The following is a 72,089-nucleotide window of genomic DNA, read 5'->3' as shown; positions in this document are numbered from 1 at the left end:
ATTGCATGCTTTAAACCGTACAGTATAAAGCGGGAACAGTTTTGATTGCCAGACTTCACTGGGCATATGCAGACATAAAAGTCATCTGACATTTTTATCGTCAGTCGCAATTAGTTCGGAGCGGGATCGATTTTGAATGTCGGACTTCATTAGGTGCAGACGAACATGTAAGTGTTATCAGAAAAAGACGTAATTTTTGGATTTTCAGAGTAGGCCAAGTTTGATTGAGACGGGTCAGTTTGAATGTCAGACTATACTTTGCATAGAGACCACGTCAATTCGAGAAAAAAACGCAAAAAAACCTGTTGTGTTACTTCGACGCGACGGTATTTGATAATTAAAACGTGCATTAACCTAAACGCAGGCATATTTTATTACCTAGTGATAATGTCGATCGGGAATGACAATTGTTCAAAGAAAAGTTCCGAGAAAAATAAAATAAATAAATAAAATAAATCACGGAAAACTACCGATTTTTGGAGCCTTCGTTTCGGCACGTCGCCAGAGCTAATGGCTTTACAGGCAAAAAAATATGACGATGAGTCATTACTGAGATCGGACGTGTCCTAATTCATAATATAAGCTTGCCTACGTTCCCCAGATACATCGGACTAATGTTTATTGTTCACAAGTTGTGAGAAGTAATCTAATAAATGACTAGAACCGTCAAGCACCGCAAAGCGGCTAGTTCATCCTCCAACCACAACTATCGGTATTTTCGAGGTATAGCTTAAACTTACTTGTATAATTAGGGTTATCATACGAAGTTTGGAGGGTACCGACTGATGTTTCCGTATTTTGGCAAGTAGCGCAGCAACTTTATCGTGCCTTCAACAAACAGGTTTTTGAATTGCTCTGAGCTCCGGTCAGAGGGTGGAGATTCCAAACCAAAGCAAGGTCATTCGAACGTAATGTAAAACAATCGACGAATACCCTGGCAACGTTTGCCGATAGGGTCCGAGGAGCGGTCGGCATATTTTTTCGCGTACAATCCGGGGGAGTTCAAAAGAGTTCGTGGGGGATGTCGCCCGATCGACTGTCAAATTGTATGACATCGCAACCATTTCCAAAATAAAACGACACTGAAACCCTTGGTGAGGTACGTGAACGTAATCTTTATTCACTGTGATTACGTTCAGATGCTATGATGAAGGTGCATAAGCTTACAACGCGAACTTTACCGAGTTTGACCATGGTTGACCGATGTGTAAAACACAATCACTGCATCAGAAAAAGATGTTCGTTTTTTTCGGCTCCAATTAGTCCGGAGTAGGTACAATTTTGGATGTCGGACTTGAGCAGATATGCTAAATATATTCAGAAACGGACATAATAATTTGGTGTTCTGCATCATAGGTTGGGATTCTGGGAACAGTTTTTGAATGTCAGACATTGTATTGACCGACATAATATACCAGAAAAAGTCGTGGTTTTTGGTAGTTTTTTCGACCCTAATTTCATTCAGAGCAGGATCGAAGAATTTTGAGTGTGGAACTTTGTTGCATGTCGACTCACATGTAAAATGTTAACAGAATTGGACGTATTTTGGGGTTTTGAGGTCGTAATATTAAGTTGGATGGAGAACAGTTGTCTCTTATCGGGTATGGATAAGCTTAGACGTGAAACATACCGGTAAAACAGGTAGTTTTTGGCCGCAATGCGTTTTGAGCGGAGACACTTCCGTATGTCGAAAACTGACTTATTGGACTAGGCTTCAACCACCGTCCCTCCTGGGTGGAGGGACGGTGCTTCAACAAACATTATTGTTACGGTTTATTGTTGACAGGTGGGAGTGATCATGGGTTTTGGAGAAGCCCAACAACGTCACTATGTAAATTACGCAACGCTGTGTCATTCAAGGGTTTATGCAAATAGGAATGCAAATGTGTCCACAATGTTTACAAAAGCTCCCCGATTTGACCGGGATAGCCACGTGCATATGTTTGAATTTTAACAATCGTGTATTACACGGAAACAATTACTTATTATGAATGAGCGACACAGCTCAATGATGGCCTTGATTTCAAGGCGTATTCTCTGAGAATTTCGAAAATTTGACAGAAAAATGACCAATTTGGTATTTATCTACCTTAAGACATAAGATAAACGATGGCACGCGAACTGGCCACAATGTTCATTTTGTTAAAATCTAACACATTTCCGAGTATGTTATGGTTTCAAACTTATCGTCCACTCAAAGGCTATATATTACACGGATTCAAAATTTATCATAAAACAAAAAATGACCAAAATCACTCAAGGAAGGTGGGTGTACCCCTTAAAACTACTTTTGTGCCCTTATCAGTTAGGATTCCTATCCAAATTTCTACGAGGTGAAAATCGCATTGCGGAGACGGCTAATGTCACAATTATTTCAAATTTCATGAAAAAAGTACGTTTCCGCCAGAAAATGAACCGTCTACCTGGCAGTTTGTGTATTCACATAAAGTAGTGTGATGGCAGGTTAGCCTATGACGTCGGACTGTCAAGTACGGTTTCTTTCAGTTGCCGGGAGGTGCTAACTGATCCTCGTTAATTGGGATTAGCTGATAAACAAAGGCTTGTTCCAGATCGATTATTCTCTTTTGTTCACTCGCCAGTTCCTTTCCATGATGGGTAGACTGGGAAACTACTCAGAGATTCGTAAATGTAGCGATTTTGTCGGGTGGTAATACGTGTTTTAACAAACGACCCGGTACTTCTTTACAGTGTAAATGTTTTGCCTGTTTTAGATTAGCCAAGATACGAAGCCCTCCTACTGATTCCGACAGTAGTGTAGTGTTCAAAGGGGTTTGTTAGCGTATCGAGCCCGATACCGTTTTCATGTGCCGATATCTGATTAATCAACTCGACAACATATCCGATAGCCAAAAAATCTCCACTTACTCAAGTTTTCACGTCCGTCGTTGTTTCTTTATCCGCACGTCAGTGTCTTTTGTACTGAACAATGGTATATCGTATCGCGCAGTTACCTCCATGATCATATTTTAATTTTGCAGTCAGTGTTCGCATTTTCAAAGCTTGCTCTCTTGAACGATTGACACAGTGACAATGCCATTTCCAAAATGTGAATGAGAGATCGACCAATGCAAAATAGATGACTCGGAGCAAAGCCAGCGCGAAAAGAACTGACAACGTCCGGTGCGGCAAGCTTATGATTAGCTGACCACAAGTAAATTGACAGTTATGGCTACTTATTAAATTTGACCGCAGTTTGGGCTGTTTCACCTTTTGTGAATTGAAATATCTTCCGATGCCGTCATTGATGCAAGCGACGATGGCGATGTCACGATCCCCATCCGATTTCCCCCGACGGTTGAATCGTGTCTATCCGAGTATGAATGATACCCTGTAGCTATGGGTAACCGACCATTGCCGAACAATGCCGAAGATCAACCGAGGAAGTAACGTTTCCCGAATGGCAAGGCTGGTTATCACGGGTAAAATGAACAGATATGAACTGAAAATGCCCACGTGTTTCATTATATATTGCAGTTATATGCAAACTGAACCCTTGCCACATTTCTGCAACTTCATTGAAAGTGTTATGATCAACATAACGAATAACATTCACCACAGATTAATTCTAAATCCAAATATATATCCCCAATCAGGAAAGTTCATTAAAATATGCAAATAAGGAATTGATTGAAATGTTCTCATTAAATATGCAAATTAGGAATAGGCTGAAGTAAAAATGTTAAATGACTTTTAATAATCTCGTATCATAGTATCTTTAATGTACAAAACAATTTGTCAGCTTTGTCTGGTCAAGACAGGTAAATATCCTTAATTAGGAAAGTTCATTAAATTTGCAAATAAGGTATTGGCTAAAGTAAACCAGATATGAACTGAAAATGCTCACGTGTTTCATTATATATTGCATTTATGTGCAAGTTTGAACCTTTGCTACATGCTTTGCTACATTTAAAGAGTTATGATCAACACAATGAATTTCACCACAGATCAAATCTAAAGGTCATTAAGTATTCAAATATGTAATTAGCTGAAATAAAAATAATTAATTTCTTTGAGTACTGTCATTGTATCACAATATAGCATGTGTAATTACCTTTGGTCAAGTCCTTCAAGCTCTATATGCCAAACCGTGAAAGCTTGTTAGCTATTTATGCAAATTATGAATTAGCTGACATGAAAATGCAAAATGACTTTCAATACTGTTATAACCTGGTATAATGATCAATGTACACAGCATGTTTCGCCAAATTTTATCAAGTAAATGCCAGTATATATCCCTAATTTGGAAGGTTCATTAAATATGCATATTGGGAATTGGCTGAAAAAAATGTCAAATGACTTTCAATAATCTTGTATCATAGTATCTTTAATGTACATAGCAAGTTTTGCCAACTTTGGTCAAGTCAAAACAGATAAATATCGCTAATAAATGCGGGATATCGGACCGCAGGCGGGCGAAGATTGCATTATAAGCGCGCCAACCCAAACTCACTGCATGGACATCACATTTACGAAATCGAAGTCCAAAGTCAACTACGTCATTGTTAGAATAAGAGAGGTTTTCCATCACACGGGAGCATACCACAACAAATTTTGCACAGATGGCGTTGCACTGGCATTGAAAAAGGGTGCATGGGAGCATGGGAACGCGGGCAGTTTCCCTCGCTATGGGTAGGAAATGCATTGAGCAAGACACACTTCCGGGTTCGCAAAAAAACGAGGATCCCATTTACGGGGCGCTCAAATATAACTATTTGCTGTGATACATAGCAGAGGCGTATATGTTTGTGATGCTGAGAATAACATCAGTAAATAAATGACGGGTTTTAAAAGTTGACGTTTTTTGCGATGAAACAGACTTCTGAAGGTAGCTCGCTTGGGGAACACGTCATCCCGGCCGCTGTCCGCTTTGACCCCAGTAATTCACACTGGTTTTGGTCGGCCCCAGGTACCCAAGTCACTTCGACCCCGTCACACTTTTGCCTACATGTCCACGGAGACGATTCAACATATTCCACAACAAAGCCAAGACAAAAATTGAAAATATCAATAAAATGGCTTCACAAAGGCTGAAATACACGATACTCGATGAAGTATGAAGTTTATGAAATGAAATCAAAATTGACAACACAAGTGTTTGTCTCGGGTAATACCACTTGAGGTTGAACTATTCTACAGACCGTTTTTTCCATACAGTGCAGTATTTGTCAGTGACAAATTAATCTTTGCAATACATTTTTTTGCGATGAGCTGGAAATTTGATTAATATCGAGTTAATGTACATAAATATTCCGTTATTTACTGGGACACGTTTATTTTCTCGATCCGCTATCTGCGGACTACGTGCTGAAGTACATTGACTGTTCATGTCAACGATCGTTTCTCCCTCTGCAGAGTTTCTGTATCCCGTTCAACAATGCTGTACCTCGATCACACGATAGTGACGCTATGTAGCTGTGCAGTATTGAATCATAAAATGGCCACCTCGTCTAACAGTAACACGTATTGTCGGGATTATCGTACGGAAAAAAGACTGCAAAAGTAAGACTTATGAATCTTCATCAGAATTGAACACATCATGATTGTACACGAGTATCAACCGTGAATGCACGTTGAGCTCGGCAGTTACACAAGCATGGTACGCTACATGCGTAGCCCTACGGTATGGCGACAGTGTCCGGCTTTGGCTACGCCGGGGGCTACGCCGCCTGCCGGAGGTGGGAGGCGGCGTAGCCAAAGCCGGACACTCTCGCCATACTCGTAGGGCTAGCTACATGCACTGCCGCGATGCCGATCGTATGCATTCCAAGGCCTATCCCGGAATTTGTTTCACAAACAACCTCAAAGGAGAGCAAACATACTTCTATGGACAATGACGAATACGTTTCTTGGCGAAGCAAAATCAAAACAGTGCAGAAGTACATGAAGTAGGTCATGGCCTTGGACTCTGTGCACGAACCTGATTGGACACTTCAATACCTTTGACCCAAAGTAATATTATTCATCAGCACTTCCATGCCATGAGGCTAGGTAGAGAACGTATTAGCCCTGCGTACGATGCTGTGTGTTCCGCTACAGCTAATAATAGCCCCGCTCACCACAGCCCTGCAAAGACCCGTACGTAGAGTTGGTGACTTCAAATCCATTTTTGGACTTGACGTAAAAAGCCAAATTACTGCGAAATTCAGCGTTCTTGGGCCCAAGTCGTATCCCTGCCTACCTCAGCTACTCGATCGCTTCCAAAAATGCCAGTCTTTTATTCTTTTTTCGTAAATAACCGTCGATGTCGGCAACTCTCTCGCTAGCCCTGCGTACGTACGCAGTGTACGCTGTGTGTTAGGAACGCACACAGGGAATGCACAGCGTACACTGCGTACGTACGCAGGGCTAGCGAGAGAGTTGCCGACATCGACGGTTATTTACGAAAAAAGAATAAAAGACTGGCATTTTTGGAAGCGATCGAGTAGCTGAGGTAGGCAGGGATATGACTTGGGCCCAAGAACGCTGAATTTCGGCAGTAATTTGGCTTTTTACGTCAAGTCCAAAAATGGATTTGAAGTCACCAACTCTACGTACGGCCTTTGCAGGGCTGTGGTGAGCGGGGCTATTAGCTGTAGCGGAACACACAGCATCGTACGCAGGGCTAAGAACGTATGTACTCATTTCTGGCGATCGAGCAGCGAGGGAAACAATCAATTACCAAGGATAAAGCTAATTTGCTAAACGATATTTTATCTTGAATAGTGAGTTGAATGAGTAATAAAATATCATATTTTTAATGTTCAATACGAGGTTGAAACACGGAGGGACCGTGGTTGAAACCAGAGCTATCCAGCTGCAGCTGTAGCCAACCTGGACAAGCACATTTCACAGCGCCCTCAAACAGTCGATTGTTTTCACTTGTCATACGCGGCGTAACAGAAAAATTAAAACTTTCATAACTTCATTAATATCCAAGCCACGCCCACCAAAACCTTTTCAGTTCTAGCCATTTGAATTCTGAAGATGTCTACCAAATTTGACTGAAATACGTTCAGCCGTTTTTGAGAAAATGGACCAACAGACAGACAGACAGACACACAGACAGACATCGCTGCGACATATGCCCACGTGTTCACACGTGGGCAAAAAAGATGGCGTTGAAAAACGTTGTTTTCGTGCAGCTTTGTCGGACTTGGTCAGCTTCGTAGGCAAGCCATAGGGTTTTGAGCAAAGGCATTTTGCGGTTTTTTTTCATAATTTGAGTCATGACGTCGCCATTGTTGCAAAATTTCAACACGATCTTGTAGTAGCTCATCCCACATTGTCACACGTGCCCTTGAAGAAGCAGGAATCAGCAAGTCGAAAGAAACAATTGCAAGTTCTGCAGTTTAAGACTATATCTCGGGCGACTGAATGGCTATGTCGCTTTCGGTAAAGTTAATGGCACCGACCTTGGCAAAATGCAACTATATTCTATAGGACTATCAAAACAAAATAAAGAATCGGCAGTTCCGATTGCAAATATGTCTGCATGCTCCACCTCCTATGTTTATCTGAAACCGAGTAAATGGCCATTACAGGGCAATCACCTCCTCCAAAAAGAGAACTACCGCAAACGCATGTCTTCATGCTTATCCGATTCATTTCCCAATCATAACGTCAACCCAAACTTTGATGAATAGTCGAAAATCTGAAACAGGGATTTGTAAAAACTCCACGTTTACAAAAGACTGAACACAATTTTACAAAGTGTTGTGAATTACGAAATAAAGTTGCATTTAGAGAATTTAAATGGGTTGCTTCGGTTAGGTGTGTCGCTTTTATCTTGTTTGCTGTGCAATCAATGTGTTTTAATATTGACAGCACAAGTAGGGAGAGAAATTTGGCGTCAGTTTTTCGAAAATTTTACATCCGAGCGAAAAATGCCTTTGATACGAAACAACCGGATTGCTTCGGTTTAGAGATGTGTTGCGCTCATCCTTGTTTGTTGTGTAATCAATGTGTTTTTTGTTGACAGAATTAGTAAAGAGATAAATTTTGCGTCAGTCCCTGCAGTTTGGTTCATGAGATTTTGTGCTGCGGACCAGTCTATATACCTAACTCATGCACATTTGTTGCGTACCTGGCATTTTCCCAGCATTTAAATTGGATCTGTGGTGTGATCATCTGAAAGTTTTGTGTTTTGTGCGTGCCAACACTTGATAGCTAAGGCTAATCAGACACACATTTAATCACCTTCGACAGATCAAGCTGATGAGGCTGCACGTGTGGACAACGAACCATTGGCCATACTGTATATTACGCTTGTCACTGATACTTGTCTTCGCATCGAAGCATAGACCTCTAAAACACGTCTATGATCGAAGTAAATAATCACTCACATGATCCATGAGTGACAGCTTTTTATTTGCCCCTTTGCATCAAAGCTGAACCGCGTCACGGCATTCCTTGCATAAATGCATATGAAATTAGCTGGTTACCGGTTGCCGCCTGGTAGCGTTGTTTGCTTTTTTGCTTTTTCACATTGATCCTGTTAGTCTGAAGTGATAAGTCGACTACATTTGTGGTCATAAAGCTTTCCCCCAGATTGAGCGCTCTATATAAGACTGCACTCAATTCCCGATAGTTTCGAACCGACGTTTGGTATGCAGTGTAAGATTTCTTTTACAGACTGCCTGACTGACAAACATTAAATGTTGTAATTTATGAAACGTGTGTGTTTCACGGCATATAGCCGTTCCGTTGGTTGAAGAATACTCGAAACGTAGGCCTACACACTGTCCCTCCACAAACTGGCCTACATCATGGATGTAAAAAATAGACATCCATGCCTAGATAAGCTCACTCTATTAGCGAATATAGGCTACAGTAGAAGTCAGGTCTCGCTGCCACTCTCTACATTAATGCAGCGTGGAGGTAGCATGGAGGTAGCATACCTCCATTGATAATGCAATCATGAACTATGTCCTGTAAATCCCAGAAAAAATCACACGCGCAGATACGGATACCTAGCTTATGTTACACAACTGGTAAATGACGTTATGCTAGCAAGTACTGCGGTTAAAGTTTCGGCAGAATTTTGAGGTTGTGAACGGGTTACGAGTATTTGATTCAACGTTACCGACGTGGCCCTAACCGATGTATAAGTTGGGCTTAACCATGCCGGTTAAAGGACATTTAAGCCATGTCGTATACGTCGGCCTACAAAGCGGATAAGCTGACGGTTAAGTAACGTATCGGTAAGTAAACAACCGACGGTTCTCTTCCGGTCCAGTTGGATCAGCCATTGAACCGGTGACGAACCGCTGACAAACCGTTGCTAACCGAAGTGTAAACGGCTATTTTCATATAGTGCCTCTTGGTTTGATTCCGTTGTTAGCGTAACTTTTGTGATGAATTAATGAAACATACTCGGACTTGAACAACTGTGCATTTTGCTGAGGACTGTGATGTCCGCTGTAGAGTCGATCGGTAGTCCTGATCGGGAGCCCAGTGTGCATTTGTATTGCGGAGTAGATGCACTTGCTCGAAGTCGAATGAAAGGGCCACATGTGTACCTACAACGCGATAAGATGCTTTCAGTGTGAACCTAAATGATGTGGACCTAAATTATGTGATAGATAGAGAAACGTTTATACATAACTTGTAGTAAGGAAATTTATGATCAATAGTTTTGACCAACAGGTTTTACACAGCGGTGTTTCCCAGCGAAAGTGTCGGTGGCTAACATGGACTACCATGTTAGTTCATGGTCATATGACCATGGTCAATGTTGATAGTTCATGGTTGACTATGTTTGTTAAATGGCACAAATTACCATGGTTGCCATGGTCACCATCATGGTCACCCACGGTAAAACAAGGTAGTTAACCATGGTTAACCATGGTTGACCATGTGCATCAAACATGGTTGACCACACTGCGGGGCCAAAGGCCCCCCATTTTGTTTCATATTAGCGTGTCACTTTTTCGCCGCACATACGTCGTGTACGCGTACAGTGAGTCAAATCCGCCTTTGACGGTATGTATTAAATTTCGCCAAATTTCCACGCTGCACAGCTTAATATTGATGGAAAAGTTGCAGATTCAATTTCCTCATATGTTGACCTTTGCATTATAATATTTTGGCAATAATTTCATGAAGGAATTATAATACATATGTGCTAATTATTCATATGCAAAAATAGGTGAAAACACAGTCAACAGCCAAACGATCGTTAACTCGTCATTTCATAAAAATAAGAGGGAAACTCAAAAAAGTAAAACGATAGAGTTTTAGTTAACCTTCATGAGATATGCTATTTCAAATATCGTAAGAAATTACAGCGAAATGAAAAAGTTAAACCAATGGGTTTTTTTCAGATATATTTTTCATTTTACGACGCGGCGAATAAGCTTGATTTCCCGTAGAAAACAATGGCGGGTAATATACCGAACAGATTGCACACTTCTCGTCGGTTCAAATTCCTCAATTTTGAACGAATAATAAAAAGTGACATGGTGATCCTTTAATTAATATACAAAATTCCTATCGTTTTAGATTTTTAAATATCTTCACGAAAATTGTTTTATTTGAATTTTATTTATTCCGATCACTGAAATATACTGTTGCCGTCAATGATTTGGCGAGCTGACGGCGTGTACATATGCAGAACACGGGCCTTAAATTGACGCATTTTTATCAGTATGCATCTCGTAAGATGTACAGACCAAATGCATGTCATGTTGTTGTAATTTATACCAAATTTTGGCGAAAATCAACAATGAAAATTCCAGTAAATTTGAAAAATAACACAGAACGGAGGCGAACGGGCGCAGACTCTCCACTGTAATCGTGCAGTGAACGTTATCGATCGATATCCTTTTATCGGAAATTGATACATTGTTGTCGTGCTCACTCGCAGGTCATATTCAGCTCACAATGGCGCCAAACTTGCAAAGAGCGCCATAATGTGAACGCATCGCAAAAACTGTAAAAAAGTGTCGACGATTCAATCTAAGTACAAGAAACAAACGGATACGTTGATTTTATGCTATCTAAGTCAATATATACGGGTTATGTGGACATATTATGATTTGACCTCGACACATGAACCCGTACGCCAGCAGATTCGATCGATATTCTATTGAAAATAAATTGATACAATGTTCGCTGTCGTCACTAGCAACCGGTCGAAAGCGCTCTCAGGTAGAATATATGCTTCGCGGAATACGAAACATTCAGGCATACGTTCGTCCCGCAGTGCATGTTATTAACCTTTGTCAACCATGATCACCGACCAATGGTATTTGATGGTTTTTGAAACAAAACCTTGGGTGTAAAATTGTCAGAACGGAAAAAATCTTGGTATAAACCTCACCAAAACTCTGCAAAACACCAAGTGATCCCTGACTTGTGTCATTATAACTTGACAGACTCGCTTAAGGATCAGCAAACTTAGCATCCATTATAGTGTCCACTGCAATAACAGCAAGCCTTCAGATTCTATCAAAGATTATCCTCCAACATCTTCTGAGTGTTTCCCTGAATGTTCGATGAGCAAAAAATCCAAAATTTCTCCAAAATCGATGTTAAAAAACACTGCTACTTTTCAGTTGTTCAGTGAACAGACAATCCGTTTGAAGTGAATTTTGAAGATGCATTGCTTTATGACATGTGACATCATGGTAAAGGGTCAAAGGTCCAATGACAATGGACCTATTACCTTGCCTATGTTGATATCATGTTTCGAGGCAAACATTGAGTGAGACTGAGATAGTCTTAAAGCCGCCGTTCTCAATCCCTGGTTCTCGCATTAGTGGGTACTCCTCCCAGTCAAACGTTGCCTATATCAGTATCAATATCACTATCTACACACATTTACTTGACCCGATTATCACCTTAATTATCCATGTTCATTATAGGTATAACGGTGACCACATTTGAGGTTACAGTCGAAGTTGAATATGTATTTTTCACAAGTGAAACCCTGGGAATGAAACGGACGTGCGCGCCACGAAAAGACGTTTGATTTGGACCATGCTGTCGAGCATAAGCTTATCGCGCGGCGCCTGCGTTATGCCCTCACAAACTGATCAATCAATATGTAAAATCCCCAGTTGTCCCCATGAACTTCAAAAACTCGCTTTGTAACCATTGATTTTTGAGCAAGCTAGTTACATTTGTTATTTTCTTCTGGTTTGAGGTTCGCTGGCAGTGCGGCAAGGTCATAGGTGAATAGACGCCGACAGGCAATGCTGATCGATCAGTTTGAGGGGACGCTGATTACTTGAACAAAGACAATTATAACAGCCAAACCATCTCAATGAGACAACTTGTTGAAAATGGAAGTTCATAGAAACTGCAACAACCTCGCTCAGTTGGTGTTATTAGAATCTAAACTTGTTGGCTATAAATTATGGCGTTGCATGCCACTGACACGCCCGGCCGATTTCTCACGCACGGGTCTTTTTAGTGGGTATCTGCTAAAGTGGCGGGCTGCGGGTTGCGGGCTGCGGGTTGCGGGCTGCGGCTGCGGGTTTTTAGAATTATGGCTAGATTTCTAATATATGTAATATGGCATTTAGTATATAAGAAATAAAACCTTAGAAGGTGTCTATTATCAATAATCATGATCAGGTCTATCGTAAAGTATCCCTTTTCCTGCCAAGTCCATATTTTCAACATCAGGTCAAGATGGTTAAAATTAATGAAACACAACATATTCCATATTGTGTATTTTAACATAATACTGTACATTTGAAGGCTGTTGAAAACATATATGCTGTAAAATTGATTTTTGGACTAAAGATGCTATAACAGACCATACCAAGTGGGTGAAAATACGTCATGTTTCTGAAAAAAAATCAAAATCTGCTAAACTAAAAGCGGCGATTCCGAGGACCAATTTATTTGTTCCGAGCTGCCTGGCCATCACAAATAATTTGGGATCTGAAATCACTTTTCTTTCTTGCCATGGATGTGAGTGAGAAATAATACCAGACTGACAAAAAAAATTCGCGCCTAGGAAATGTCGCCACTTATCGCGGAATGAAAATTGTTACATTTCTAGTATCAGGCCATAGGAAGTAAATTCTTTGTAATGCATCTATTCACAATTCGGTTCTAGGGCAACACATACAGAAATTAAACAATGCCTACTTAAATGCAATGTGTAAGGAAAGATTTGACTTCAAAAAGCGTAGAAGTGTTGTGTATTAAATGCCGTGTATTTTTCATGAAATCTTTAACAAGAAAAAGACGTACGACAATGGACTTAGCTTACTTTGCCGTTTCGGTTCAACCGAGGTCACGACCACAGAGAACGACATTCCGCTAACATTTTACGCGAGAATTTCAGCGGGAAAAACACGTCGATGCGTTGACTTATTTTCAGGAATCGATCTAATAGGAATATTTTTGGATGAGTTTGTGTTTCTGCAGCTCTCAATAATTGTGTATCTCCTAATATCATGAACATATTCTATGACTTGCACCCAGCATGATAGTCGCTCCATATGCATTTGATCCAGCGTGACTATGAAAAGTTTCCTAGGACTATTATCGTGTTCACCACAATAAAATAATTTTAAACGGCATTGAAAACGATTCTGAAAATTGTGCTTTTATCGGCGGTTGAACTAATCTGAAGTGTGAGAAGGGCATGGCATTCTATGAAAAAGTAACAAATTATTAGGCGTGTCGAGTTTCAACGAACCGAAGTTCATCTCCCAGTTCATCTGTGCTGTCAACGATCCGAAACTTACTTTTAAACTATCCGTCCTAATCATTACATAAAAAGTTAATATAGCGAGTTGTTGTGAAATCTGTCTTGTGTTCATATTATTACTCATCCGTGTTCAGTCATATCATTTCGAAAGCTTCGATCGGCAGTGCGCTGTGCAACGGCGAATGTTGGATGGGAAATGGACTATTCTGACGTTGGTGGTGCTTTACCAGATGTAAGCTAAAATAACGGCATTATTCAAGAAGTTCACGGCTTTTATTCCATAAACAAATACATCTAGATACTATTTTAGCATTTATTCTATCTACTAGCGAAATGATACCAAAAATCACACATTTTTTCATGCCCGCAACCCGCAGCCCGCAGCCCGCAACCCGCAAATAGCGCATCCGTTTTTAGTGGTGTCAGTGGCGTGAGCGTGTTTCGTGTGTATTGCGACCACTTCAACAGCGCCATTCCTAATGTTTCATGAAGGAAACACATTTTTTCTAAACTACAGCAATTTTATTGAGTACTTTCTTGGTAGAAAGCGGATAGGGTATTTGTGTGGATATCGGTAGCTATTCTCTGCATGTAGGTTTAGCCAGGTTTTGTTGTCGCGATTTACATCATCGAACAAATCGGAACAACAAATATACCAATTGAAAAGACAGGACATTTGTTGAAAGCACCAGTATTGGGATTGTGGCCCCAAGCTACATGTTTGGCATGTCACATGACACGTTGCATGAATTTAGTCACACCATGCGTAAATTGTGCCGTATTCCTCCGATTCTAAAACCCCCTTTTCAGATCCAAAGGTGATGGAAAAGGGGGGGGGGGGGGGTGTACAAACGGATGTCACCGCGAAATCGAAAGTCGTAGTTAATTTATGCTAATTGATGCGATGTTATGCAAATTTTATGCAATGTTTTTTTTTATTCACGTGAGCGCTGCAGACAACTCATACTTTGTGATATCGACTCATGGCCATGCTGCGTCGATACTGACAGTCGAATCTGTACGGTATAAATCAATAGAGATTGACAAGTTTTGAAATTTAGCGTATTTGCCATACCCTCTGTTGCTAAAAAATACGATTATCATAGCAATAAATCTTTGTATTTTGTGTATAGATAATCACCATGATACTTCCTTGCAACAAGTACGCTCCAGCAGTAGCTAGTTCCCCATAGCAATGCATAGCATGGCCGCAAAGGCCAGACAAGGAGTAAAGGGAACGTCCCTAAAGTTCCGCTGGCTGTGATTGGTCAATTCACGCAATAGGTCAAAGGTGTCAGTGAATGAGGTCAGGGTAAAATTCTGTTCGGCACATGCATACAGTGTGGTGCACGTGTCCGTCCGATGTTTCTATATTACGATATTAGCGTACTCCTTAAAATAAACAATCAATTACAAGTTTTGAGTTTTATTATTTTGCTCCGCGGTAGTTTCAAAAAGTCTAACCGTATCTCAAAACGAAATGCGATCTTATGAAAAGGCAGGCGCTAGGTTCAAACTGATGAGCAACAAACTATTAAAAATAAATCTGGAAAAGGGATAAATTTACCTCATAAAAAAGTCTAAACTCACTGCAATGTCGGGTATGGTAACAAACGTTTGAAGAGCTGAGACAACTATGCTTGAAATGATCGTGGTGGGATCGTATATGACGACGGTTGTATCATTGACAGCAGAGGTCTCCTCCTACTGTCTATGTATGAATTAGTCTGACATCCAACTTCAAAGTTCGGCTCCTTTCGTCCTGTCGCCAGTGTGACAAGCTACCTGTTCATCTTTCGCCAGCTTTGTTGTGTAAAATTTACACCTTGTCACAGGACATGGCACAAGTTCCTGTCAATTGTATTCTGCCTTAGCAACAACACCTTTAGTTGGCAATGATATGAAAATACACATTTGCAGTTGTTGTTGTGGTATCAAACTTCGACCATACGACCTTTGCCTTTTACAAGCATGGTAATGAGAATACGTGTGAATGTGTTTTTTGGGGGGATTCAAATTGCTATAGAAAAGCCCTTGTATTTCATTCCCAGTTTGGCTTCAGCATGGGTGACGACGTCGGAATCGCCGTGTCCAAAGAGCAGCTACGTGTCATCGAAGAAATTTTCAATGACCGTGGCTGGCAAGTTGTGTATCTTCCGAAGTCAAAGAAGTTGCGTTGTCAGAAAAGACAGAAAAGAGCGATTCCTGTAACCGCAAGCACGCGTCAAGAAAGCAACGGAGTGGACAAGGTAGGAGTCGAAGGTGAAAACAGCGGACGTCGTTTTCTAATTCCGCGAGATCCCGCCGCCAACGAATGCCCCAATTGTTTTGGCCAACCCTGTGTGACAACAAACAGACAGGAATGGCTTGGCAATGGTCAGGAGCCCTGCAATGGCAACTTGTCGATTCGACATTGACATTATCGAAAATTCTGGAACATGTTGGATCGGAGACATGCTTGACGGGACGAGCGGTATTTGTTGCAAAAGCAACAACTTATGCAGGCAGATGATGTCGTCGTCACAAGGAGGGAAGTTATGCCCCTCTGTGTAACTTCCCTTGTACGGTCACTGTATCCTAATTTGCCCGGGGTACCGTACGTGGCCATAGGTGGTCATGAGCACTCCTCTCTACGTTCAATCCAAACCAAAACGGCCCTTTTCAGGGCCACCACATCCTCCAAAAAGAGTATACCGAACTATACCGACCTAGATACTAATGTTACTACGTTTTGTTTTCAGAATGCATCGAAGGTAGGTACTTTGCAGGTCCCAGGAAAAGTTCGTCGGGTGGACTTTTTTCCTCAACGGTTTTACAAAACATTTATGTTTCGGGCTACCGTTAGAAGATCAAGCAAGGCAAAGTGGTTACAAGTGTTTATTCTTGATTTACTAAACAAACGCTTCCAGAGATTTTACAAACATTGCATTGATATGAGGACCGAGTTTGAAGAAGCATTTGATCGACAGTCGATGTCAGTGACGTGTACTGATATGCATTGATATGTAAATCGACGGCATTTTGTCCTTGTTACATTTAGACATCAAAATCTACTCTAAACTTATGAGTGTTTAATTGAGACCCTCAACTGCTGGGTAGCATATTCACGCTACCGTAGGTGTTTAAATTTGGCAAGTAGTCTCTTATAAATGATGAAATACTACGTTTTCGAGAGCTCCCCTTTGTCTTACTCGTTCAGCGTCAGTTTGCATAATGAGCGTCCATTTCTAGTAATCCGCTATAAGTACCCGAGGGCATCTTTAACCACCCTGCTATTGCAGCAGTGCTTTCATGCCCTCCATGTCAATAATTCAAAGGAATTCAGCTCGATATTTGTTCACAGTCTTCTGACATGAATAAGAATACAGCAAATTGGTCTAAGCTTCCCGGGCAACGACATGAATTCTCTCTAACAACTGTGAATGATGTCAAGATACTCAACTATGTAATATAGGAGTGTATAGACATACAGCCTATTATCAATATGATCATCAAGAAAATTTGGGCATCAATATTAAACTACTATGAGTCATCAAATATCATGGTCAACCATAGTTGACCATCGGTAACCTGGTCATAAATACAATCAGTCATCAAATACCATGGTCAACCATGGTAGAGATATCCAATAACAGGTCAGCCATGATAGACCGTGGTTAACTGTGGTGGACCATAGTATTGGAATTCCTACTGTGGTCTCATATCATAGCCAACAATGGTAGTTCATGGTCAAACATCAAAAACCATCAAATACCTTGTTGACCATGGTACACCACAGTTGAGATTTTGCCGGGTTAAAAATGTTCAATGCTTGGTCGGCAACTGCACACAGCGAGGCGTGGGGCCGCCGGCTGTTCAAGTTATGCGATACCCTTCGATATAACGATTGTGAACATGATGGGGACGGCCTGCCTGGTAGCATAGAGACTTGCCACGCTGGTCCTCGTGTAAAGAAACCCGTCTTTTTCCTTGTAAAATAATTATCAATGACGTCTGCTTGGTGTAGATAGAGCGGTTGAGTCCAAAAACATTACACATTTACATATTGCGTGTTCTTCATCGACAGTGAGGGTGGTCCGGTGGTGAGCACCAAGATCAGCCGCGTCGTTTTGTATTGCTAATTACAATAATTTATGCACGTTTATGAGAGCTACTTTCTAATTGGCTCCGTTCAGCCAATGCTGGAAACAAGCGATAGATCCGTGAATCTCTGCGTAATCAACATCGGTCTCTCAACGGGTAGCGCTGAGCTGTTGTTGTAAAGAGGTGCATGGTTTACGACGATAGAAACAAGATATCGCGTCTACTGCGGACGTCACTACAGATAAACGCCAGGAGAATCACAACATTCCTGTTGGCATACAGTATGCCTTGGACATCGACCAATACCGCAATTACAACACTTGCTACGCGTATCTGCCAATGTCCTACGCTTCGTACGTCTGCTGAAGAATAAGGAAAAATGTAAACAAACACTACCATCAGTGACCGAACTCAACGACACTAAACTAATATGGATTGATCACGCAAATATTATGCGGACACTATTACTTCGCCCAGGAATAATAACAAGAAATATGGAGCTTTGAGTAAACAGTTGAAACTGTTTATCGGAGAAGATAGCTTGCTTCACACCGGTGGACGTCTTCACAATGCCAAACTCGAATATTACGCGAAACACCCTATCTTACTGCCTCGCAAACACCACGAGGCATCATGGGCCAGTGACTAGAGCAGTGGACGCACGATCACACGATGGTGAGTTCGAGCCCCGGTATGGCCATGGTGTTGTGTCCTTGAGCATGGCACTTTGTTCCTTTGTTTCTCCCCACTCCGGAGTGATGGGTACCTGGTAGGACAGTTGTTGTAATGTGTACATGTTTAGTTCTGCTGCGCTTAGGGACTGGACATAAATTAGCAGGGGAGGGGCCGGGGGATTTGGGGAGGGTCACAAATATTTGAATCTCTGTTTGGGGAAGGTCACAAACTTTGAGTCCTCTGAGGGGGAGGGTCACAAATTTTTGGGCATGTTGTTGGTTTACTAAAAGTAGAAACAACAATTGTTTGTAAAGACAATATGCTCATGTGACATCACTCACACACTGCCTCTTCCTTTCTATTGAACGCTCATTCCCAACTCTCTGCGTATCTCTTCCCCACCATTATCTTCAACAGGATTATCTCTTCTGTTGCTATTATTATCGCCATTAAGTTTATAGCCAATATAATCTATTGTTCCTCAGCTAACCCAACATATTGAAGAGAATTACTCGTAGCATTCTGGCTGCACATTGTACAGTAGTGTGTTTTGTTAATAAGCACTGGACAGTGTTTGTTGCTAAGGTTGGGGAACATTGGGAACCCTGGTAAAATTTCTGTTGTCCGCTAGTATGACTGCACTGATATACCAAGGGTAACCCTGGTAAAAATGACTGGGGAACCCCGGTAACATTTACCTAGGTACCGCCCTTACACAAAAAATACTGCTAGATATACCACAATATCTTACATAGTATTGATACAAATTTTAAAGTCTTACAAATAATTGTCTTTTTTTGTATAATCTATACATAAATTAGACAAATAAAATCTTTAGGTCAATACATGCATCTTATATCATAATTTTAAGACAGAAACTTAAAAACTATGCCACATCCATTCCAAAGATAATATCCACTCTGAAAAACCAAGTAAAATTGAAAATTCTTGAATTAGCCATGTTGATCACATATTCAGATTGAACTTGATTAAATATGGTGAAATCCCTTTTCTGAGAATCTTGATGCAACATTATGTACTAAAAAGCAATATACCCTACCCAATATCATTTCAGAATATGAAGATTTGATTGAAATAGTGTTTGCCACTTCTGTGTCAAATCAGGATCAGTCTATCCCCTATTATCTAGGCTGCTTTCTGTGATATGTTCAAAATGCAAAGAAACAAGGCACCAAAAATTTCCCCTCTGCAAATTTACAAAGTATTGTCAATGTTAAAACACCATAATTTCACACTATAGCATTCAATCTATGACCGTACTTTGAATTGTTTGCTTAAATTATTGCTTGAATAGGCAACCTTTCTCCAAAAACAGGGCAACATGACCAAAACTTCTCATTGTCTACTGGAACACATAGTACATTTCGTAAAACTGGATTTGCTATGAGTGCAATGAGCACATGTACAGGTATTCTCAGTTCTCTGACTACACAGGTCTATCGGGAATATTATAAAATTCAGTGAATAATGGGGTCATGCACACACATGTAGTTCTATATCTGTACCAGGAACACATTTTAAACATACTTTCCCATATTTCCTCCCCATGTAGAGATTGAACTGCTCAATACATTGTACATGACCATATAACATTGTTGTGGAGATCAGTGTCACATTGTGTTTCCAGTATTCCCTCAATTGTCAATGTGATACATTCCAAAATTATGAATTTCACTGATATTTTGATAAATGTTAAATTATAATTCCTAAGAAAAAATGGCAGGCACATGTGCATTAATATAAAAGAAAACATTTGAAGAGCATAATTTATTACAATCACTCTTAATGGAGTATAAGTGTGCTCTAGTCCATTATAAGCCAATTTGGGCATTTATTATTGGAATTATTGGACAGCTTGTTGAATCATAAAATTCCACATGTGCAGTTCAAAGCCAAAGTGAAAGGGCACATATTTACTGCCTACTTTACATGATATATGCCATTGACCTGGTGTAGCAGTCTAAGCCCTAAGAGAATGGTAAGAGTATTCAGCTATTGGCTGCTCTGATTGCCTCCAACAATGGCATACTCGTCACACACAGGTGCAACCTCAGTCGCTACGGTGAAGGCCTATGCACCCGGTACACTGTAAATTAAGTGTTCAAGGATAAACACAAATTAAACGTCTTTTTGTAACACTTTTTGAACGCGTCCAGACGTTCAGAAATTTAACACTATGTGTTCAACCAACGTTCAATTTTTGAACACAAGTGTGCAGATTTTGAACACTATGTGTTCATAAGACATTATATTGAACACATGGTGTTCCATATCTGAACACACGTTGCACATGAAATGTGTTCAAAAAATTGAACGCATTTACGCGTTCAAAGGGCTGTAACACTTTTTGAACGCATTGACGCCGTTCAACGATAAGTGCGTTAAAGGATTGAACACATGATATGCACTTGTTGAACACATTAACTTTTGGCGTTCAGGGGGTGTTCAAGCCTGGAAAAAACATAACGGACCACTGATATTCAGTAAAATTATTTTATTCTAAAAATACACAAAAATTAGTTGAGTAAAATACAATTATTTAGTGTAAAATGGGAAAATAAACATGGCCACTTTGTAAAGTTTGTCAGAGGAAAACACCAACGGTGTAAACATCTTCCTATCAAAACATAAACAAAAGAAAATCTTTATAAACACTGTCGATCGTTTTCAAAATATATGAACAAAGTAATGACAAAACAGGTTTAACTTCAATATTGTGGATTACGTTATATGTTCATACTTGTAAAAACGTACAAAAATATCTGTTTTGAAAAAGCTCAAAATTTGGCTTACTTATTGTGTTGAAAACACGTATTCGTATGAAATGTTTACTCCGTTTTTGTAAGATAGTTTAAGACATTTCCTCTTGTATAGACAATTGCAAACTTGGAAAAAGGTTAGTCGAGGCTTCTCTGATGCACATGGTATATAGTTGTCCACATAAAGTAAACACAACAATGTCAAGTTGTCACAAAGTGTCACACTAGTCCTGTTTCATAAGTCAGGTCCATGACATATGTACCAACATCAGTGATTGGTTCATCTGGTAATTTAAGGTCCATTTGCGTTACGCTGATTGGTGGGACCTCATGCGTTAGGTCTCATTACTATGTATTATTCACTTTACAGCTCCCTGATTGGTGAATGTGTAGGTCCGGTCCTCCAGTGTTCACTGCCTCATTATGCAATGTCCCACGTGCTTCCTGGCTACCGCTGAAGTAATACGTTATTCGTGATGTTCACGGCCAAAAGTTACAACGAAAAATGCCCGACAAACCTTCATGCGTTAAATTCCATGTTTTTACTTATCCCTGTCCCTTTATGCATTAAGTAGACTCGGTTCAAGTCTGTGATTTGTTAATGTTTGAGTGGAGTGAACGCAACGATATGTATTTTGCTTTCGTGTGAAACGCGCGCGTGAGTGGAGTGGACGCGATGAGTCGGTTGAACGCTATCCAGGGGAGCTTCACCCGGAATCCGGCAGAAACTAACTCACTATACTGCGCAGACTCAAATGTAGCGCATTCAATCGCTGGGAAAAACATGGCCTGGGCTACCAAATTCCGAATAGTTTTGTACGAAATTGGACAGACACAAGAGAAACTATTATAAATGATTTTATTTTTTTAAATTCATCGACTTGAACCAAATATAGCATTACAGGCATGTTGGCTCTTTGTTTTCCAATTGTTGCTTACGTACAAAGTACACGCTTTTCATTTTCATTTTGATTTGACGGGGGCATTGGCCGCATCGACAACAGTGAGGCCTGTGAATGACGAGAGGAAACAATAGAGCTTCAAGGCATTACGTAACAAAAATTACGTAACAGTTTCAGGCGTCAGTAGCTCATTTCAACCAACTCCTGCAGGAAAAGGACAAAATTTCTCCTGACAATATTTAATTCATGTATAATTCACAGTATCCATAAAATGCCGTGAATATGAAGGAACTCTCGAACAAGGTCAAATCTAACTAGATATTTTGACAAATACTCGGCATGAGTACCTTTCTTCATATACTGGGATCGAGCTGCGACCAATTGCAGGCATCATCCAAAAGTACATGGGACATTGCATAATGAGGCAGTGAACACTGGAGGACCGGAACTACACATTAACCAACCAGGAAGCTGTAAATTGAATAATACATAATAATGAGACCTAACACATGAGGTCCCTCCAATGACTACTCCGAAAGTGGACCTTGGAGAAGCGGATTAACCAATCAGAGCATGGAGTACGTGTGTGTAGGACGTGTAATGTAGGTCATTTTGAAACAGGACTAGTAAGACACAACATGCAGAAAGTGGGTAAAGGGGTCCTTGGAGGTGTAAAACCCATTTCCTTGTCCAACAAAGTCCTTCATGAACGAAAAGATTTGTTTGTTTGTAATACCTTTAAATAAACTCTGAAATAAATCAGTGACATTTCAAAACTCTACTTCTCAGAAATTAATAACACATTAACTAATTTTGACTTCGTTTCATAAGTTTTGTTCTGTGTGTCAATAAGCATTTGCTGTTGAACCTGGAAATTTCAGTCCTTACTAAAATTCACTTGTAAAAGGAAACTGCAGTCTAAAACCAATGGCAACAACCTAAATGTTAGCCATTTCAACACCAATATAGCAATGCAACAAGCGACTTAGACGTCGAAAGAGCTCGCAGTGTTATGTAAAGGATCTCTGACAGCTCACTTCGGGATGGCCTCACCAAAAATGGGAAAATAGCTGCAAAAAATACACGATTGAAGATTTCACCATGATTTGGACATATCAAATTGAGATCATCCCAAAAAACATGTGTAGCAAATATCAAAGCTATCAGACGGGTAATTTTAAGATACAATTTTTTGACCAAAAATGGTAAAAATTGACCCCAAAATAAAAACTTGCAGATTTCATCATAACTTGAATATATCACATTCTGATAATTCACTATGTCTTAAAAATGTCTGAAATCTCTTTTATGTCTCTAAAATACAAATTTGCATATTTCTGCATAATTTGAACAATGTGAAAAAGCTATCCACAGAGATTTATGTCAAAAATATCAAAGCTGTTCATTAAGTAGTTTTGAAGAAGATTTTAAAAGATTTTTTGACCAAAAACGAAAAAAATTGCCATGAAAAATAAAATTTGAATATTTCATCACAACTAGCACAAATTTTACGAAGGTCATTCTTAGGGACATGTTTACAAAATATTGAACACCAGTAAGAGAGAGGGAGATTTTTTGCCAAAAAATAACAAAATTCGCCTTAAAAATACAAATTTGCGTATTTCACCATAACGTGAACATATATGATTAGGGTAATCTCTTGGAACCTGTACTGGACGTTTGGAAGAAAAGGCTTGGGATGTAAAAATTTGAGGAAGATGCCTCACATTCACCTATCAGATAAGCTCTGCGTCGCTAAAAGTAAACTAAAAACAGTAACAAATCGAGAACTGTACTGCTGTTTAGGCCCGGTGTTTAGGTAGGACGTCAACTTGATCAAACCTTAACACTTAAAGCTAAAAACTAAAAGCTAAAACTCGAAAAAGGCAAAACCTTCAGCTTCAGAACTGCAGCTACATAAACCAAGGAGTGATACCATGGAACTACCAAAAGAGTGTGGTAGCTCCATGGTGATACTGATACGCTCCTGCTTGGGAAAACAACATCGAGACTTGTGAATTGCAATATCAACATCCTTCTGATCCTTAATATATTTTTCATAAACCAATAAGTCAATCATTTAAACATACAGACCTTTATTTCCTGAAAATGATAGGCTAAAATGTACAGTGTACGTCCAGAGAACTTCATGGTGAAAGTTGAATGCGTGAAGTTATTTGAATATTTTTAGAATGATGTTCACAGTCACACTTGGAAGTAGTGACAATTTAGTCCAGTTGTAAGTGAAACATATTTATGAAAATCATCATTAAATTAAGTACTTTCAATACTTAGACCTCAATCAATTTTGACAGTCAGGAAAAAGGACAGAAATAATTGAGTGAAATTGGACTAATATGACGAATCTCTGACTTAAAATGACGTTAAAGTTACTGTCATTTTCCAGTCGAATACAATGTACGTACCAAGCTTGCAGGTCAAGTCCAGGGGGTCAAGTATGATATGAAATAGGCCCAGAAGAAAGTTTTTAAATAGCTTTGAAACAAGCGGACTGCCGATCTTGTTTAGCGGTCATCTAGTACCAAGACTTTAACTTTTTCACATGATGCTATGCTTTGGTGTCTACCTCCGTGGTGTACAACATACATGATTCGGCACTCAGCAGAGGACTGCACTTTCATATTGGAAATATTTGTGAGTTCACATGGTGATGTAATCTTACATCCTGTTCAGAAATGGCTAATATTATGATACTTTGGACAAAGCTATTTTTGTCAACATTTTACAGTACTATCTTGTCAATCCACCAATTATAAAAATATTCATTGCAGTGCAATGGTCATACTGCTTGACACTTGAATAAAACTTAAAAGAATCTGTACTAGACATGTACCAAGTTAAAGGGACAAAGTGTCTCATTTTGACATTATTTTGCCATTTATACTTCTTTTGATTGATCATTCTAACTTAAATATGCTCACTCTGGTTATTGCAATTGTAATTCAATTCTCACTCTTTTATAAGACACATTAACATGTGAAATTTACTATGTTACAATTTTTGGTACATACCTTTAACTAAATTATTAAGTTATCATATGTTATATCCATGCATGCACATGAGTTGAGCTGTGACAACCAGAGATTGCAATTGAGTCCATTTCAGTAAGCAGCAGAAAAGCACATATTCAACAGAAATTAAAATGACCAGAATTTTGTCAAAAATGAGTGACTTTTTCCCTTAATGGCCGATGAAAATGGCTAAATTCCATGTTTGATGTTGTGTTATTTTTGCCTGTCAGTCACAGTAATTTGAAACAATGGTGTATGGACAAGGTGTTGTTGGTTTTGTTGTTGTTTACTTTGCAGGTCAGATTTCATTCATAAGATTTCAGATTGTACCAGGTTTCATTTTTACTATAGAAAATTCATAAATGGAGGAATTAATCGAGATATCATATCCAACACTTTACAGTTCTCTAAATGTGTGTTCAAACTTGCTGTCACAACTCTGACCTGGCAATTGTTTTAGTTTGCTGGAACAAACGTGCATGTACCACAAGTTTGTTAAAGGGACTGCAAAAGACCTGGTGAGGAAGTTAAACAATACGGCTAGTTTTCAATCGGGTTCGAACCCGATTAAACAAATTATATGCAGTAAAAGAGGACAGGAGCTGAATATTATTTTCAGAATTTTTCAGTATTAGCTGCTATATTTTAGCATGCTATGCTCAGTATTGATTCAGTTTATCAGCATAGCCTGATGACACTTGAACATTGGTGTAATTTTTTGTGTCCAGTGAAGTCTTAAAACTGTTTTTTGTGGTTTGGTCAAAATTACAAGTGTGCTGACAAAATGGAAAATTGAGCATTTCATACAACTTGTGCAGAAAATCAAACAATGAATTAATTTAATCATAGAGTTAATCCTATGGTGTTCCCCGGAACAATCCACCCATACCACACTGAAACAAGAATACCAGTGCAGTACTCCTTTATCTGGTGATTGGTTTACTAATTTTAAACAGTTGTAAGAGTTAAGCAGTATATTAAAGCATTATCATAACAAATGAAATGCATATTGTGTAGGCAGAGAAATCAGGGGTTTCCCTTTATTAAAAGTACTGAAAAATCTGTAGCATAGAATATCCAGATTTTTGTGTACAAGATTAGTTTTACCAATGCTGTCAAATGTTACTGACACCGAGTCATTGAAAGTATCTTAGGTAAGGCTGACATCCATATCTAGACTTTGTCTTGTCACAAGCAGAAGCAAATAAAATTGTGCAGGCATCCTTTGCTGGTATCCATCTATATTGCACTGTGTTGTAAATCCCACCATAATTTTTGAATGCGAAGATTTGATCAATATGTAATATTCTATTTTTTGAAACTGGGGGAGGGTCACACATTTTTCAGCCTTGCTTTGTGGGAGGGTCATAAATTTTTGGACTAAATTTTGGTGGGGGTCATGATTTTTTGGCCAATCTCTTGCGAAATCCCCCAGGCTCCCCCCCCCCTGCTAATTTACTTCCAGTCCCTTATTGGCCGCACATGTGAGCTGTTGTTTGCTCCCCAGGGAGTTGAGTGTTACCACATTAGGTCCAGTGACCAGGGGTTATAATAATTGTAAAGCGCCTTGAGCACATGTACTTGTGGATATGTGCGCTATATAAGAACCCAATATTAATATTATTAAACACAGCGGTCCCCAGTCAACAATAACAGCTCTGCGAGAAAGATACATGATAACCTCGATTCGACGCATCGTAAACAATGAGCTGAATAAATGCGTTACATGCAAGACAGTCGACGGTCGTGCATATTGCAAACCGCTCTCCGCGCCTCTACCTAGATTTCGCGTGATCGAGTGCCACCTTTCAATGTAACGGCATCGATTACACCGGCGCTCTCTACGTCAGAAACCAAAACACAAGCAGTAGGCTACATCTAAGGCTCATGTATGCCTATTCACTTGGGCGGTGACTCGCGCTATACATCTGGAGTTAGTCCTTACCCGACCACTTCATCGCTTCAAAAATTATTGGTTGTGAACTACCGTCAGTCGAGTCACTTTCTTCTGTTCGCCTTCTACGCAGATCAATGAAAATCATCAATGATATAAAAACTCATCCGGCACATCACTTTTCAAACTTCTTCCCTCGGGGAAACGTTCATGACGTTTCAGGTCTTTTAAATGTAGAACTAACCGGTTTTTACATAGCTTCTTTCCAAAAGCAGTTCAAAACTGTCGTATTTGAGATATTGTTTTAATGATGTTATTCTGAGTTTTTTGAATTTTGTGCGATTGTAGCAACTTCTAAAAGTCTGTATTTTAGCTTTGTATGTGGTAGTGTGCTATGGCTTTTATATGTTGATAGTTTTTTTGTGTGAAAGTGTTTTTAGCAACGCCAAGGCACATTCGTCTCGATTCCTTTATCGATGGCAATAAAGATTATTATTATCGTTCATGCTCGCATTTCACCGATTTGCGGCTCGTCGTTCGACTCCTTCTACACTCATCTCCGATAATGCAACGACGTTCATATCAGCGGCAGTTGAACTGAAGGAAATCGTGGCTAACCCGGAAGTACAGACTCTATTAGCAGATCGACGCACCATATGGAAATTTATCCCGAAACGCGCTCCCTGGTTTTGGGGATTTTACGAGCGTATGATAAGAATCACCAAAACCTCCATAAAGAAAGTGCTTGTGAAATCTTGTGTAACCAGTCCGGGTTTTGTCCATATAGAGGATACTATGATTGACCAATCAGCGAACCTACAGTCGCAACGCGCACGTCATGACTAATTAACCATGCAAACCTAGGCTGGTAGATTGCAACGAGTTCGGTACTTTTCGGCTTGATTTCACCCTTTATTTTAGCACTCGGTAGTTTACAGATGTAGACGTTACGCACAATGTTTAGGACGGTCGAGATGGTGACCGACACAAGTGGTTAGTACATCGAAAATTACTTCTTTGGATGATTTTCCTGGCCACGTACCGCTCCTAGAAATCAGGATTTGACCCTTGAAATCTATAGTAAGTTATTTGTCGCCAAATATTGCGTATTTTTGGTCGAATTTTAATTTAACCTTGCCATCTGTAGTGCAGAAAATGTTTCAAGCTTTGCAACGATGGGTCAACTGTTCTTGTCGGTCATCGGAGCACGATCACTACGGCCCAAAGGCGCCCCATTTTGTACGGTATTAGGGACCGTCTCAGATTGTCGCAGAAGTTCAAGAAACGAAATTTCTTCGTTTAGATCAAAACCCCCTCCCCCCTCCCCCTAAACGAAACTTCAAAAGTGCGAAATGTTCATGTCTGCCTGAGAGTACAATGTTGCATTTTGCTATAGCTACTAAAGACGTATATCCCTCGCCACATTACAATTAAAGTAATCGATCAGATTTGAGTACTAACAGGGCATTTACCGCATAAAAATTTTCATTTTATTTACTTTCCCTTTTGCATCTCTTGTGCTGTTCTTTGTCTTTGTGAACACGCAATTTGTACTTGGTAGGCGAGAAACTTTGACAAGGGGCCCAGGCATGTTCAATCATATTCAAAACGACTATGACCAGGTGCATAACAAGTGAGAATAAAGACATCTAGTGGTTAGAGCAGACGCTTATAAATAGCACATTTAAAAATGATACTTTTTGTCTTAGTATAATTTGATGAATGAAATGTTTAGGATACAATGTTCCTATCGGTAAATTGTGTTTGGGGCACAAACGAGATGGAAACAGTTACAAATTTGTTGGCACGAGTGTGCAGTTTTTCTTTAATTTAAAAATAACACACGAAAACTTGTGATCACAAAAAAAAGTGCGAAAGTGAAGTTCACTACTAATTGAATAGAGGTCAAACCCCCTCCCCCCTAAACGAATAAATTTCGCTTTTTGAACTTCTGCGACAATCTAGACGGTCCCTTAGCGTCCCGAATTTTCGCTACACATACGTGGAGTGCGCGTTCAGAGAGTAAATTTCACCTCCCGCGTCATGTTGAAAATTTCGCCGTATTTCCTTGTTGCACAGCTAAATATTAATGAAAGAGTAACAGGTCCTATTTCCCGTATATGCTGCCCTTACAATTATAATATTTTGGGAAGAATTTCACAAGGGAATTCCAAAAATACGTAAGAGGTAACAGCCATATGCAAAATTACGTAAAAACACAGTAAACAGCAAAACGATCTTCAACTCGTCATTTCATAAAAATAGGAGGAAACTCAAAAAAATAAAACCATAGAGTTTTAGTTACCCTTCATAGTATCTGTCATACCAAATATTATAAAAAATAACAGCGAAATGAAAAATTTAAACCAACGGTTTTTTTCAGATGTATTTTTCATTTTACGATGTGTCTAATCAGCTCGATTTCCTATAGAAAACAATGGCGTTTAATGTACTGAACAGACCGTACAACTCTCGCTCGTTCAAATTTCTCAATTCTGAACCAATGATAGTGAAAAATGGCACAGTGTTTCTTTGATTTATATACAAAATTCCTGTCGTTTTAGTTTTTTGAATTTCTCGACGAAACTTGTTTTAGTTGCATTTTATTTTTTCGATCGCTGAATTTTTGCTCTTGCCCTCAATAAAATGGCGATCTTACGGCGTTTGCATATGCAGAATCAGGGTCTTATATTGACGCATTTTAATCGGTCAGCGTCTCTTAAATTGTACAGACCAAATACCAGTCATGTTGTTGTAATTTATACCAATTTTGGCGAATATCAACTATGAAAATTCCTTAAACTGCAAAAATAACACAGAACAGAGGCGAACGGGCGTAGAGTCTCCACTGCAATCGTGCAGTGAACGTTATCGATCGATATTCTTTTGTCCGAAATTGTTAATTGTTGTCTCACTCACTCGCGTGTAGTTCCCCGTTCACAATGGCGCCTAGACTTGGTTCAAGTCTGTGATTTGTTAATGTTTGAGTGGAGTGAACGCAATGATTTGTATTCTGCATTCATGTGAAACGCGCGCGCCCGTGAGTGGACGCGATGAGTGGGGTGAACGCGATGAGTGGAGTGACCGCTATACAGCGGAGTTTCACCCGGAATCACAGACTTGGCTTTCTTGCAGGGTTTGCGTTGCATAGACGTTTCTTTGCTCATATATTATTCATAAGATGACATCACTAAATTTTACATATTGGGAGGAGTTACCGATTGACCCAAACGAGACGTGCATAAAACTCACATGGCGTTGTTGACAAAATGTCGAGTGAGATCACTCCCACAAAAGTCAGCACGACCTCTGTTGTATCACCGAAAACGCGTGAAAATATCTTTGTTGTTTGTGGAGCCCATGTTGCAAAATGCGAAAATCGTCGCCGGTTATTCAAGGATGGAAAAAAGACACCGTCCTGTGAAGAAATAGAGTTTGCCGTCGGTGCAACTTCAAAGTCTCGACCCCTTTCTGCACACTCATGTGAGTTGCAGATCGTGCAGCAATCGGGCATCAACTCTGCTGAAACACCTCCAGCAGTTCCGACAGCAGTTCAAATCAACACGATCAACTATCGGGACCAAAGAAGAAGTTGTCAAGCGGCTAGTTCCCTGCGAAAACCAAAGGCCCAGCAAAAGGGTCCTATTCGACGCTACTAACACTAAGTACAGCGCAGACTTGCAGACGCCATCGACGGGGTGTGAGACAGTTGATATGGTCGATGGCGATGTCCTGGTGAGTTTCGTGTGTCTATTGTTGTCATTTCGGGAAGGTACCCTTACTTGTTCACGTGCCAACAGTCGTTTATTTTGCCGGTGTTCTTAGTGTTATTTTCGTTCAAACAGTTTGTGTATGTTTCCCTTTCATTACCTCGTTGCGTCATTGTGGCGAATGAAAGGTACGATGATGGGATGCAACTCAAAGCAGAAAAACCACTGACAAAAATAAAAGACGGCGAACTTCACAGAGAAATTGTACAACAAGAAACAGAACTAAAAGTTATGTCCCGTAAATCTTCATGAAAGCATTGTTGCTGATAATATTATAAATACGTTCTCCATCATTTTAATTCGCAGGTAATGATTAAGTATGCCACCTCGGGAACCAGAACATACAAGCCACAACATAACATCAAAAACCTTGTAAAGAAAATGGTGACAACTTCAGCTGAAAATGCTGCAAAAGACCTACTCAGTGGTTGTCAGCTGACTGATGCCATAATGAAACAACTGTGCTGCAAAATCAATTCAGAATTGGCAGGCCTGTGTTCTTTGACGAACCATCATTGTTGAGATATGCAGGTAATAAAATTGCTGTTTACTCTGTCTTATTTGACTAATGCTGTCAGTAAATAGTTATGTTTACTCTGTCTTATTTGCCTAAGGGACGATTCAGAATTTACTTCCAGGGGGAGGGTGGAGGATTTTCTATTTTCTCGGTGATTTTTTTCCATGGCCCCCCTAGTAAATCATAGAAAAAATCTATGGCCCCCCTCATCTTTCCTGTTTTTTTTCCATGGCCCCCCCCTAATATATACATGCATGCTTATACATTATAGACATATCCAGTCTAACAAGTTGCAGGAACTGTAGTGGACATTTAATCAATGATATAACAAATCATTTCAGGGTTATGTAACTATAAAAAGAATGATTTGCAGGGACTGCAAGTGGCACACTTTGGAAAGGGTAGCAATAAACATATCTGGTTGTAAATTTCTGAAGAAAAGTTAATTACTAAATATTAATACTTTTTTGTTATGTCTCACTGATACATATGATGCACACAAAGACAAGCAAAGATGTCAGTTAGAAATGGTGAAAGAAAATCAGAGGAGCAGATAATTGGCAAAGTGATCTTATATCTTGAAGTTTAATGGTACATCATTTGCAGATATCCAGATATTTCTGGAAAGTGAGATTGTACATGTACATGCACACGTTCAGCATACATTTTCATTGATGATGCTGAATATTTGCAGACTCACCGTGAAAGTTTTAAACATTAGGAATTAAAATTGGTGAAAGCCAACTTGTTTTTAATTTTCTCTTTTTTCTAATTTCGTTGTCATAAAAACAAGTAGCTGCCACTGAAAACAACAATGCTGAGGAATATTTTAGAACATTTCTTGGACAAAACACCTTATCCAAACATGAATTCACATGTTATTCTGCTCATTCCATTCACAATCCAATGTTCATATTAAAATGCAGACAACCCTGTGTTAGTCAAAATTCACATTTTGTCAGCAGTATTTTTCAAAATTGACAGAGCATTCATATTTCAAATTTTTTTAACAAACTTTAATTTTAAAATAGTCATGATGTGCATGTTTTCAGATGACACGAAACAATACATGTTAATTTAGGGTTTTTTGCCTTTTCTGCCAGCCGTGAAATCTTTGATTATACATCAGAATGAATGGGACACAAAAGTATTAGCATCAATACACAATGTGTAAGCCTATCCACATTTCTCCTAGCCTCATACACACTGAGATCACTTCTTGGACTACAGCAAATTTCTTGTGTACACAATATTTCAACAATCCGACACCATAGCATTGGTGCAGTGCCACATGATCTTCTGGATGCACATACAGGATTGTTATTGGAAAATCAACCCTTTTGTAAATTTTTCACCATATATTTTTGACAGTAATACATAATATTTTTATTTTCAACATAAAGCATCTTGAAGATGAGACGGCCATAAATTTATTTTCAAAAAAGTTTATAGTAGATGTAAGCACTGTAAAAAGTTATGTAGAACATTTAAAAAATTTAGAAAGGGTAAAATTGATGAGAATGAAACATAGAAAAAAGGAGCAGAAAAGAAGAGTAGCAGTAGCAGTAGTTTACTCAAAGGATGAAGTGGGTGTATATTTGGGGTAAAAAACCTCAATTTTTGTATTAATGATAAAATTAATTTAAGTCAAAAACTAGACAGTATTTTCTGAAATGTAATATTTCACTTGAAAGGAGAGTATTCATGTAGAAAAAAAAAAAAATTTTATTTGGCATTATCCATCCTCATTTTAAAATTGTAGGGGTTTAAAGACCGACACTCTAATAATTGATTAAAATCACGATCAGCAAAATTAAAATGCCTCTTATTCAAAATGCCTCTTATTAAAAATGTAAGAGCTTTATTGCCAAACAAAACAATTGATAGTTGTTGTTTTATATAGCATTTAAAAAACATAATGTGAAATTTCAGAAAATTTGACCCAGCCGGAGTGGAGTTAAATTCTTTGGAAATTTTGAAATTGGGAGGAAAAAGAAGCCAAGAAATCGGGTGATTTGCATACATTTGCATAAATTAACACTTCTTTATCATGCAACTTTCAACTGCTTTACAAGCTACAAGGTAAACCCAACCTTAAAAAGACATTTGCTGTATGTAATTTTTAGCATTTGTTCAATGTTCATCTCTGTGTATCAGCATTTGTTTGTTATTCTATCACTACATAGAACACCCAATGCTGTATTCAGCAACATACCAGTGTGAACATAAAAGACCATTGTTATTGTTGATAAATGAATTCTAGTGTGGACTTGATCTGAGATCTCTTTTCAACAAAAACAACCCTGACTGTTCACTGTATGGTTTGTATTGACATGCTAAATACTGGACATTTCATAACGCTTCAGGGAGGAGAACAAGATACTGCAGTAGATGCATAAAACAAACCAATGTGAATATTACCGAATTTGGCAGCTAAAGGAGTTTAACTAAACATGTTGAGTTTATCTGTCACCCAGGTAGCGTCTATGGTTCTCTTTTGTAGAGATCAGAAATTCTGGGCAAATATTGAATTGATGTTTTTTTCCCTGGCCCCCCCTAAAAGATTGTGGTATTTTTGTCTGGCCCCCCCTAAATTTTCTTGGGAAAAATGGGTGGCCCCCCCTGAAATCCTCCACCCCCCCCCCCCCGAAGTAAATTCTGAATCGTCCCTAAATGCACTAGATAAACAATTACGCTAAAGTGACAACGGATTTTTTCAACAACTACTAAAGAACTAGCTTTGTACATAGACAGTAGAGAAACTCTACTGTCTATGCTTTGTACTATGTTACTGTCTGCTTTTTAGGGGAGGGGTATTCAAGCTGAAGATCAGTGTAGAATTCCTATGTAATGGAAGATTGTCTAAGGTTTGAAATATAATTGCTTTCTTGTGCTGTAGGTTGTGTATTTTTTTTGATCGACTGCAAGAGTGACATTTTAGTTGATAATTTTCAAAAGATATGTCTGTCACAAAAGTTATAAATACATCAGTGTTTAATTCACTGCCGGCATAAATGTTAAAAAGGAAAAATGAATTATTTTTCACAACAAAAGAGGTTTTTTTCGTGTTGACATGTTTTAACAAAATAGATTATTTTCTGTGTTGATGTTTTGCTTCATGTACTGCAGGTGTTGACAGTTTGCGTGACTTTAGCTGGGCGAATCTCCTCAAAGAATTACAAGATCGTACTCCGCTATTCCTTATGATCCTCGAAGCTGCTACCAAGAATCCAAGTCAGAACAGAAACAAACTTAAGAAAGGGGAAAGCCTTGTTCCTAAGGTAATGTCTGCTGCAGCACACGTGATTTCTCAACACTGTAAGGAGGCTGAATTCTGTTATGATGAAGAAGGGTGGGCTCAAGAAGGTGGCAATTGAACAGCTGGCTGCACAGTATGTTTGCGTTGGATATGGATGTACCAGTTCCATGCTTGAATATTTTGGAAAGAAGCATGATGAGTTGCTGCTGTCATGGAAGAACGAGGTGGAACATTGGTCAAGGAGAGAAAGAGAGGTAGAATGCCAATTACAACAGATACATGCAGATGAAGATTTGACTAATAACCACACTACACCGGACACAGTTCTACAGTATTCAGCCCTAGAGGAAGAGCTGAAACAAGTGCGACAACAGATGCACCCTGGATACTCTTTCACTGGGGACAATGTTGATATCAGACATCATGTCAGACAGATAACACAGTCCAATCAAAACAAAGATCACCATCTCTACCACCTAGTTGCCTATAAAAACAGGGTTGCAGGTCATCATCTGCCAGATGATAAGCCCCAGGCAAATCCGTTGGCTGTCCCACTGAAGCAGTTTCTGCCAAGTGAAGAGGATCAGTCTACGCTCATTGAAGAGATGGCCTTACTTGTTACTTGGACATGGTCCAAGTATATCCCTTCAATTGCAGATTATGGTATCCATGTAGACCAAACAATGCATCATGAAAATATGGAGAGCATGAAGAAGAAGACAGAGAAGGTATGAGTTATGCAATGTAATTGGAAATTAAAAATATAATTAACTTAAGTGAAATTATTGTGACATTTATTTGTCATGACAATAAATTTTCCAGGAGCTGGAATGATCCCACTTCATTATGCATGTAAAAGTAAAGTATTATGTTTTATATTTGAAATATACAAATACAAAGACATACACAAATTGACTAGATCTGTGTTAGTACAAAACTTAAAAGGTTTCTGGTATTGACAAGAATGATTTTGAGTTGTCCTTATAACGATTGTTCACCCTATCTGCTGATAATTGCATAGGTTGGATTTGTCTCACAATAATTACAATGTTTGTTTATTATTTAAAGGTGTATCTGGGAGTTCTGGATAAGAATGAGCAATATGGAGACGATATGATTGACATCGTTGAGTATCTTCATGCTTATGTGCCTGGTCACAGTGTTGACACAGATGAACAACCAGTGAAAATCCTTAGTGGTGGTGACTATCTGACTTTCGAGCGCCATAAAGAAGCACAGTCATCAAAGAGAGATGGCAGAACTCCAAGCAGCAGAGTAGAGGGACTGATCCCTAAGGTGGAGGATTTCCATGTTCAGGCTGAGTGGCAAAAGGTACACCATCTTCATTGCACAACATAAATTAACATAAATTGTAAAATGGTTTAAACTTTGAGTTATCAAGTGAGTTTCATGGTCAGTTGAAAGTAGATTGTAAAAAAAATTAAACCATGCACTTTACAAGGAGTAGAACAACCATCGCTTTACGAAACACTGCAAGTCAAGTTGGTCATTATGGTTATTGGATTCTGATTTTGTGTAAAATACTCAACATGGTGACTCAGTAGTTTCTGACTACAGCAGCTCAACTGAAAGACATGATGGGTAAAATACGTAGAGATTTTACCAACTTTTGGTAATAGTTCTGGCTGATTTGTATTTCTTGTAACTTACATACATCCAACTTCTTTGCATTCCAGGTGATTTGGCTTCACCTGTACTCAACGGCATCATGTCGGGATATAGGTACTTTACATGCAGCCCGGAATGCAATCAACTCACGGAATGTATCCAGTGATCCGGCAAAAAATTTCTATGCATCATCCGAGCTACTTGATAAATTCACAGATGCTTACCTTGTTGCTGGGCTCTGAAGCATTTCAATATGAGTGGTGTCGAAGATACTCCAACACATAATGTATTTGCAGGTAAAGAAACATGTTTTTATGACAGACTGATTTATTCCAAACACACACACACAAACACAAATACAAAAAAAACCAGACAATGACCTTTACTGCGGGACAACTCTCAGTTAAGAGCATTGTATGGCATAACTTACAAAATAGTATACAACACAATAAACAAGCTAGCTGATCAAACAACTGTGGCTCCGGGAAGGGTGCTATTAAAAAAAAACTGGGGAAAGGGGAGAGCTTGCAGAAAAATTTAATTTCCTGTGTTTCCAGTGTTGCAAACAAAACACACACAGGCCCCAAAATATGTCTGGCCAGTTTATCTTTTAATGATTGTATGTACACACCAATTTTGTCCTTCATTGACAGTTTGTCATGTTTTATTTGACCTCACAGGTAACCATGATTCCATTGATGATAAGAAGGAATATATCCTATCGGAAGCAAAGAAATTTGTAAAGGCCTATGTGATCAGTGATATTCCACAATTGCAACCTGATGGAAGAAAATACAAGTGCAGGTACTGTGAGAGAGAATTTGCACGCAATGGTAACCTAAAGAACCATGAGGTTAAACACGCTGAGTACACTGAACCAGATGCTGGGAGAGATGACAATGAAGATGATGGAGTTCTTAACTACACCCGCATGCACTGATGCTGTGTCTCCTGAGACGTGACCACAATAACGCTTATACATATGGGGGACGGTGGTAGAATCATCAGGCTGTACAAATTCTTTATTTATACTTCAAGGTTTCCAACTGTCCAAAATATGCGTATGCAATGCTCGAGTTGCTGCACAAGTCAGTTGCTTCTTACACCACGGAAAGCATACCAACTGACATGGAACAGAAGTGTCAACTGGCAAGGAAAGGAGTACACAAACCATCCAATGGACTTGGACATTGAACACGACAACAAGGCATTCAAGACTGATGTCAACAGCTACAGGGGGAAATCACACAAAGAATGGTTGATAAGGTGTCGCGTAGCCTTAACATTACCGAAGCCATAACAGCAAACTACAACAGACAGACACAGGTACGAAAACCATCAGGGAAGCATACCAGTGCAAACACAGACGAAGATGTACAAGCATTGGTTCAACATTTCAGAGTTGCCGAGTTGTTTGAAGACAAACCAGGGCGTAAGCACAGAGCTTTTGAGAAAATACCAGCAAATATCCTTGGAAAGTTGGACATGGCAGCGTTCAAGCAATGGATGAAAAACAGTTTTGAGAAAGTTTTCCTCAAAACATTACTATCATAATGTATAAACACTGGAACACTAAATGTATGCATAGAATTGGTCATTTCATGATACAGTAACTTGCAGTTGAGTTAGAGTTGTGCAAGTTCAGTCTGTAATGCTTGTAGACGTTGTCTGTGTAGAGAGTGACAACACAAGTTCATTCACATGTATAATTGAAATTGATACCATGTTGACATATACAAACAGCAATGTTATTTACATTGATTTATTTACAAATAGGGACACATTGTTTTACTACTACATAGCAAAGCAATACAATGAAAGCTGTTTCTGAAGCAAAACGCAAATGTTGTAAACTTGATGAATTTATGCTTAAGTAAGCTCTGCAATATCCTCAATAACAGAAGTACTACTAAATTCAATGTAGAGTTGAATTCATGGCATGGATAAAACAGCAATTCTCACTGACACTGGAGGCAATGACCAGAGTACATGTAAATTGTTCAGTCATCATCTGAAAAATCACTGAAGATCTGTGGTCTCTTTGACCTGTAAGCTTGAATTATGTCATCATCATCACTGTCAAGTACAATAGCATTCAAAGGTTCCTCAGAACAATTAATGTCAATACTTGTGTCAATCATCATCTCATTTGAACATGGAGACTCCAGATGAAGCGAATTTGTTTCTAACATCTCACACAGTAAATCCCAAACAAAAGAAATATGTTCATGTGAGAAAAATGGAAAGTACTCTTCTAGCATTTCCTTGCTGTCAATGTATTGACAGTACTTAACAAGACTGTTGACAAGAGCTGAGGAAAACCCAGTGGCTATATCTGATGTCAATATGCATTGCTCACCAATCTCTGACACTAAACTGCACCTGTATTCAGCAAGTTCAGTGGAAAAAAAACTGCCTTTGCTGTGGTGTTACACTGTGTTTGACCTCCAACTGACTGAAAATATTTCTTTCCTTGTTTAATCTCTCTGACATTGATCTTAGCTCTTGTTCTGCCTTGGACACATATTCGGATGCACAACCCCTAACACATGTGCAGATTTGATTTTGTCACAGGTACATGCACATCTACATATATGGCTGCAAATATCACAACAAGCATGTGCAATGACACCATACTCAGTGGTTTCATTAAACTCTCTCATTAACAATTGACGTCGACAACTATCAGTATTTTTAGCATAGTCTCGCATTGATGTATCAATATTTCTTCCCCTTAAGCACCCTTTGTACAGCAATAAGATGGCACTGCTCTGAGTTGTTCTATCTCTCCCAACCCTTCCCGTTTCTTGCAAATAACCTTCTACATCACTTGGGGGACCAAAATGGATGACCTGATCAACACTCTTTAAATCCATCCCCATACTAAAAGCTGATGTAGCAAATACCACCCGTACTATGCAATTCGGCTTTTGAAATGATGAAATTATGGACTCCTTAATTACATCATCTGTCTTTGAATGGAACATGGCAAAATATCGGTTACGGTCATCATTTTGTCCTTTGTGTTCATATTGATAAAACGCGTGGCTTCCAAGCTTGACTGAAAATAATTCAAACAGTTCTGAGCAGTGTCGTCTTCTCCTACAAAAGATTATGACACGTGGAGTCTCCGCCTGCTTTAGTTTGATTTCATCTACAAGCCACATGAATACAGTCTCTAAATCATCATCTGTGTTGATGACATTATACTTGATATTAGGTTTATCTGGGTTTTCAATGATCACTTCACATCCTTTCATACACAGATCATCGATGATAACTTTCCTTGTCCCCGATGTTGCTGTGGCAGTAAGTGTAACAACCGGAACTTTAGCTGGAAGCAGGGACCTCAGTTGACCTAACTGCCCGTAGTGTTGTCTAAATGCTTTCATACCGGCCTGAGCTTCTTTGCCCCTGTAAATAATAAATTAGGATTTTTAGAGATAGCAACACAGTAATTACAGCATGTATACAAATTAGGTTGATTGCAAAGCAGTTCTATGTCTTGCTTCTACCTCCATGGTTTTGTGAGAAAAAAAAAACATTAGCTGTTTTCTGTTTATTTGCATAAATAAAAAAGTGACGAATTTCAACGCATGACGTTTTCCTATAAGGATGTGCCTTATTAATTCCAAGGCAAGTTTTACCTCCTGCTTTGCTGTTTTGCATGAAGGAAATAGCCGACATCTCTACTAGAGTGCAGAAATCTAAGTCGCCACTGTTGATTTCATGCGTCGAAACCCCCCCCCCCCAAAAAAAAAAAAAAAAAAAACCAGACAAAATGATTCTTAGATATCGGCCGATGCATTTCAGTTGCATTACCAGGTAGTTAAAAAATTATCATGAGTTTTCTTGGCACGGATTATGGTGCGTAAACTCCAGCGGAGCTGAGGGAAGACAGGGACCGCGATGAGTGACTATAACCGTTTTCTGGCATAACCCAATACAACTGACAAAACCAATGCAATAATCCTGGCACGGCAGTTTGATGACAGAAAGATAGTTTAGGCTATGGGCTTGAAATGACCAACAATATATTTTAACACATCAAAATTGAAATGCCATTGAAACACCAGCTGTGTTTGGCAGTGACTAAAACGTACTGAGTTTTCTTGCACTGATCATCGTGCCGCATCGGAAATAACCCATTAACGCATCGTCAGATGCTGATGGTTTGTCCGGAATGAATTGCGTCCACACACGAAATCTTAAATAATTCAAACCAGGTCCAAGAAAGACTTATCATTTCTTGATGCAATGGCTTTCGTCAACAAATATTGCCCCAACTCTGCTCTGATAAGTATCAGACAGTAGCAGTGAGCGATGTTGGCAGAGGAATGCTTCAGGACTACCGAAGACGTAATTGAAGCGGCCTTCCACTATGCTGGTCATGTCAACTTTCTAGTCGCTACAGCTTTCAGTCCTCTTTCGTTCAACTTCTGAACTTGCTCTTTCATCAGAGCAATAAGCGGGGAGACTACAATTATTACAGTTGTAGCCTGTTCTCTTACGTGCCCAAAGCGATGGAAATCAAAACAATGTGGGGCGACTTCGTATGTCAGTGATTTTCCGCTGCCGGTTGGTGCGCAGACGAACACATCTTTTCCCTCAGTGTAACTCTCAACAACCTTTCTTTGGTAATCTCTCATGATTAGCGATGGTCGACCGATCAGTTGTAAAACGCGGTTGATGTACGAACTTGATGCCATTATTCGCCCAGATTTAAAACGTACTCGATGTCTAAGTAGCTTTGCACGGAGATGACAACAAACTTTTTAATATATGCAGAGGTTTATTAGCATGCGTTCTTCTTATTGGCCAGAATAACGGCGGGGGCTGTCAATCATTTTGTATTTGCTTGACATCACTGTGTACACAGTCCGTCTCACCGCCTGTACTTTGCAAGAAGTCCAAGTCGGTGAATCCGGCAGAAACTAACTCACTACTGCGCAGACTCAAACGCGACGCACTCAACCCGCTGGGAAAACCTGGCGCGAGCTGCCAAATTCCGGATAGGTTTGTACAAAATAGGAGAGACACAAGAGAACTGTTATAAATTATTTTATTTTATTTAAATTCACCGACTTGAACCAAGTCTAAATGGCGCCAAACTACGCCGAAGTGCGCCAAAATGTGCTGCAACGTACGTAAAACTATCACCAAAACTGAAAAAAGTGTCGTCGATATACTTTTAGTACAGGAAACCAATGGATACCTTGATATTAAAGTGTATAAGTCAATATACGGGTAATTGTGGAAATGTTTATGACATGACCTCAACACAAGAGCGCCCGGCACGAGCGGCACCCAAACAGATTTTTAATCGATAATCTATTGAAAATAATTGATACAATGTTCGCCATTTTCAATAGCGACCAGCTGAAAGCGCTGTTCCATAGAAATAATGCTTCGCGGAATACCGTACACTGAGGCATACTTTTGGGCCGTAGTGGATGGAGCACGAATTTTTCGATCACCATGCATTTCCCGCTACGATTGACCCTTTGCTAAGAAAAACGCGCGCCGGATCAATCGCCGAGACGTTAACCAAAAGCAGGAAAAGAGAACAAAAAACGTCCAGTAACTCTTTTTCGAACATGGTCAAGGGTAAATAAACTCAGAAAACTATTCCTGAAGAAATCGTACAATTTTTAACACGGTAGAACGTCGCAAATCGACTCGGGCTGAGACACTTCCGGGTAGCCAACAGTCTCACTCGATCGGTGGATCTGTCAGGTCAGATCGCGATGTCAGCATAACATTTCAAAGCGAACCAACGTAACCTTTAACCCTCGTTACATATACTGTACGTGATTGGTTCTTGCCTAAACCTCATTACATATACGGTACGCCATTGGCTCTTCCAAACTATCCTCTATATGGACATTACCCGGACTGGTTTCATTTATTGAGTTAGAAACCCTACTCGCAGAAGTGGAATCTTCTATTAATGATCGTCCACTGACCTATGTATCATCTCATATCGATGATCTAACACCGCTGACTCCGTGGCAACTATTCAACGGAAGGAACATTTCCGGACTGCCTTACGCACCTCCTAGCGACCCAACGGAATATACTCCGAATGTTCGTAATCTCAACCGTCGTTGTGAACATTTATCATCGCTTCTACGCACATTTTTGAGACGATGGTCCACGGAATACGTAACCGCTCTCGGAGAACGACACTTGCATACGACGGACGGTACAAAACATAACACTGTGAAAGTTGGTGACGTCGTACTGATCCACAGCGACGTGGACAAACGCGTGAATTGGCACTTAGCTAGAGTTACACGTCTACAACCCGGTGAAGACGAAATCGTACGCACCGTTGAAATCAAGACCAAAACGGGGGAAAACCGCCCAGTCTCAAAACTGTATCCGTTGGAGACTAGCGGAATCCCGACAACAGCTGATCTAACGTCACGTCCGGTGGAGAATCCCCATCGATGACAACGAAACCCAACAACAGGTTCGTACGACTCGCAAGGCTGCACAAGTAGCCATGCAGAAAATCAAACATTGGACTTGTTGATTTTCGCAACTCTTGAATGATCATTATAAACTCTTAACAGAAAGGAGCTGAATTTTGAACTCAGTGAGTAAACTCAAGTTTTCAGTGAACACTGAACACTGAGGTATTATTGAGTTTGTGTTATTAACATAGCAGAGTTTAATATTTCCATGATAGTTAAAAAATATAGATCAATAATTTTGGAGTTCTTTCTCGCGGCCGGGAGTATGTCGTTAGTTACATTATTGATTTATGTTTTAGTGCAATGTGTTATTGTTGTTTACATTGTTATTCAGTCATTTCAAGTTCAAACCAGTTATGTTCTAGTATTACACGTGTTCCTGAGGAAACTGACACAACCTTGATGGACCAGGCCATTGTAGCCAATCACAACGCAGCCCGCTAACATTGTTTTGCCTACCGAGCCTATAAGCACGCATGCCATGTATTTTGGGCAGAGAGTGCACACACGTAAATGTATGTCCTGTAACAGTAGCCGTCAATAAACGTGCGTTCCCAGTAACAGCAGGTGTTATTGTCTTGTATCGTCACCCACTCATTGCTGTGAAACGAACCCCCTTTCATTGTGGCTCACCCACAAAACGATAGACCAAAAGCCGAAACAGTCCACTTTTGTTTCAAAGACCGAAGACCGAATTTTGATACTCAGATAAAGTGTGGGTCTGTAACTCACCTCTTGGTGAAAAATAGTTGGGATTGATGATGAAATACATCTCTGAACAGGGCTTGAAATTAACTTTTTTCCCTGGTAGTCCCATTGGGCTACCATTTTCTGAAGTTGGTAGCCCAGTGACAAGGTCTGGTAGCCCATGCATGAATGAAGATTTTTTGTGAAGGGTCCCTTTATATCTAGACAATGAAATATTATTATGCATGATTCTATCCAGGAAGTGAAGTAACACCGAAAATGTGAGCGAACCGGATTTTAGCTGACTTTGTGCGACTCAAAGGGTCTCATACACATTTCTGCGATTTACTCAGTTCCGTTTTTGGCAACGTATCGCAACTTCTGGAGAGTGTAACGTGTGGTGCCAAGTTGGTGGATTAGCCTTATCTTTACACAGGTGGTAGTTAGTGACTGTTTCTACAAAAGCGTGTCCCAGTATTCCAATAATGTTCAAATAAATATCGTGACAAACGTGGACAAAAGCGTTAATTTATTCAGAATCCACCACTTCTCACTTTCATGGCTAATTGTGCAAAAACAAAGCGGAGTATCAAAAATCCAAGACAACGGCTCACCAATGGCCATCACCCTCTCATACTTACACTTTTTAAGTAAAAAACTCAAACACACGTACGCAGATTTTGAAATATTCTTACAATTTTCTTAATCTTCAATTGTCGAGCGACAAAATACATATTACATGTCGGGTTTAAGATTCATTTTAATGGTGAAAAATCAAGTTAAAGATAAGTGTCTGCGAAGGTGGGTCTCCCTTAATTGTGATTATACTTTGTGAGTAAATAACTATACAAATGAGTTTTTATTGGCCATCATTTCCCGAGCCTGTCATCCAAGTACATCATTTCAGATAATGATATTTTAGTGATGGTTTGTTGCAACAAATTCGACTGCACTGTTGCCTTTTTACTTGCATAACAAAGTCATAATCTCGCCTTTGTGTGTCCAGCTGGGTTACCTGTATAGGCGTCGATCATCTCACAGCGATCAACATCATGTCGCCTACCAAGTAATTTCATGTCTCAGGCTTTGGTAGTCCGTGTGGACTACCATTTCATGGGTTTTGGTAGCCCAGGGAAAAGTTGGTAGTCTGTAGACGCGGGACTACCGCTTATTTGGAGCCCTGCTGAAGAAGCACATTTGGGGTGTGATGCACACAATTATTGCATTAGGCCAAAAAAAAAAATTGTGTGTTTCCTGTAACATGCTCTTCAGAAATAGGGTAGGTAGGTAGGAAAAAAATTTTTTTTTGGTAATTTTTTTTCTCTACAAAAAAGAAAATGTGAAAGTTTTAATACCCTTCGACAAGGGTCAAGGCATCGTCATTGTCAACACAAAAGATTACATACACGAATGCAAAAGACAATTACGCAACACTCAGTATTATACACAACTAGACAGTGACGACACAGAACAAACAGTAAACAAAGTACACGAACTATTAAACAAAATGTACGAGAACAAACACATCGACCATGATACTTATAAGTATCTCGATCCAAAAGACATAAAAATCCGTACCCCGCATTGGTACTTATTGCCTAAAATTCACAATCGCCGCCTGAAAACTCAACGTTTGCAGGGAGACCAATATTTAGTGGCTGCTCCAGTCCCACTAACAGAATTTCAGAATTCCTGGATTACTTCATAAAACCACTGGTCCAGCAACAACCGTCAAATATAAAAGACACAACAAACTTCATACAAGAAATAGAAAAAACAAATTTCCCCCAACATGCATTTCTTGTAACACTCGACGTGGTGTCGATGGACACAAACACAATTCACGACGAAGCGATTCGGCTAGTCAGTGAAACATTAAACTCACAAACCTCGCTTCAAACAAATTACGGCATCAAAAACCACCCACGGAAGACTTAATAGAAATGCTTTCACTAATTCTAAAACACAACAGTTTTGAATTTAACAAGCAATATTTCCGCCAAACCCGCGGCTGCAGCATGGGATCGAATGCCTCGCCAGAGATAGCAGACATTGCTTTTCATGAACTTGAAAAGAAAATAATCGTAAACAAACACAACAACATTCACTTCTGGAAAAGATTCAGAGATGGTGTCTTTGCAATCTTTCTGGAACACAAACCGAACTCACTAACTTCACTCAAAAAATCCACACAATGCACCCAACGTTTAAGTTTTCATACGAAAACTCAACACAAGAAATTACATTCCTAGATGTAGTAGTTTTCAAAGGTGCAAGATACCACAAAGAAAATATCCTCGACATCAAAACACATATTAAACCAACAGACACATTCCAATTTCTACATAGAGAATCGTGTCACCCGACAGCAACATTTAATGGCTTTATCAAAGGTGAAATCCTTAGATACGCTCGCACTTGAAACAACAATGACGACTTTACTAAAAAAGTCGCTTTCTTTAGAAACAAACTACTCGACAGAGAATACAAAAACAATGAAATCACGAATATAACAGAAAAAATAACCACAGTATTCGTAATACACTAACAAACTTTACAAGTACACGTAAAGAAGCAACAAACAAACTAATCTTCAGTACAACATACAGCCCTTACATAAAAACAAAAGATCTTAAGGGAAGTCTTTTGAAACATTGGGCTGAACTGGAGAAGGACTCAACACTATAAGGAATCTATTCCAGAATCACCAATCATTGCTTACAAGAGAAACAAAAACCTAAAAGACACACTAGTCAAACAAAATTTACAGAAGGCCTAAAGAAACAAAAAACAAACAAACAGACCACCAAACGGACTCACAATGAGACCCAAACATTGATATTCTTGCCTCGCTATTCGAAGAGCAAGACCACTAAAATACATTAAAACAAACACAAACTAACGAAAGAATCTACATTGCGACTGATGAGAAACCACACTCGGGTTTCGAAACGCAAGCGTCAAAGGGCCACTCATCAAGTTTGTAACACCATAGGTCCGGCTGCGTCTCGCCATAAGCTTTCCCCACACAAACAAAACATTACCGTACACACTAATCCAAACTTCCTACAAATATCCGAGGCGAAACAAACATTTCATTAACACAAAAAATCGGATAAAAATGTAGGAACACATTTTTGAAACGAATCAAACACAACTCGACACAAAAACATTTTGGATAGTTAGGTGGGGAGCCTCTCACACTTTTTACATTTTTTCTTGAACGTGATCGCATTTCTCACATGTTACGGAAAACACGCTTGCACAAGCAGTCGCTATTGTTGTTTAATGACGTCATGAAATCACGCGTGATTTAAAACTTTTCCCAGCCAATCTCGCGGGATTTGTTTTCAACGTCCAAAAAAAAGTTTAGGGTCGGGGGGTTTGAACTAGGGTAGGTCGGGTTACCGGAAACACACAATTTTTTTTTTTAGGCCTTAGGGCGACAGCGCACCGTGCACTTTGCTTGATATTGCGGGAGTCGAGACGCGATATATCCTACCGCTCTTTAAAATGAAGCTAGTATTCGTTCATACACTAATAAATTGACACTTCCTCACAGTAACGGTATGTCAGATATTCTTTACCAAAGTTTTGGCTGTAACAGACCAGGGTGTCCTAACGATGTAGACCAAGAAGTTCAAAATAACAATGGGATGACTCCTGGCGACTGCGACGAAATTTGACATCAAATGCAACGAGCAGTGTCAGCGTCCAGCTCTCGCTGCATCGGGCAACACACTCTGCACAACTGTTCATCACAGTTGCAGTCATCGCACGTCTTGATTATTTCAAAACTGCTTGTTTTCTGGTACAATTAACGTCCAAATTATCCATTAAAAATAGATCCTGTAAGTTAACTGTACCACCTCTGAATGTCGCGATGGTCGACGTAAGCTTATGCCGTATACACGTATTATGCCGTATAATGCGGCGCAGAATGAGACAAATCTATTTTTAGTATGCCAAAAAGCCAGGACTATTGTTCTTATGTAAATTTACGAAAAAAAAATTGTCAATTTTTTCTTTTGATTTGAACTCTTAACCCGTTTTCTCTGTGACTGAAGCAGGTATTTTTTGACAAGAATAGTGTTCGTATTGCATGCGAAAAAAATACAATGTTGATGAACGTAATGCGTATTTATCGTGCGATACTGTATGCGTGTACGTAATCCCAACTTATAAAAATGCTCGTTCTCTGGCGCAGAATTTCCGACGTTCGATCGCTCAAACATCCGTTTTCTGCATTTTGGGTTTAAAATGATGAAAATACCCCAGTATTAGTAATACAACAAAGACACACAAGTTGACATAGTATAATAACACTAACCCCCGCCGCAGTCAGGTATCCACTCGATTTTGGTACCATCCATATAGCACTCGCGTATCGGCTCCTGCTATATGGAGCGGAATGTACCAAAATCTCGTGTATACCCTCCCGCGGCGGGGTTATTGGTGAAACTGAATCATGGAATGCTTATGCGTATGTTTAGTCATGCACGATGTATGATCAATGTCATATTCGTAATCAGTTCATTTACATATTTAATGAATTAGTGTACTTAGGCCATAGGCCTACATTAAAGCTGCATACCGACTTTGATGAGAAATGATAAGCATGACATTCTGATTAAACACTCCCGCAGCGGGCTACCGAGGGTAGCCGCAAGCGACTCACTAATACACATGCGTCACTGAAGTCCGATAAGGATAAAAGTTTTGATGGATATGTGGCAGCCTTTGCAATCCCATAACTCTTATGATTGAGTCATCGCTCATCACGATCAAGCTTCCATAGTTTTTACTTTTAGCAAAATCTGCAAGCAAGAAAGTTATAAAACTACTAAATTCCCTAGAAAGTATGGAAACGAATTAAAAATCATAGATATGTTTTCGTTTTAGATTAAACATATTACACTATTCGATTATATCAGCTGTTCACGCTGCACACTGACTTTCATGTCAGCCGTCTTGTTTCAAGGATCACCACCGTGATCCGCCACCCAGACACCAGTATAACAATAGCTACCTAAAGTATACATTGGAGGTAAAATCATAGTTTCTATCCATGACTGAAATGTATGCCTTCATGAAGCATGGAACAATATACTAGGTATTGATTTGATAACTTTGGCAAAGGTAGCATAAAGGGAATAGGTACTTATGATACCCCTGGAAAAGTTGAGTGGTCAGAACTAATTTCACATTACGGCTACTTTGCTCTACCAAGTGCCATACAGATGCGGTACTCTGAGCTCAGCTGGAGACTGGAATGTCTTTGGAATAAAAAATGAGAGTATACGATATTCTAAACATGCATTGGATGGCAAGACAGATGTAATTATAAGAAGTAGTATCATATTACTCAAGGAAGCTAAATGTAAAGGCTTTCAGTCGAAGAAATTCGGAATATGTTCACAGGAATCTTATTTGTTTCAAACAAATACTATCCAATTTGAAAGGTTTGAATAGTAATTAGAAAACAGTGCCAATACTGTTTGCTGTTATCTGGCAAGGGGTTGATGGTTATACTCTTTATATGAACAAAACATTCATTGGTCCGCAATGGATTGCAAAAATAACACAGAACGGAGGCGAACAGGCGCAAACTCTCACCAATCGTGCAGTGAACGTTATCGATCGATATTCTTTTATCCGAAATTGATGCATTGTTGTCTTGCTCACTCGCGTGAAGTTCACCGTTCAAAATGGCACGAAACTAGGCCAAAGTGCGCCAAAATTTGCTGAAACGTAAAAGGGTCACAAAAACTGAAAAAGTAACGTCAATTTAATCTGAGTTCAAGAAACCAAGGGATACGTCAATCGTCTACAAAAACAACTTTCGTATCTTGCTCCAAATACCGTTTCATTTCACCTTTGGCCAATCCGCGCTGTTTGGCGGTAAAAAGACACTTCAAAGGTCAGCGAGGAATTGGATGGTATGACATGATATGGCAGTAGTTCTCTGCATGTGCAGTCTTCAACGTCGTATTTTGTGTGATCCTTATCAGAGGGCAACGACTGGTCAGTATTGTTAGCAATCTCTGTGACATTACTATAGCATGGACGATGGAGGTAAAGTTCATGCCGGTACATTATACACAAATGTTTAACAGGCTTTTAGATATATGTACACAATCACCGATTAAAAGTTGATGTTTACAGCAAGTAAATACTCGTAGAAAGTTCATTATTTGCTCGAGTCGGGCAATAACTCATCCAGACGACATTTGAAGATCTTTAGATTCATAGAAATAACTCCCGGTACATGCAGTCGATACGACGTTATTAGGGGCCCAAGCCAACCGGCTGGTCCCCGACTGTTATTGCTCGAGTTTTACTTTTATCTCTTCTCCCTCTTCTTCTTAGGGGCCGAGCGCCCTCATGGGCGAGGCCCTATTGGTATTGCTGGAGTTCAACTATGTTCTTCTTCTTCTTCTGCCGTTTTTTTCTCTTCTTAATCTCAGAAACTGCTCAATGAAATCTTCTCAAGCTTGGTACGATGTTTAAGATCAATGAGAGGATGTGCATATTACTCTTGAATGTTTAATTAGTCATGTGACCTGGCTACAATTTTCAAGGAAAATATTGTATTGCATCTAATCTGCATAAAATGTGACCGATCAAAATTATTCGCAAACTTTATATGCAATACTACCTAGATGCTCCATACCAAATTTCAAGGAAATTGACCGGGCAGTTTTTGAGAAGATTTTTAAAGTATTATTTTTCTGATTTTTCAATGACCTTTTACCTCTCCCCTCTGCAGCTAAGCTTTACCTATGGCTTATTCTTGCCTATGTAAGACTCCAAGGGTTCTTGTGACTACTGAACTATGACCAACAGGGGACCAAAGTGTACATCAAACTTTTGAGGATGAACTTGACTCATGACCCTAGCATGTCTCTATACCTTATTAATTATGCATATATCTAATTCAGGCCTTCAAACTAGTGCTGGAGTTCTGATTTTTGGTACACAGGGACAAGTATCGGTGTGAAGGTTTTTTAACAAAATGTCACGTGACCAGCACATCCTATTCCTCATTAATTATGTACATATCTAATTCTGGGCAAGCCAACAGAGGTAGACATTTTATTTTTGGTATATAGGGATAACTAGGAAAAACAATTTTTTACACAAAATGTCATGACCTCGATGACCTTTGACCACAAATATACATATTTGTCCATAACTCAGTAACCACAAGTGCTACATCCTTCATATTTGGCATGATGGGAGACCTTATGACGGCACATCATGTTCCTCATTAATTATGCACATACCTAATTCTGGGTAATCCAATAGAGCTAGAGGTCTGAATATTTGTATATAGGGATAACTATGGAAAACATTTTTTTTCAGAAAATGTCGTATGGCTTCGGTGACCTTTGAACTCAAATGGTTTGGTTTATTACCATGAAAAGTAGTAGTAGTACACTTCACAAGTCATAACAGGCAAATACAAAATTTACATTTCAGTGGTAATGTGGAGCCAGAAAATATAGCTGTTCGCTAGTCGAGCCTGGCCCATTTACAAAATTTAAATTAGTTAGGTTAACACGTACGCTGTTATACAAAGAGTTCTACAAACATTATTTTATATTTATATGATACAAGTTCGATATCAGAGCGAGGTATTCCTGAAAATTCTTACACAATGATGTGACGACTATTGTGATTTAACTAGTTCACTGTAGGTATTCCTGTAACAGATACTCTCTCAGTACTTTTGTAAAGCTATGCCTGGAAGTATTAACTTTAATTACATTAGGCAACGAGTTCCATAATTGAGCAACCATGTACGAAATTGCCGATTGACCTTTACATGTGTACATTTTCGGCAATGTTAAATTCATCCCTACTTTTTGACGGGTGTCATAACGATTATCCACAACTTGGAAATAGTCTATCATGGGATTTGGTACATTTTGATGATATAAATCAACACAAAATTACCAACAAGCAGCTTGTAAAGCTTATAAACATCTAAGATGCGTAATTTAAAAAATAAAGGTAATGACGGCGTTATTAATCCAGAAAAAGTTATTGTTCGCATACACATTTTCTGCGTGATAAGAATGGCATTTAAATAGGATGAATACGTATTTCCCCATACTTCTAAACCATATGTAATGTACGGTGTATAAATGATTTATAAAGTAATACTAATACATTTTGTGGTACAAAATTTCTTATTCTAAAAAGAATTCCTGCCTTCATTCTAATTAGTGCGTTGACTCTAGTAATATGTTGTTTCCAAGTTAGGTTCTCATCTATATTTACACCAACAAATAACGCTTGATCAGACTGCATTAAAGGCACACTTTGAACACAAATATTACCATGTAAATACACCATTTACGTTTCTGGTGAAAAAATACATAGGTGGTTTTCTTATCTTTATAGTGAGCTTGTTTGCATCACACCAACAGGTAACATTTCTCAACTGATTTCTACTAGTGAAAGGTCTATACATTCGTATCACTCGAGTATGTGTGGAAAAGATTCGAATCATCTGCAAACAGTCGGAAATCAAAGTAGTCAGATGAATTAGGTAGGTCATTTATGTAAATCAAAAACAGGGTCGGTCCAAGTATTGATCCCTGAGGCACTCCACTCGTAACTGGCAATTTCATAGAACTAATACCATCTGCTGAAACATATTGGAATCTCTGATTTTAATAGTCAGTACACCAACGAATGGGGTTTCCTCTGACACCATAATTATGGAGCTTTGATAAACAGAATAGAGTGGTCAATTGTGTCAAACGCTTTGGCGAAGTCTAGAAAACTTCCTATCGTAGTATTTCCCTTGTCAATTTATTGCGTCAAATTGTTCAGTATATTAATTAATGACAGTTTTGCACTGTGTTTCTCTCGAAATCCATATTGATGTTTGTAGAGGAGATCATACTTATTTAAAAACGTAACTAATCGATTATTTACAATCCTCTCCAAGATTTTGCTAAGAAGTGGTAGCACAGACATAGGTCGATTGAGTTCCAGGAATGTCTTTTGACCCTTTCTTAAAAATTGGAACTACTCGGGCTACTTTTAGAGCATTTGGGAATCAACAACTTGTAAAAGATACATTGAAAATATAACAAAGAGGTCCAGAAATGTGTTCTGCAGCAATTTACTAACAGTTTTGCAGACACATTGTCATAACCAACAGCTTTTTTCATGTCAAGCCTGTTCAATTGACTAACAATTTCAGCTTCACATGTAGGAAATAGAAAATAAGACCGATTTGAGGGTGTGAGAGAAGCTCCTCATATGAAGAACTAGAGCTACAAATTTTACTCGCCAAGCTTGGACCAATACCCGTAAAAAACTTGTTAAAACCATCTACAATATCTTGAGGGTTATTGTAAGTTAACAGAGTACCCTCATCTGCATTTACAATGAGCTGGTAGGCAAACAAGTACATGGCTTTCTGTTACGAGAGCCAAGCACTTCATTGATGGTATTCCAAGTTGCTTTTGAATTTCCATGATTTTCCCTAAAAAGAGTAGCGTAGTAATCTTGTTCTGCAAACCTTAAAACTGTTGTCAGTGCATTTCTATAACGTTTATACTTTGAGACTTTGCTCATTTCATGACCTGATTTAATAACCTCAGCATATAAAGAGTGTTTTTTGTTAATCGACTTTCTTATTGATTTAGAATCCATGGTTTACGTTTTAAGACGATTTAAGTGACCGTGATACTATTGGAGCATGTCTATTACAGCATTCAATAAAAATTAAAAGAAAATTATTATAAGCTTCATTTACATCATTATGCATGTAAACCTTATTCCAAGTCTGTGTTGACAGCTCTTGTCTGAAATTATCTGGAGAAAAATTCTTATAACTTCTATAAAATACAGTATCGGTCTGAGATACACTACTATTGGTGTAGATATTCTCAAAGATTGTGAACACTGGCAGATGGTCGGAGATATCTCCAACTAAAGTACCAGAGTAGCCTGGACAATGGTTTATATTGGTATAAATATGGTAAATAACAGTTTTGGAGGTATTTGTAATTCGTGTTGGCGTTAAAATGAGCTGTTTAAGATCTAAACATGTCAATTTAGTATAGAAATGTTCTACACTATTATCTTGTTTTGAGAAGTCCATATTTAGATCACCAATTAGAATGCAATGTGTTTTGTCAAGTTTGATACTATCCAGTACTTCTAAAATACCATTTTCAAATTCTCTTATGCTTGCATTTGTTTTCTATATATGAAACTTATAATGAAAGAGTAATTTTATCACAAACTTCTAGCCACAGTGACTCCGAGTGCAACACTCGAAAAGATAATACTTTATATTTTAGAGAACTATGGATGTAAGCAGCAACACCACCTCCCCTTCCCATTTCTCGACAGTTGTATTCCAATGCATAAGAGTTCAGATTGAACATGTCACTGTTATTCATACTCCAGGTTTCAGAGACTCCTACAATTTTAAACTTCTCATTCAATTAGTCCTCGTACAAAAGTTTGAAATCTTCGAAATTTCTATTCAGTGAGCGTACATTTACATGGGCAATTACTAAAGACTGATCAAGTTTGGAATTAAAAGTGTCATTGAAATAGGAGGGAGTAATGGGAGCGTCCATACATTCAACTCTCTGGATATTCTCATTTACAAAGGTATCCATACTAACTTAAATCACTCAAAAATTTTAGATAACTATTTCAATTTTTTTTGGACATATTTCAAGTCTAAACTATCTTCATCAGGTCTCTCTCGTTACGAATCACTATTGACCGCATACCTTGATCTTTTTTCACATATATAATTCCTGTGTGACCATAAGAATTTATATCTCAAAGCTTTTCGCTTTTCATTGGATTGTCTAAGTAAATTGCGTCTATATGTTGTCAAAATTCTCATTAACAAAAATATTATTCTTAACTGTGTAGCCCAGCATGTCCGTTGTCGTGTTTTTTATCTTCTTTCTGTCCTTATATATCTTGTCACGTTTCTGTCGCCTTGTAAATCATACAATAATCGGTCTTGGTCTTGGTCTTTGCGGTTCTGTGTCGCCTCTTTCTTGAGCTTGTGCATCTTATCGTCCAACTCGATGTGTTACTTCTGTGTCTTCTTGTACAATGTCTCCGTCGATTTTTTTAAGTACTTGCATCGCCACGTTATCGGTATTGTCGTCAGGGATTTCAGGGATACCATGTAGTTCCAGATTTCCCCTTCTACTGTACTGATTTTGTTCCTCAACTTCTCTTTCTAGCTCAGTCAATCTTTTCTCCAGGTTTTCATTTCTTTGTTGCAATCGTATATTTTTGGTCTCCAGTGACTCCACCTTGCCTTTCAATTCTTCAACAATGTTGTTGAAGAATTCTAGAGACGTTGATATTGTTTTCTGTGTTTCTTGAACTTCCTGCATTGCAGACTGAAGAGCGGGCAAACATCTTAGCTGAGTATGAATGTCTGTTAGCTGGTTGTTGATAATATGCATTATGGCAGTATCTGGTGGAGTTGTTGCATTGGCAGCGTCGTCTGAACTTTTCTTTCCAGCTGTTGGAAAGCGTCTCTGTTTGCATTCCAGGCATAGGTACAAGTCGCCTTGTGTGAATGTCCCACCTCTCTTCCTTGGGCGGTCGTGGCACTGAGGCATTTTAGCTTCTTATTTACATACAGATGACAGATTGGAATGTTTGCATACAGATGGATAAATCTGAATGCAGAACTATAGGTTTTCAAACGTACCTTGACTCAGTTCCCACAGATCACCAAAGGATATCAATATCGAAATTCTCAATTTCATCATTTTTGGAAAGGAAATTACTGTTCTTTGCACAGTATATGACGCTCGGAACATTCGAAAACATGTTGATGTGAGCATTAGTGGTATGTATCCACATACAAGGTTGAAAATTGATAAATTTGTGCACACGAAATGATCGAAATTCCTCTCAGTAAAACAGCGCCCTCAATCAGATTGATTGATCGCCCTCAAATGTACATATTTGTCCATAACTCAGTAAAACATGGGCTATACCCTTAATATTTGGTATGATGGAAGACCACATGGTGCCATATTTGGTATCTCATTAAATATGCACATATCTAATTTTGGTCAAGCCAACAGAGCGAGAGGTCTGATTTTTGGTATATAGGGATAATTATGGGATACATTTTTTTTTGACAAAATTTCTCGTGACCTCGCTGACCTTTTTCCTCAAATATACACATTTGTCCCTAGCTCAGTAACCACAATTGCTACACCCTTCATATTTTGTATGATGGGAGACCTTATGACGCCACATCCTGCACCTCATTAATTATGCACATATCTAATTCTGGGCAAGCTAATAGAGCTAGAGGTCTGACTTCTGGTATATAGGGATAACCTACGAAAATATTTTTTTCACAAAATGTCACATGAGCTCGATGACCTTCGACTTCAAATATACATATTTGTCAACAACTCAGTAACCGAGAGGGCAACACCCTTCATATTTGGTATGATGGGAGAAATTATGGTGCCATATCCCGTACCTCATTAAATATGCACATATCTAATGCTTGGCAAGCCAAGAGAGCTAGAGGTCTGATTTTTGGTATATAGGGATAACTATGGTATACAATTTTTTTCACAAAATGTCACGTGACTTCGATGACCTTTGACATGAAATATACATATTTGTCCATAACTTAGAAACAACAAGGTCTACGCCGTTCATATTTGGTATGATTGAAGACCTTATAGTGCCATATCCGGTATCTCATAAATGATGCACATGTCTAACTTTGGACAAGCAATTCCGCTACAGATCTGATTTTTGGTACATTGGGATAACTAAGGGATACAATTTTTTCACAAAATGTCACATGACCTGATGCAAATAGATCTACAGGTCTGATTTTTGGTATATAGGGATAACTATTGGATACAATTTTTTTTTGAAAAAATGTCACGTGACCTCGATGACCTTTGAATGCCACATCCTGTACCTCATTTGTTATGCACATATCTAATTTTTAGCTATCCTATAAACCTAGTGTTTTGGTGACAGATGTAATGTTAGGAACAAAGGTTTTGTTGCAAAAAAGATATGTGACTGAGATGCCATATTGGATTTTCGAAAACTATCAATTTAATCTTCAAAATCTTCTTCTCTAGAACTAACACACCGATTGAGCTGAAATTTTACTCATATTATCCTTAGAGAGATCTCTTTCAAGTTTGCAAAAAAAACATTTGGATCGGTCACGTTGTTAGGCCGCCATATTGGATTTTCGAAAAATGACATTTCAATATTTAAAAAATCTTCTTCTCCAGAACCAACAAACAGATTGAGTTAAATTGTCATCATGTAATCCTTAGAGTGATCTCTTTCAAGTTAGCAAAAGACATTTGGATCGGTAACGATATTTGGCCGCCATATTGGATTTTGGAAAAAAAACAATTTAATCTTCAAAAATATCCTCTCCAGAACTAACACACCGATTGACTTGAAATTTACTCATATCATCCTTAGAGTGATCTATTTCAAGTTGCAAACGACATTTGGATTGGTCATGTGGTTTGGCCGCCATATTGGATTTTTGAAAAAATGCCATTTTGATATTGAAAAGTCCTCTTCTCAAGAACCAACAAAAAATCGAGCTGAAATTTTATTCATGTCATTCTTAGTATGATCGCTTTCAAGTTTGCAAAAGGCATTTGGATTGGACACGTGGTTTGGCCGCCATCTTGGATTTTCTGAAATACCAAATTTAATCTTTAAAATTTTTTTTCTCCAGAACCAACACACCAATTGAGCTGATTGAGCTAATGTCTTCCTTAAATTGATCTCTTTCAAGTTTGCAAACAGCACTATGATCGGTCACGAGATTTTGCCGCCATATTGGATTTTACATAAATCACAAGTTAATGTTTAAAAATCTTCTTCTCCAGATCCAAAACACAGATTGAACAGAAATGTTATTTGTGTCATCTTTAGTGTAAGCACCTCAAGTTGCTAAAGGCATTTAGATGGGTCACGTGGTTTGGTCTGCATATTGGATTTTGCAAAAATCTTGATTTAATCTTCAAAAATCTTTCCTCCAGAACTAACGCACCGATTGAGTTAAAATTTTACTACTGTCATCCTTAGAGTGATCTCTTTCAAGTTTGCAAAAGACATTTGGATCGGTCACGTGATTTGGCCCCCATATTTGATTTAAGAAAACATTAATTTAATCTTCAAAAATATCCTCTCCAGAACTAACACACCGATTGAGCTGAAATTTTACTCATATCATCCTTAGAGTGATCTGTTTCAAGTTTGCAAATGTATTATCCCTAGTGTAAACACTTTCAAGTTCGCGGAAAGCATTTGGATTGGTCATGTGGTTTGGCCGCCATATTGGATGTTGCGTCTAAAATATGATTACCAGCAAGTCCTACAGTAACTATGAGATGATGTTCAAAATCCTTCTGTACAAGAAACAAAAACTTTTCGAAGCTCAAATTTTGCACATAATATCATCAGCGCAAGAACTTCAAATCATGTTACCCGCATGGGCCCCGCCAATGCTGATTGCAGCTTTAAATGTTGTTGGTTTGGACGGTACTGTCGCATCGACATTTTGCAGTGGCTTTGCAGATTAAAAAAAGGTAAAAAAAACACAGAAGGCAAAACGTAGCAAAATAATTACTTTTAAGAGAAATACGAAAATGATATACATGTGCTTTCAAATTAATTAACAGTCATTTGAATTTAATTGTGGTTTCTGTATTGAATCTTCATATCTTATCATTGTTATACTTCACATATCAAATTAATCAATGATAGCAATCAATAAAAAAAAGACGCGCACATCACATGTAACTAATGTTTGATTCTTATAGCTATAAATATGATACATATTTAATGTTGGTCATTGAATCACAAGGTCCGGAAAATAACGATCAAGACAAAAACGAAGGTTTATAGTCAGTTTGACTTTATTAACTATGAGGATCGTTTGCCAAATATCATGAAATGAGCAAGTATATTTTACGTCATAGGCAATTATTTTAGATGGAATCAATCATACTTATTCCGCGATGACCATCTCGTAGTATGACTTACCGATCAACGAAATATTGCAGCTTAAACACTTGCCTACGTATGAGAATTATGTGACATTTTGTAATGATAACCTGAACGTCGACATAAGACACTTACGATATGATGTGTCAAAAACAGTGTGTTTCACCTCATTTTAAGTATAGGCATTGTTATTTGAATCAGTTATTAGCGTTCCTGTTTTTTTCGTGTCGCAAAAATGGTTGGGGGGGGGGGAGGGGCTGGAGTGATCGTGATTAACATCTAATTTTTTTCAGACCCCCTCAATACCTTAAACAATTGTTAAGTCCGCCACGTCTATCAAGTCCACCCAAATTATTACATAGCTGCATATCTATAGGGAATTCACGCAGAGTACTAATATACATGTACTTGCATAGTCTGCTCGTGATATTCGACACTACCTCTTATCAGCAGGTTGTAGAGTCATATTCCTTAGACAAGTTCTTAAATTGATTCATTTTTACATGTACCATTGGACATTTTTTATTTATCAGTCAAAGGCGACTAAAGTTTATCCAACTCTGGCTGGGTCGAAGGCACAATCATGACATAGTATGCAAATTGTCAATTCGTGGCTACATTTTGACAAGTGAAAAATGAGGACATTGACCTACCGAAAAAATATGTTTTAAAACTACAAAACATGCGACTTAGATGCTACTTATAAACGTTATATATAATTGGCAATATTGGAAGGTTAAAAATTCCATGAAATAAATTATTAAATGTCACACATTTGTGGTGTAATATTGGAAAATTTGGTATAAAAATGATTATATGTAGTCGCACATTTTTCATTTAAATTATGATTCCATATGGTCACATTTTTTTCATTTACATTACAGTCTTGGCTGTTCAAAGTTTTACTTTTGTGTTGTTGTACGATGAGAAGTGAAAATTAAATTCATTGCATGAACATGAAATGGATGGTTTTGTATTTGATTTTAAGTGATTTTTGAGAAAAAACTGTGAATTTTCATCGTACATTTGTAGAAAATCAAGCACGATTACCCCATCTTTTCTGTCTTATATTTGATTTTTCTTATATGCCAGAATTCAAGAATCGCTGGTAACTGTTAAGTCTTCTAGTCGTCCATGTGTTGCTCTCTTGCCTGATCTTGTGTACAAGTAAGTTTAACTGTCAATTGAGTTCCGTGACACAAACTCTTCTTCAACTACATGACTCAGGACTATCACTGTCACTGCCTGTATGCAGTGAGAGTGACACTGCCCGTAGGCAGTAGCAGGCAGTAGCTGTATTAACTTTGTATTTTGACAATATTTTAGTTCAGTTTATACAACTGCGTTCTGGTTCTTCTTCAAAAATTTTCAGCCTCGAGTTTTTTGGAAAAATAGATCTCAGATTGCACCATTGCACACATAATATTCTCAAAATCTTTGATGCCGGAGGGGGGACAACCCTCTCGTTCTCCCCTTGGAGTGTTCTGATAGTTTTATTTGCAAAACAACAAATCAAAGACAGCTCTCAGATTGCTTCAGACTGTACTATTGCACACATCAATTTCTCAAAATTTTTACAGGATCTAGGACAAAACTGATGTTGACTATTGTGAATTCACCCTTTATGCCTTCTATTACAGAAACATATATTTAAATTGACTTCAGTTCAATAACGATTTTGACATTTGGCCATACCGTATTCAGGCTTGTTATTAGGAGCTTGCAGCTGGAGAAATTGCACGACTGGCAAAGTTAAAACAAGTAATAAATGGATTAAAAAATACTGACTCTGCTTGATTGTCCTGCAATATCGAAATGTAAGATATTGCAAATGACACAAGATGGTCGCAGATTTTCCATTCCTGCATATTCTTTGGTCTTAATCTTTGGCAAACTAAGAACTGTTTCTTACAAAATGAATTGTTATTGTTTGATTGTTGAACATTGTAAATCAAACACTGACCATGCCACAATGTAATAAAAAATACATGTATTAGTGCTCGATGTTATGTTCAAACACTTTTATCGAGTGCACAATAAATTGAAACACCTCTCAGATTGCACAATTACACATATCAATATCTCAAAATTTGCGATGCGAGAGGGGAGATGCCCTCTCGTTATCTTCCCCTGGGGGTTTTCTAACAGTTTACTTAGTAAAAGAAAACTAATTAAAAACACCTCTCAGATTGCACCTGACTGCACCATTGCACACAGCATTTTCTTAAACTTTTCTCGCAAAATAGGGGACACCACTCTGATACTTTCCTTCTTGCCTCTCGCATGTACTCCCCTGTGCTTTCTGATTGTGCCCAGTCAGATATCCTATTGAAAACCCTGTCACGATACCCATCCAAATTAAACAATGCTGTATGGTTGGATACTGGTCACAGTATCAGCTTTCATATCAGGTGTGTTGAGCACAAATACATTCCATTACCGTTCAGGTTTGTCGAATTTGACATTTTCAATGTTAGCAAATTTGCATATATCAGTTACTTTGTAGTTTTGCCACACCAAATTGATAATATAGAATGTTTGGGCATCTATTGTATACTGGTTTAAACGAAAATTTAGTTATGCAGGAAGTTGTATCAGTAACATGCATCATAGTTAGTTCAATTGCACATTGTCGTAGAATGAGGTGGCGCTTCTATGACGACAGATGCAGTGCGCATGCCCCAGTAGTGATCTTTCACTAAACGAACGTGAAAACGAACGAGAACTTCGTGTTTCTAAGCATGCTATTGGTCAGCTTTCGTCATATTCGCATGTCTCGTCGCCAAATCTAGATCATGATTGGACGAAAGACTAATAAATTAGTAGCCGACGAAGACTCATCAGTTCCTTTCGTCGTCTTTCGTCACATTATAATAATCAGACACTGCTATGTATCGCTGCCATGGCAGCGGTTGATGCATGCCTTCCAATCAGAGAATAGCTTCGCGAATGACAGATAGATTGCAGGACTGTGTGAGTGAGTGTCGATACAAATGCGCACCTGTCGTCGTGTTCCTGCAATTCTGGGGTTTGTCATAAGGCATGCGGGTGTTTCAAGTATTGTTGGCAACGCAACCTGTTTAACCCGATTGCCCCTTGATACATTCACGTCGCCTACAGTGGTCAGCCATATAGTGTCGGAAAATTACGGTGCATATCTATCATTTGTTTTAAATCAAATTAAAATATTAGATGTATTTCTTCATTGCAAGAACTAAGGGTTTTCAAAATCTATTTTTGAGTTCGATGGTCAGTCGGTCGGAAGAAAAATAAAGAAAAAAATCCATTGAATAGCCCAATTTTGTAATTAAATGAAATTACCTTGTGGAACCACGCGTCACAGTCGCGTTGCTAGGCCGTTCAGAATCGCGTGACGTTATGAATATTCTCTAGGACGGGTTTCGGCGATTGTGTTTCGAACTGTCACAAGAAGCATTCCCTATCGCCAGTTTTGCCGCAAAGTCCACTTTCACTGTTCTTCCCAAGTTTTATTGCTGTCATTTAAAAGAAAACACACTATATACGACTTTCTCGAAATCATGCGGTGAACATCAAACTAATCTGTGCCACCAGGGGAAAGAACTACCGTATATGTTGTTGTGTCATTCAAATAACAATGGACAATTAAGTTGCTGTTGGGCATCAGCTCTTGAATGGCATTGGATATTTCGAATGATACGCATTTATTTGCTGATGATGGATACATTACCAGTATCCGCTTATAACGTAGTTTCCAGCGAGTCTGCCAGTCGGCGAAGTTCGGGTGTATTGCATAATATTCAATTATGAATTTGATCGGTATCACATTAACATCAAGCATATAATATCATATTTCAAGACCTATGAAGCCACTAAAGAATTGTACCGCCAGCCCCCTTGGTTCATTAGTTGCTGATATGTGTGCCTTTCTCGCTCAACGCCACATCAACTTAGCATGAAGACTGCGCTTAGGAAAATGTCGCAATATATTGTTCAATCAATCTGTTTCATTTGCCAGGTTACTAAATATAGTAAATTAAAACCATCGTTACTGTTACCATACACTGCGTGTACTCGGTATTTTATCTTAATAAAAAGAATGGTTTACCTCCTGACCTACAGAAGTCGTGCCACTCAGGATGTGAACACTGTCATCTGGAAATCTCATCGGTAATCCAGTGTTCCAGATATATAACCCCTACATGATTATTTTAGCCCTTCCCCACGTCAACATCAGCAATGAACGATCCCCTTAAACAACTATTTCTGTCCGTTGTCTTTCCGTGACACAAAGCTGTACCCGAATATTATAATGCGACGTAGAGACGACGGAAAAACTGACGATTTCTAATTAATTAGACTACTGTCCTACCAGATTGCAGAATTTGCGACGAGACATGCAAATGTGACCAAAGCTGACCAATATCGTGCTTGGAAAACACGACGAGCCGTTCGAGTTTCACGTTCGTTTTAAAGATCGCTAATAGGTCTTCTTTTCGGTGTCTTGGCAAGGAAGGACTGCTAAAAGCGGCGTGGCTTGCAGTTCTTTTGACCTCTAGTGAAATTCGCTCGGACGATTGAGTTCTATCGACTGAGATCCCCGCGTACGGTGGCTGTGAGTGATCGGAGGCTGGATCGACTTGGCCTGGGCGTGGCGGAGGTACTGGTACGGCTTGGAACCAGTGGCAATCGACAACGCTGACGAACACGGTCATTTCTTTGTCTTATGAATCGGATCGGGGGTAATCCGTGACAAATTACGTCCACTCCTTCTGATGTAGTGATTCTTGATATATCATATTCTAAAACACTTGTTTTGACATTTCGATTTGAAATTTCGATAATCGAAGTCATGACAATGCCCCAGTCCCCAAACGTTCACAGTGAATAAAACAGAAGGCAGATGCACGACATCCTCCTTATATATACATCAATACTACGGCACCAGTCTTTAAATCAAATAAGTAAAAATGTCTTTTTAGCGTGACCAATCACGTCCAGGTGATGTGTCATCTTTCAGCTGTTCTGGGCTATCATCGTGCCAACTATATCATTGGGCACATCGCTTTTATTCCTTCTGGCCTATACAAATTTAATATTCGATAAGGTACCCTTCTTGTATGTGAGTTTGACCCTGGTTTGACCCAGAGTTTGACCCACAGCGCTCTCTATCGTTAGTTTGATGGAAACGGGGCAGAATATACAGGGCAATCATCATTGCTAAAAAGGTTTGCTAGAGAGTGAGATTGTTTAATGTTTCTTGTACCGTGGACGAAAACGACAATTCTCCGCGCTGTGTCAATAATTGGCGCTGTGTAAAAATCTCTGCGCTGTGGGAAATTTATCTCCGTGCTGTGTAATCTCCCCGATGTCGGAAATTCTTCGCGCTGTTGAAGGGAAACCTAAAGGCTATAGTCTATGGAGTGTCCACCATTTATCCCTTGTAAAATCCACCTTGAATAAAATGCAGCTCAAATTTGCCACATGTTTGCACCCGCCAGCGACTGCGGCGCGACGAAGGAGACTTTGAAGTAGACGACATTTACGAAAATAACTCGGAATCCCATGGCGCGAAAAGGCTCATGGGAGGAGCGTCGTGACGTCATCGGCGATACATGAGCGTGTGTGACAGTAAAAAAACAGAGGATAAAAACTGCAACAAGTTAAAACAAATGCAGTAAAATACTGACCGACCAGCGGGAAATAAAACACTTGCAAAGCACAGAGAATAAAAACGCAGACGTTTCGAGTGCGACACTGACGAAGGCACCCGAAACGTCTGCGTTTTTATTCTCTGTGCTTTAGTGTTTTACTTCCCGCTGGTCGGTCAGTATTTTGCTGTATTTGTTTTAACTTGAATTGTTGCAGTTTTTATCCTCTGCGTTTTAGTAAGTATTATCTCTCGCTGGTCGACCTATTTTTTTTATTTTTCACTTGCTGCAGTTTTAGCCCTCCTTTGAGGTCGTTTGTAATTTTTATCGTGTGTGACAGCTTACCGTAGCATTGGACTCGGACTCGGAGTCTATGACTGTCTAGTGCAGTTCTGTATGTTACAACTTTTTAATGCTCAGTAGAATGAAGAATGAATTAAGTGCAGTTGGGTGCAAAAACGACTAAAGACAGAACAAAAACGGTGTTAGTTTTTACCGTTTTCCCACAGAGCAGCTCCTTCGAAGAGTGGCTGAAGAAAGTCCGGCGAGTCGGAGGTAATAGGGCCTAAAATGTTAAAAACTGTCAAGATACTAAGTTATGTTCTGCACCTTTCAAAGGTCTGCAAAATCGCCGATATAAACCGATAAATATGGGCAATTTCGGGACTACACCTCAGCCTAGAACGACTTCTTGCCTATCGTTTCTTGGCACGCTGAGAAATAGCTGATATTTACCCTATAAATATCGGCAATTCCGAGACTCTAATATCGATACCAGACGATCATACAAGATTTCCTTGCACTGTGTCTCGGCTCGCCGAGTCTTCAAAATCACCAATATTAAACCGATAAATACAGGCGATTTCGGACTTTAACTCTGATACTAGACGATACTTTGTCAAATCTGGGTAAATATCCAATGTACATCGGAGATTTAACCACCTAAGGGAGCATTCGTTTTTACGGGGAGGGGGTCGGTGGAATTTTAGGGACAAATGAAAATGTAAGCTTCCCCCCCTCCAAATCAAATTTCTAAAATTTAATCCCCCCCCCCTCAATTCATCAATTGTAAAATGTGACCCCTCGATTCATTAAACCTTCGCACCCTATGGCCCTGGGCTGAAAAAATTAGGCCCTTCAAAAGTGTTTGCAAGAAAAAGAGTTACCCACCCCTTGAATTTTCATGCACAAAAAACAGCGACCATCCCCAGATGTTACAGTCCGTATCAATAATATCTTAATTGATTTATAATTTCCCATTTGACCTTTCACCTTTCAAAGAATCCTTTTTGAACTTTACAAATATCATGGGTTGAATTGTCATATTGGTTTTTCAGATCTGCTCCTCGTCACGTACATTTATATCAATTGTCAAACTTTTTTAAAACACTGATTTTAATAGCTAGTTTTGTATAATTGTAAAAAAATATATTAAAAGTTTCCTCACATACCACAATTTAAAGAGAATCAACATTTTTGGTGACGTTCCAAAATCAAATTTCTTGCACACACATGAACTTGTAATCGCCCTAGTCTAATCAAGAACGTTAATGTCAATGATCAAGAGTCTATAAAAACACAGATTTAGCTAGTTTTGTATTTAAAGGAAATTATTCATAGCTTCTCATAGACTACTCATAGATTTTGTATAAAGGACCAAGTAACATTTCTGTGAAATTCAAAAGTCTATTTTTTCCATGACTCCATACAACCTAAAGTTGTAAAATTTGACCCCTTCCAATCATTGATTGCAAAATTTGACCCTCCTTAAAAACGGTTTCGTAAACGTCAACCCCCTTGATTTCCACCGACCCCCCCCTCCCTGTAAAAACAAATGCTCCCTAACAGATCTGACCACCCGACTACATCTGTCCGACTCTTAGTTAAAAAATAGCATCCATGGCCGTAGTTTAGAATCCTGCATGTTTTACATTATTAAATTTATTCACGCAAGAAATACATTTTTACATTTAAAGCATTTTTCATTAAATGTCCACACGAAACTTCCTACACATAATTACTAGCGGGACTTCGTTGAAAGGACCGATCGGATAACATCGTGAGTTTCCGGGAGGGCCTTGCACGAAATACATTCTTTACATGTAGGCTTTAAAAAAATTTACTTGACGATCGGGACTTGGACAGAGGACCGATCGGACATCATCGGGAGTTTTGGCTGGTCTTCCACGAAATACATTATTTACAGCGATAGACGATACTCATAACTGGATTGTCCATATCGCGGGTAAATATCCAATATAAGCTTATATCGAAGATTTCATCACTTTACAGATCTGAGCAAGCACGACTTCCTCAGTTCGACCCCAACTTCGAAAAACGGACGATACTACAGATTTTTCAAATCGCGGTAAATACTTTCCGATATATAAGCTTATCGGGGATTTCGCAACCTTAAAGATCTGGCCAAGCTCGCGCGAAAACCAGCCTTGAAAACAAATGAACATCGCGATGTAACAATCTATAATTAACATTATTTCTAACAACCACTCGGCTATTTACTATCGACGATGAACATTTTCTATCCTGTAAATATTTTTCTTTTTCTCATCAGATTTGTTACATATTTCATAATTTTCTCTGGTTGCACTCCTCGATGAACGTCGACTTTAGAAGTTCGATATCGCGATGCTCTTTTGTTCATGTTGTTTGCAGGGATAGTTTTCGCCCGAGTGCTCATGGGTAGAATCAGATTACAACCATTTTCAGTAATAGATATCGAAGCCACTCAGTGAACTGCAATAAAACTGCTCACACTAATTACGAACGCTTTCCCTGCATATAGGCCCAGAGAGAAAATTGGGCTCTGCGTAAATTTACAAGCGCAGCTAAGCACATCATGTACCTAAGCGAGGTGGGTGTGCTCGAAAAAATATAGATCAACGCAAGTTTTGGATTCAAAATCGGCTGTTTCGGCGGAGAAACTGCGGGCCGTATTTCCGAGGTGCTACCAGCGATTTTGTCTATGGCGGTCAGCCGGGCTATGGTGGGAGGCCGTATAACGCCGTAACACACAGCCATGCAGAGCTACGTTAAATGCGGCCGTACCCTTCTTTATACACACCCGTCGTCCTGACATTTGTTTAGCAGTGCTGTTTCGTTTATGAGTGTTTTCTTTCGCTGTTTTCGCATTCTGGTAGCTAGCAAGCACATAAAAACTGGAAACTAACATCGACCGCACAACAACTTCCGTGGATACGTACAGCTACCCTGTATCCCGCACACGGGTACGCGGGTGCTGCCAACAGCTGCAGCTGCGACCGGCCGCCCGTGCAAGGGGATCTCATTACCGTGCTCGAGCTTGACTGGTACATTTTATAACTAGCGAAATTTTAGTTTTTTTAAAATCTTGATGGTCGTAATGTGACGTTCATAAAATAATTTGCATATATATTAACATATTAACAATTTGAAAAAATGAAAGATTAAAGATTAATGAAAGATTAAAGTTGGTGCTGTAGCAAAGCCTTTTTAGCAACATGATTGCCATGTATTCTGCCCCGTTTCCATCAAATTAACGATAGAGGGCGCTGTGGGTCAAACTCTGGGTCAAACCAGGGTCAAACTCACATACAAGAAGGGTACCTTATCGAATATTAAATTTGTATAGGCCATAAGGAATAAAAGCAATGTGCTCAATGATATAGTTGGCACGATGATAGCCCAGAACAGCTGAAAGATGACACATCACCTGGACGTGATTTGTCACGCTAAAAATACGTTTTGACTTTTTTGATTTAAAGACTGGTGCCGTTATATTGATATATATAATAAGAAGGATGCCGTGCATCTGCCTTCTATTTATTCACTGTGAACGTTTGAGGACTGGGGCATTGTCAAAACTCAGATCATCAAAATTTCAAATCGGAAATGTCAAAACAAGTGTTTTAGAATATGATATATCAAGAATCACGACATCAGAAGGAGTGGACGTAATTTGTCACGGATTGGGGGTGCCCCTTCAGCTTTGAAATTCCACGACAATATTTATTGAATAAAACGAATTTGATGATTTTTTTCAGGCTCATTGTTATTCTTTTTTGCTCATGCTGAAAGTCTACTGAGCACAATATACTGATTAAACGTTCATTGCACATATGACAAATGCTCTATTATGCAATATATCAGTAACTAATCATAATGGATATGACCCTACTTATCAGGTAATTATGTCATATATATTTTTTTTCGTACGCTGAAACTTTGATAGGCATACGGTTCTGAATCATTCCGATTTGCATTTGAGTGACATTCTGCAGGCCACATGTCAAAAGTGAATGCACTGGATTTTATTGGACTATGGGAACTGCAAGGGACGTGTTCAATAAGCATTGTTGAATATGAACAGCTCCAACATTCATGAATCACCTGTGTTCACCTCAAACACAGTCAGAACGGTCTGTCTGATGATTGCAATAAACTTCCATATTCTCTCAAAAATATAATACTCACCGGTTCAAATAAATCACTTTCGCTATCTGGTTCTTGTGAATCATCGGTGATATAAGTATCACTGAAGTTATCTCGTTCCGGTGGCTGAGGTACAAAGGTATGACTTACATTACGATCCTGTAAAGGTATGATAAATGCGACATATCATAGTTAGGTCATTTGAATACACATTGAACCTTTGTAAGAAATGCTATGAGCGATCTTTCATTGTAACAATTGGTTGGCAGCATCGGATGTTTGGCGTCACGCTTTTGCCTGTTGGGTTTGTAGTCACCACTGAGAGTGCAGATAGAGTGATTTTTCGAGTGTTTGTTGGGTCCAGCACGATCGGAGCGTGTGAAACAAGTCACTCCGCCAGAGCTCGACTGGGGAGTGGTGTGCAGGTGGGTTCCCTGCACAAAACTTGCGGCCACATTTGCACACAGGGAGACTTTCTCACGTTTTTGCATGTGCTTCTCGTTGTGTCGGCCTATTTTCCAGGGGTGTCTTATTCCGGGCTCTTATAAAGTTTATTATTGGAGTGTTTGTGTTATGGCAACAAGACTTGGTAGGCACGGAAGCATGGTTGAACGAGCGCTGAAGGTGAAATTGTTTTCAAGGACAGTGGTATGGCGAGTATAATGCCAAGATAGAGGTCCGCTGTGGATCTGCAGAAATATCGGCCTGTACTTTCAAAGAGAACACCGAAGAGGTCGGTCGGGCGTGGTAGAGGTTGTTGAAAAGCAATTACATTTGACGGGGAGTTGACTCCGCTCCTTTTTGACAGTTTAATGGTTTGACAAGCAATACAGAGTCGCGTAGACGCGTACGTGGAGAGAGTACGGGGTCTCCTTGCCTGTCATGCAGGGGTGATGGGCTATTGTCGGAAGGTTAGTCAGGTGATCGTCACGTGTCTCTGCCATTGAATGATGGTAGAAATACAGAGGAAAGTGGCCGTTCAGTGGCTTTTGGTGCAATTCGCCCAGATTATTTTGATGGTACTTCAGAATTTGCTGAGTATGAAATTCACTTTAAAGCTTGTGCTACAATAAATGGATGGAATGATCATAGTAAATTACAGGTGATGTTGGCCAGATTAAAGGGCGTTGCACTGAAGGTGGCATCGACTAGCATAGGCCATGGTGATTTGACCTTTGATGGATTGTGTGAATTGTTGCGTGAACAGTTTGGGTCAGGTGGACAAGAGGATGCGTATCATCTTGCCATTCGCAATATTCGCAGGCAACCAGGTCAATCACTGCGAGATTTGGCACAGGTGTTAGGGAAACCGTTTGGAGAGCCTACCCAGAAGCAAGGGGTTAAATTAGAGAGCAGTTATGTACTGAGGCATATTTTGATGCCGCGGGGGAGGAAACCATTAAAAGAAAAATAAAATGAAATTGGGAGATCCCCTAAAGCCAAAGTCGAAGATTATGTAATGGCAGCGGTAGCTGAAGTGAATTATTTGTCATTGTGTGGGAAAGGTAAAGTGACTGGACATCGGTCAATTGGTGGGAAACAACTGAGTTGAGGGTGAGGTCAGTGACCTTCATTCCTGATTGAACAGTTAATTGCCGATGTGGCTGACTTGAAAAAGGAAAGAGTGAGAGTTCCCAATGTGAAAAGTGGTTGTTGGCTTTGTGGCCAGAGTGGGCACATTCGTAAGAATTGTCCAAATAAGAGTAAGAGAGTTGTGACTGCTCAAGAAAATAAAAGTCAGGGTTTAAATGCCACAGGGCTGGACAAAAAGGTCGTTGTTCAGCCCGGAAACAGTCTATAGGTAAGCCTGTGGGCGACACCTGCACTAGTACTGATAGTGGAAAAAATCTTGAGAGACAGAAAGATGGGAAACTGTGTAGTGATAGTAGTGATAGACGAATGATGATGCTAGATGTTAACATTGAGGGAATACAGGAAAAGTTGTTAGTCGATACAGGCAGCACCCATACTATCGTTGCATACAGGTGGTATTGTCAGATACCAGAGAACAGAAGGCCAAAGATAATCAGAGATGGTATCAAGAAGACAAAGGCTGATGGTTCGGGTATGGAATTAAAGGGGTATGCAGTCCTCAGTGTTACCATTGGTGCGAGAAGTGCCTAAAGATCAAAACTTGCTAGATACTAGTTCATATATTTTACAAATTTGATACACACTTTAATTGAACATTTGAAATGTGCACCAAGTTTGTACTAGTTTGGTACACACTATGGGATTTTCACCATGGTAATTGTGAAATTTGTACCAAGCTTGTAGATATATGTGAAATACATATCAAGTTTGGTACGAACTTCAGATTTTTTTAGCTGTCCTACGTGGCACTGTTTTGTACAGAATTGAAACAATGATCGAACTAAGCACCCTGTGTTCATTGTCAACTAAAACTTAGTTCAAACAATTTCCTTTGACGTGTTTTAAATGATTAAGATCCGAAAATGGTGCTAGAATTCAAGTTAAAGACTGTTTTGTTCCGTTTACTAGTCGTAACCACTGAAAGTACCTGTCATATGTCTGCCAAAAAGCATTCACACTGTCATACCTGGACCAGTATGCACTCATACTCTCATAGCAGAGAAAAGTCATTGCCACGGCTATAAATCATGATCGTTACTTGAATTATTATACGTGTTCAAAGACCATGGATCCCAGCTGACACCAAATGTCTTCAAATGATTGATTTCAAGTGCATAAAGTTGGTCAAAAAGTTATATACTCTCCTTTTTCTCGAGAAACTGACGTTTGAAATGACTGACATCATCCAGGTTACAGGTCACACAGATAATTATGTATTCGAACTTCGACCTTACAACATCACATGTCGTGAAGCAAGACACTTGATTGGCTAATTTTGCCAATGCCAGCATTTGAATAATAGTACATACCAAGTCATGACTTTGCTTCAGCAGTCAAATTTACAACGTTTTTACACGCCGTTTTTGGGAGGAATTGTAGATTAGTTTTGTCATCGAATGATTAAGGGAACAAAGAAGAGATTTGGGAGTAAAATTGTTGTTTGAAGGACATTGCCTGCATTCGACACTGAGAGTTCACGTAAGTTAAACATATTCAGTGGATCATGGATGTCCGTTATGTCACATATGTGTACACTCAAATGGCCTTGGACACTTCCGCGGGTTTTCAGCGAGGTTTCAAGCTAGAGTTTGCTGCTTTGACACTTTCCATGCCACAGAGGACTATTTCAAACCAACCACTGTTCTTTGAGAACATCATATGACGACAAGAAGTGATCTCTGTCCCTATCGATCATTGCATTGGTACTTATGATAGAAACTCCACTGCATGCTGTGCATAGGAGTAACACAGCACAAATCGGACATGACAGAGTTTTATCAGTTTTATTTTCGTCACAGTTGTCGGTATCTTAAATACTGTGGAAGAAATATTTTGGACTTGGCAGAACTACTCTATCATCCAAGCAGTGTGGGATTTGGTGGTGTTTAGTTGTTTGCTTTTGGAAGTTTGACTGAGCACTAAGTGTCTGTTCAAATATCGCTGTTAAGTCAAGGTCATCACATACTTCATGGAAGTTAACATTTTATTATTTGTAGCTATGGAAATTGTTTTACCATGATTTTGC

The 72,089-nt window shown here is 39.1% G+C and overlaps 2 protein-coding genes across 2 annotated transcripts; one reads left to right on the top strand and one right to left on the bottom strand.

Moving 5' to 3' along the window:
- The first annotated feature begins 34,664 nt into the window (after positions 1–34,664).
- LOC139152340 (uncharacterized) lies at positions 34,665–37,129 on the top strand. The gene is made up of 4 exons (XM_070725478.1): positions 34,665–35,309; positions 35,650–35,913; positions 36,279–36,506; positions 36,891–37,129. The coding sequence occupies exons 1-3, from the start codon at positions 34,665–34,667 to the stop codon at positions 36,450–36,452; spliced, it is 1,083 nt and encodes a 360-aa protein (XP_070581579.1). The 3' UTR covers positions 36,453–36,506; positions 36,891–37,129.
- A 1,081-nt stretch (positions 37,130–38,210) lies between these two features.
- LOC139152242 (ATP-dependent DNA helicase RecQ-like) lies at positions 38,211–40,345 on the bottom strand. The gene is made up of 3 exons (XM_070725384.1): positions 40,314–40,345; positions 38,953–39,624; positions 38,211–38,286 (listed from the first exon to the last, which is right to left on the bottom strand). The coding sequence occupies exons 1-3, from the start codon at positions 40,343–40,345 to the stop codon at positions 38,211–38,213; spliced, it is 780 nt and encodes a 259-aa protein (XP_070581485.1).
- Between the last annotated feature and the right edge of the window lie 31,744 nt (positions 40,346–72,089).

The sequence above is a fragment of the Ptychodera flava genome, chromosome 15 (genome assembly GCF_041260155.1).
Source record: "Ptychodera flava strain L36383 chromosome 15, AS_Pfla_20210202, whole genome shotgun sequence".
Classification (NCBI taxonomy): domain Eukaryota; kingdom Metazoa; phylum Hemichordata; class Enteropneusta; family Ptychoderidae; genus Ptychodera; species Ptychodera flava.
Note: the sequence above shows the minus strand (reverse complement) of the source record. Positions and strands in the feature narration are given on the sequence as shown.

What these genes read in the sequence shown, in the direction of transcription:
- LOC139152340 (XM_070725478.1), top strand. Translation starts at nt 34,665, where the DNA reads ATGAAGAAGGGTGGGCTCAAGAAGGTGGCAATTGAACAGCTGGCTGCA. An exon ending in TGAAGAAGAAGACAGAGAAG is followed by an intron (nt 35,310 to 35,649) that starts GTATGAGTTATG and finishes TATTATTTAAAG; the next exon opens with GTGTATCTGGGAGTTCTGGA. An exon ending in TTCAGGCTGAGTGGCAAAAG is followed by an intron (nt 35,914 to 36,278) that starts GTACACCATCTT and finishes TTTGCATTCCAG; the next exon opens with GTGATTTGGCTTCACCTGTA.
- LOC139152242 (XM_070725384.1), bottom strand. Translation starts at nt 40,345, where the DNA reads ATGCGGCACGATGATCAGTGCAAGAAAACTCA. An exon ending in GATCAGTGCAAGAAAACTCA is followed by an intron (nt 39,625 to 40,313) that starts GTACGTTTTAGT and finishes TATTATTTACAG; the next exon opens with GGGCAAAGAAGCTCAGGCCG. An exon ending in ATCTTATTGCTGTACAAAGG is followed by an intron (nt 38,287 to 38,952) that starts GTGCTTAAGGGG and finishes TGTACTTGACAG; the next exon opens with TGATGATGATGACATAATTC.